The sequence below is a fragment of the Pinus tabuliformis genome, chromosome X (assembly GCF_031772625.1).
Source record: "Pinus tabuliformis cultivar Carrire ecotype Pingquan chromosome X, CPIR1, whole genome shotgun sequence".
Taxonomy (NCBI): domain Eukaryota; kingdom Viridiplantae; phylum Streptophyta; class Pinopsida; order Pinales; family Pinaceae; genus Pinus; species Pinus tabuliformis.
Genome location: NC_142308.1, coordinates 1481164269 through 1481236357, shown reverse-complemented (window position 1 = coordinate 1481236357; position 72089 = coordinate 1481164269). Strand labels below are relative to the sequence as shown.

At 37.8% G+C, this 72089-nt stretch overlaps 1 long non-coding RNA gene across 1 annotated transcript; it reads left to right on the top strand.

Annotated features, from left to right (window-relative positions):
- The first annotated feature begins 53635 nt into the window (after positions 1-53635).
- On the top strand, positions 53636-62238 carry LOC149145609 (uncharacterized). The gene is made up of 3 exons (XR_016264818.1): positions 53636-54207; positions 54351-54437; positions 61993-62238. It is a non-coding gene; the product is annotated as an uncharacterized LOC149145609 (long non-coding RNA).
- Positions 62239-72089: the final 9851 nt, after the last annotated feature.

Sequence of the window (72089 nt, the reverse complement as noted above, 5' to 3'; positions counted from 1 at the left end):
TCTTTGGAAATTTTGTTGTTTTTCCCTTTGAATTGTCCAACCATGTGATCAAGTTTGAAATCTTTTCATCTATTTCCTCAAAGTTGATTTTAGCATCTGTGAATTCATTGACTAATGCATCAACTTCTTGGCACAATGGGCTAATCTCTACTAATTGCTTACAAAAGATTAATTGTTTGTTTGATAGCAATGAATTGAGTTCTAAAGCTTCTTTGATGAATTCATCAATTTTTGGGTAATCCTTCATTTAATCTGCAGTAAATTGCAGCTGCTCGATTTCAACGTCTTTGACATTTAATTCTGCTTACCTTTGAAGTCTTAGGCTCTTGAAACTTTGTTGCATTTGTTCAAGCTATCATTTAACCTGTTCCTGTGTATTCACCTTTTCTCTTGTGAGTTGATCTTCCAACTGCTTTATTCTTTCCTCCATTTCTTTGATCAATTTTCTCACTTCTTCTACCTTGTTAATTGTTGGAGAAGCATAAGCTCCTACAAACTGGGATATTTTGGTCAAATTTTCAGATGGATCTATAGGTGTATCTTTCCAGAAAACGTCCATTGGCTTGTTTTCTGGCAAGATAATAGCAACATGGTAAATCTTTCTCTTTTTCCTTTGTCTCTTCATGACTGCTCGATGTTTGGGACTATAGAAAATATATAAAGGAGGAATTTCCTCCTCTTTCAAAACAATCTCTGAAGAAGGAAACGCAGGAATGACTTCGATATCTTCTGAAGTAGTGAGAGATTTTTCTGAATATTCCTCAGGAGGTTTTGATGTTTCAAGCAAAGTTTGTGTTCGACTCGTACCCCCTTGTGGTTCATTGATTATCTATTCAAACTGCCCCCATTCTTTCTGCATTTTCTCCTAATCAAGTCCCTTCTCGGTATTCCTTTTGTTGGAAGGTTCTTCTATGTCTTTCTCTATAGCAGACTCCTTTGGTGATTCAACATCTTTGGATGCTTTCTTTGCATCCTTCCCTGAGACATTAGTAGAAACTCTTTCTTCCTGAGATTCTTGCAGGATTATTTGAAGTAGATTTAAAGGCACATGCATTAACCTTTGGTTTTTGTACTCCTTAAATTATGCTAATTCAGTTGGATTTAGTCTTAGGGCAGCTAAACTCTGTACTTGTGAAAATTGTTCATCTGCTTCAAAAAGATCGTTAAAACAATCGTTCTCATGAATAAATGCCTTAACTTTAACAACCAAGGTAAAATCATACACGACCTTAATAGGGTCATGTTGCCTTTTGCGAAAATAAAAAATATTTAAACTGTGAATGTGTTTGACTTCAACCTGTGCGTGTCTGAAGTCGTTTAAACAATAAACACCACACCGAAGTGGAAAAGTGGGCTAGAGAGATTTTTTAGACTCTTTGAGAGACTTGGTTACACCCTTTGTAACTGTCTAGTATTCAATTTCTCTGGGTAATAATTTATTAGGTACATACCACAGAAGTACATGTGCTGGAGCGGTGCTTCCAAAAACTCTAATACATTTAAATAATTCCTCTCTAAACCATCTCGCCACAGGTTGAATATCGACCTTGGCTTCTTTAGATAACCTTGGGGATTTCTTGTCAAAGACAACGTGATGAATAGGGAGCATAACCCCTTTGACAAATATGATAGAAAAGTTCATTGAAACAATATTTCCAAATAGGTTTATGATATACATGAATTATTGTGGGATCCTGAGGAGTCCACTTCCATCCCATAATTGGAATGGGAAAAATGAAACACACAGCATCCATGATGTAGGCACACATATAAAATGGAGGAATGGTTCTTGTAGTGACAAAACGGTTCTTCCTATATTCTATGATATGGTGGGCTAAGTTATTTGACAGAATTGTGGCCCAATCCATTATTATAGAATTAGAAGCAGCATCAATTAGAGGCACCCATTCAACTCAAAATCTGGTAGTGTTTGCATATCCAAATAATCTACATAGCATTGTGTCAATGTATAAATAAGGAGTGGCAAGAGAGGCTATCAAATACATACCAGTTCTATCCATCTTGTGTTTTCTAGGATTTGACATCCATTTCTTTATAACTTCAGATGGTTCTTCATTTTCAGCAACAAATTTCTCAACAAATGTTTTATCTTAAACCTTGTGCAGTTGAGGTAAATGATACATTATTATGATATCCTCGGTTAAAAGAGTTGATGACCACTTGTGTTGAGGTTACAAATTCTCTGCCTTCAATGTTCACATTTTCAATAACCCATTTCACCATAACAATGTAGGGTAATAATTTTGGCCCAGTTGCTACCTTATGCAAAACAGAGCATGCGACCTCAGGATAAGAAGTGTTTGAGGATTGAATATCATCTATCATCGCTTCCTTATGTATTTCATTCTCGAATATATCATAAACACTCTCCCAGGAGCCAGTGCCACACTCTGGTAGACAAGTTGTATCATAAAATAAAGGTGTTGATTCGAGTACATCTTCAGCCATGGACTGTGCAACCTTTCCCTTATTCATCTTGACCATCAAGCCGAGTAATCGAATCTCTGTTATAGTCTTGTCACCACAAATAAGACAAGAATGATAGTGTGGAGGATGAAAAATAGAAATATAACAACATGCAAATATGAAAACCTTATTCAAATTAATGAAACTAAAAAACTTAAATGCACCCGTAATGGTGAGAAGACATCAAATTTTTCGAGTTGCGGAGTCATAAATATCCATATCTACGTAAGATTCAGATTAACTCACATTAATGTAGTCTATTGCAAACGATATTTTCAGAGCAGATCATTAAAACTTGTTAACATACCATCCTTAATACGTGAAAAGTAATTTAATGATGTGTCAGTGGGTCCAAATTCTCTCGCAACTCAGCTTTTCGCAATGTCACATAATAGTTTGATTGTGAGTTTTGTGATTTGTGAGATTTGGATCTGACGGATGCGAATGTGTTTTAATATTATAGTTAATTCGTTTGTGGGGTCCATTGTCATATCGCAATACGTGAAAGAAGGTTTAACATGTTTTGTTTCTTTTCTGCGACGTGAAAGGTCTGACATGATTTGACCCGAAAGGAATATCCCTATATTCTCTACATATCACAAATCGATGATGCTTCAAATGGTAACGTTAAGTGTTGCACACAAACTTTGCGAAATGAAAAATGAAATTTAATTTTGGAGCGGGGTTCTTGGATTTTTTATTTGGATTTTTAATGATTTTAAATCCAATTATTTTCTAAAGGATCCCCATTTATTATCTAAAGGATTTTACCAAATGGTGGGGGGGGGGTTGTTTTACAACACAGCATGACCACAAACTGACACCCTACAGAGACTACATATCACCTAGGAGTTGAAGAAACACTCCCGGTGGTCAATCCTAGAGTTGAAACTTTGTTTCAATGACCTAGACTCCCAACCGCATCCTTGACACTGCCTGCATGCGGTTGAAGGCCTCCAACCACACTCACAAGCATTGATCCATGTGGTTATGACCTAAATTTCTTAGTTCAGTGCCTGCGGTCCTGAGATTTGAGCCACAATTCCATGCCAGCCTCCAGACCCATACCCATAACTGCCTGAGACTTCTCATAATGATAAATGATATGATGACAATGTTATTCATACAAATCTTGAACAAGAACTTAACCTAACTAGGCCCAACCATGATAGTCATTTTGTCAAACATATAGTGAACATGTAAAATATAGGTCACGATTGCATATCTGATCATAGGAGTCTGAAACTTATCTAAGAATCACCAAGAAGGTTTAATGTCTTCTCATAATAGCTTCAATAACACTTGTTATCCCATGCATTCATTAACCTTCATATACTTATCAAATCATGAACAAAGCCATAGCTAAAGTACATTACATATCCATGCTTATAACCAACATATAACTAGATTATTAACCATTGCATAAAATCCATCAAATCATCATAATGTCAAGTATAAGTGCTAATAGAATACAATAGGAAAATAAATCTTATTAACTAATGCAAAAGCCAGCCAAATCAGGGACTTCCAAGTACCATCTGACCATAAATTGAGTTGAACCCAATCTTTCTTTCAGCCAATCACCCACATGCCATATTCCAAGCATGAATGTGGGATCTAAAGACATAAACAACTAGGGTTCTCAGAGATTAAACCACCTCCATCCTCGGGCTATCGTGATCTTGCCAAAACCGGTCAAGAGATCACGAAACCCAAACAAATTTGGATGCCTCAGAGTTTCCTCACCATTACCTTGAGGAATTTTCCTGTCTCCACCTACCTATCGAGGGCTTCCTCTAGATTAAAGCACCTCCACCTCCAACCCTTAGGAACTTTCATGAGACCACCTCACTTGGTTCCAAAACCTTCCAACAATCCAAAGCTCAACTAGAAAAGAATCCCATCACACCATGGTTGTCAATCCTAGAGTTGGAACTTTTTTTCAGTGACCTAGACTCCCAATCGCATCCTTGACACTTCCTGCATGCGGTTGAAGGCCTCCAACCACACTCACAAGCCTTGATCCATGTGGTTATGACCTCAATTTCTCAGTTCAGTTGTGACCCAAAGTGGTCAATCCTAAATTTGGAACTTTGTTTCAATAGACTCCCAACCTATTTACCTGCAAGAGGTTGAAGGCCGCCAACCACACTCACAAGCCTTGTTCCATGTGGTTGTGACCTAAGTTGCTCAGTTCAATGCCTGTGGTCCTCAGATTTGAGCCACAATTCCAAGCCAGCCTCCAACCCATACCCATAACTGCCTTAGACTTCTCATAATGATAAATTACATGATGACAATGTAATTCATACAAATATTGAAAAAGAATCTAACCTAAGTATGCCCAACCATGACAATCATTTCATCAAACATATAATGAACATGTAAAATATAGGTCATGATTGCATATCTGATCATAGGAGTCTGAAACTTATCTGAGAATCACCAAAGAGGTTTAATGCCTTCTCATAATAGCTGCAATAACACTTGTTATCCCATGCATTCATTAAAATTCATATACTTATCAAATCATGAACAAATCCATAGCTAAAGTACACTACATATCCATGCTTATAACCAACATATAACTAGATTATTAACCATGACATGAAATCCATCAAATCATCATAATATCAAGTATAAGTGCTCATAGAATACAATAGGAAAATAACTCTTATTAACTAATGCAAAATCCAACCAAATCAGGGACTTCCATGTGTTATCACCAAAATAAGACCCTGATAGGCTGCTGATCAGACTATCTTAGTGTAACTATTTCAAACCAATCTTTTAGCTAAGGCTTAGCCTCCTCAGCCTGAAAGGGCTCTCTAAAAGGGTTAAGGATATTGGTTAAAGATATGGATAGATGGCTAACTCTATGGTTTGTGATTTTATATGTTTATAGGTTGAAAGATGAAGGTTGGCTACCATTGGGCTATGGAGTCAAAGTATGTTTTAGTACCACAGCAAGATCAACTTAACATGAAAGTCAGGGCATAGAGAGTCTTTATACATCAACAAAACAAAGATGCAATGCAAGGAAACACAGTTCATAAATACATGAAGGAAGTTAGAGCATCATTGATGATTTCTAAGTAACATGTATTCATACCACTACAAGTAAGTGAAAGAGGAAATCCATGAGAAAATAGGACATTAAAAACTCTCTTTCAATCCCGAGTAGTGAAGCCAAAACATTCTACCTAGCATGGAAGTCAAGGCATTATAGAGTTCAAGTGCATAAATGAAAATATAAAACAGTGAAACACAGTTAGTTTATCTATGAAGGAAATCAAAGCATCATTGATGAGTTATGAGTATCATAAGTAAACATCACTGCCATGTAAGTATTGGAAGATGCCATCAAAACAAGAACATACAAGAACTCTTCATGAATCTTGAGTTGTCTAAGTAGAAACTCTGCATTAGGTTAAAAATATACACAGTCTCCAACCCTTTGCTAATTCGACCTCTTGCTCTATATATAGCATTTACAACATGTATTCCTTCATCCCTCATCAAGAGAATTCGAATTTGCTATGAGTGACACCTATTCTAACCATAAAACAAACCATTAATTAGAACTAGTTGTTAACTAGCAGTGCTAGTGACCTAATACAACTAGGAGTGTAACTCCTTATTATGATTACAACAACCTTATCTAAACATTGAAAGCATTCTTTGACAGATGCAACCTCATGAGGTCAAATTTTATGAAGCCTCCCACGTTGTCACCTTACTGCTGATGATAAACCCTAGAAATTAGGGAACATGTTTCCTTGTTTTTAGGTTTAGGATCCTTGAAAATTGGCACGTGGGATAGAGCATTTATCTTCTCATCCATGACATAATTTACAAAACTGAAGGAGGTTTTTGTAGTCCATGCTATATAGAACAAAAAAATTCTTGGTTTTTTAAAACACTTCTCCAGCTGTCCAGAATCTATCCTTGAAAAACACGTGTAAAACAAGAAAAATTTGTTCTCTGAAATTAGGGTTTCAAAGAAAGCTTAGTATCTCCCAACTGAAAACACTTATGAAGAAAGTGAGATAGGATATTTTAGTTGGATTTGATGAAGAAAAACCTCCTTTAAAATTCCAAAATACCTTTTCCTGTGCCCAGAAACTGATCTTGAAAAGACTGCTCAAACTAGAAGACAAAGCTTGACTTTCAACAGTTTCATAGCGCAATTTTAACCATAAATTCCTCCCACCTCAGAACGAATTTGAAGCAACTGAAAGAGGTTTTTGTACTTGAGTATGTTAGAAAGAAAAACCTCTTTCAGTTTTGAAAATTGAGTTCTCAGATGCTCAGGAACCCTTCTGGAAGTTGACTATTAAAAGCAAAAAATAGAGTCTTTTATGCTGAAACAGGTTGCTTCAGGGGTTTCGTAGTGTGCTACGAAAACTCCTAGTTCAGAATCCCCGATTTTGTAGTGCAGCCAGTGCAAATTATGGGTTTTGCGCTATGAAATCACCTAGAGTGAGTTTTGCACTACGAAAACCTTGACACAAGTTTGACACATGGAACTTATGTGTGATGTGGGACCAGTGATAGGCAAGAACAGAGTATTGAACCTATTTGACCATACCAACAAGACTCTCTTTTAGATCTTAGACTCTAAAACAACCATGGAAAGACTAGACCAAGACTAACATCAGTCCTTTGGAATCAAACTGATGTCAAAACACATGGTGAGGCTTCTAGAACATGGAATGAGGCTGTGAAACTTTTTTTTGGAAAAGAGAATGACACTTATTGAGATGAGATGACTCAAAACCTATAAGACTATGACTAGAAACAAAGAAAACTTTCCAAAGCTTAGAAAATAAAAATTTAGGGTGATAAGAGTGGCTCCACTAGGAATAGTGTGCCCTTGTGGTATACTAAGAACTTGTAGCTTCAGTGCCGCTATCCATCCTCTAGAATAAAACTCTGAACCTCTGCCCAATTTTCTCCTCAAGCCTTTAATGATTTGTTGCAAGAATAATTCAAACTGCACCTACTGAAATAGATGCTCAGTCAACCTACCCTGAGCTTATTTGCACATTCCTACCTACCCTATCAGCTGCAATCTCCACTTGTAGGTCAAGGAACATGAAATTTCCAATGAAGCCAGTCATCGATCTGATTTGACCCTTGAATCTCTTGACTGCATTCAACCTCAAAATAACCATGATAGTGAGATGAACAAATCAAGTTGTAATGTATACGATCTTCATAATGCAAATGAAAATGAAATACTGATGTGCAAAACTTTGACATGTATTCATTTATAGGTTCAAAGAGGACGTGGTTATTTTGATGATCATCATAACATTCTATATCTTCAGACAACTAATTCTCAGCCACACAAAATTCCTTTGATATGCTATCCAACTACCTTTCTGCATGATTCCCATAGACAATGTAATTTTCCTCACTATTATGATCATTCTTTGAAGTAATTTGCTGCAAGGAATTACATAAATGAACAACCTTTTCCTCTACCTGAGGGTTATAAAAAATTTCTTCCAGTATTTCTTCTTGGTGTTTGCAATTATTTTCATCTTCATTATGATCTGAAGACTAACAAGTCTGTTGCATCTCTACATTAATCTCGGAGGATGTAACATGATTTTCATAAGTAAACCCCAGCTAATTTTCATGCTGCATTTCACGGGGTGTTATCCTTTCTTCTTGGTGTTGAAATGTATTGTTATGAAGAGCTTCTAAAATTTCTTCGTCCATGAATTCATCATCATCATAACAATCCTCCAAATATTGAATAAAACTCATAGAATGTTTACAACAATCTTTGACCAGCAATAAGGAGGGATGACACTCTTTATACATGTCATAGAATACATCATGGAAATCAGCAAGAGAATATAATGAACCATTTTCCAAGATTTTATACCAAGACCATGCTTTTCCTTCTAAAGTGGTCATAAACATCTTCATGAGACAATCTTTAGGAACTGAACCTTAAGACTGCGTACATGCATATGGAACCTAACCAAATGAAGAGCAGCATTGTCCTTCTTTTCATCTTTGAATATTGGAATATCATCTAACCAATCAACCTTTGGCATAGGATTTGGAAAACCAGGGATATGAGACCGATTCATAGGGGCATGCCTGGCATTCATTCTTGCAATGGAACTCATCTTGAAACCTCATCAAGCTACTGATATTCTAGCAGTGGAGTCACCTTCCAATTTGTTATTCAATGTGTGGAGTCGCCAAGGTAGTTTTGCAACCTCGAAAAGATGTCTGAGCTCCTGCTACCTTCAGAAGTTCAGCTTCTTAATTTCGGGAATGAATAGACTTCAAGCTCTCAGTAGACGCACCAAAATGTTATCACCAAAATAAGACCCTGATAGGCTGCTGATCAGACTATCTCAATGTAACTATTTCAAACCAATCTTTTAGCTAAGGCTTAGCCTCCTCAGCTTGAGAGGGCTCTCTCGAAGGGTTAATGATATTGATTAAAGATATGGATAGATGTCTAACTCTATGGTTTGTGATTTTATATGTTTACAGGTTGAAAGATGAAGGTTGGCTACCATTGGGCTATGGAGTCAAAGTATCTTTTAGTACCACAGCAAGATCAACTTAACATGAAAGTCAGGGCATAGAGAGTCTTTATACATCAACAAAACAAAGATGCAATGCAAGGCAACACAGTTTATAAATACATGAAAGAAGTTAGAGCATCGTTGATGAGTTCTAAGTAACATGTATTCATTCCACTGCAAGTATGTGAAAGAGGAAAGCCATGAGACAATAGGACATTAAAAACTCTCTTTGAATCCTGAGTAGTGAAGCCAAAACATTCTACCTAGCATGGAAGTCAAGGCATTATAGAGTTCAAGTGCAGAAATGCAAATATAAAACAGTGAAACACAGTTAGTTTATCTATGAAGGAAGTCAGAGAAACATTGATGAGTTTTGAGTATCATAAGTAAACATCACTGCCATGTAAGTATTGGAAGATGCCATCAAAACAAGAACATACAAGAACTCTTCATGAATCTTGAGTTGTCTAAGTAGAAACTCTGCATTAGGTTAAAAATATACACAGTCTGCACATAGCGCAGCAGCTGACCCAAAAAGTCTCCAACCCTTTGCTAATTCGACCTCTTACTCTATATATGGCATTTACAACATGTATTCCTTCATCCCTCATCAAGAGAATTCAAATTTTCCATGAGTGACACCTATTCTAACCATAAAACAAACCATTAATTAGAACTAGTTGTTAACTAGCAGTGCTAGTGACCTAATACAACTAGGAGTGTAACTCCTTATTATGATTACAACAACCTTATCTAAACATTGAAAGCATTCTTTGACAGCTGCAACCTCTTGAGGTCGAATTTGATGAAGCCTCCCACGTTTTCACCTTACTGCTGATGATAAACCCTAGAAATTAGGGAACATGTTTCCCTGTTTTTAGGTTTAGGATCCTTGAAAATTTGCACGTGGGACAGAGCTTTTATCTTCTCATCCATGACATATTTTATGAAGAAGGAGGTTTTTTTATTCCATTTGGTCTAGAACAAAAAACTTTCTTGGTTTTTTTAAAAACTTCTCCAGCTGTCCAGAATCTATCCTTGAAAAACACATGTAAAACAGGAAAAATATGTTCTTTGAAATTAGGGTTTCAAAGAAAGCTTAGTATCTCCCAACTGAAAACACTTATGAAGAAAGTAAGATAGGTTATTGTAGTTGGGGAGTTTATGAAGAGAAACCTCCTTCAAAATTCCAAAATACATTTTCCTGTGACCCAAAACTGATCTTGAAAAAGATTGCTCAAACCAGAAGACAAAGCTTGACTTTCAGCAGTTTCGTAGCGCAAGTTTAACCATATATTCCTCCCACCTCAGAACGAATTTGAAGAAACTGAAATAGGTTTTTGTAGTTGAGTATGTTAGGAAGAAAAACCTCTTTCGGTTTTGAAAATTGAGTTCTCAGATGCTCAGGAACCCTTCTGGAAGTTGACTAGTAAAAGAAAAAAACAGAGTCTTTTATGTTGAAACATGCTACTTCAGGGGTTTCGTAGCGCGCTACGGAAACTCCTAGTTCAGAATCCCTGATTTCGTAGCGCAGCCAGTGAAAATTCTGGGTTTTGCACTACGAAAACACCTAGGGTGATTTTTGCACTACGAAAACCTTGATACAAGTTTGACACATGGAACTTATGTGTGATGTGGGACCAGTGATAGGCAAGAAAAGAGTATTGAACCTATTTTACTATACCAACAAGACTCTCTTTTAGATCTTAGACTCTAAAACAACCACGGAAAGACTAGACCAAGACTAACATCAATCCTTTGGAATCAAGCTGATGTCAAAACACATGGTGAGGCTTCTAGGACATGGAATGAGGTTGTGAAACTTCTTTTTGGAAAAGAGAATGACACTTATTGAGATGAGATGACTCAAAATCTATAAGACTATGACTATAAACAAGGCAAACTTTCCAAAGCTTAGAAACAAAAATTTTAAGGTGATAACACCACGTACCACTCAACCATAAATTGAGTTGAACCTAATCTTTCTTTCAACCAATCACCCACGTGCCATATTCCAAGCATGAATGTGGGATCTCAAGACCTAAACAATTAGGGTTCCCAGAGATTAAACCACCTCCACCCTCAGGCTACCGTGATCTTACCAAAACCGGTCAAGAGATCATGAAACCCAAACAAGTTTGGATGCCTCAAAGTTTTTTCATCATTACCTTCAAGAATTTTCCTGTCTCCACCCAGCTATCAAGGGCTTCCTGGAGATTAACTCACCTCCACCCCCAAACCTTGGGAATTTTCCTAAGACCACCTCAATTGGTTCCAAAACCTTCCAACAATCCAAATCTCAACTAGAAAAGAATCCCATCACAGAATGGTTGTCCAATAAATCGCAAGGCAAGGCCAAAACCAAGAAAAAACCATGTCAATGACAATAAATAAACCAATGCATGTACCATGCATTCACACATCATCTAGGAAATCACACATGCAACTTGTTACTTGAAATATCTTCCTGTTGAAGTTATTGATCCACCCTTCTCGTTGCTTTCCTTACCTATCCTTGTTTGTCCTTTCCCTTACGTTGCTTTCCTTCTCTTTCCCTTGCTTGATAGCTTTCTCCTCTTGGTGTTATTCTCTCTCTCTCTCTCTGAAACTAATTCCAAAACAAAACTGTCAGACTAGGCAGTAACTCCTCAAGGAAAAAATTGATTCATGTATATTCCTTTAGGTAGGTCTTCATTAAATACATGAGGGAGAGACTGTTCAGTTCATCTCCCCATGACTGTTCATATTATTTATTTATCTATTTACATTATATTCACCCAATCATGAGGATTAGGTGACAACATTCCCCCCCTTAATCTGAAGGGATGTTGGTGAGTCCAAGCATCATTATGAATCGTTCAAGCTTTTCTCTTCCAAGTGCTTTGGTGAAGATGTCTGCAATTTGCTCCTTTGTGGAAAAATGACGGAGATGGATTGTTTTGGCCTTAACATGATGTCGAATCAGATGATATTTAGTATCAATGTGCTTCGTTCGATCATGGAACTTTGGGTTCTTCGTCAATTTTATTGCAGAGGTATTGTCAATCATGAGTGGAGTTGATTGTACTTGTTTTACTTGCAAATCTTCAAGAATTTTCCTAAGCCAGACAATTTCTTTTGTTGCTTTAGCTGCTGCCACGTATTCTGCTTCTGTTGTGGAATCTGCTAGAACTGATTGTTTGCGTGATCTCCAGGAGACAGCTCCTGATCTAAGACTCATAGCATATCCTGAAGTAGATAACCCAATTTCTTTGTCTCCATCGAAGTCTGAATCAGAGTATCCAATCAAGCTGAAGTCGTCCATATACTTGATTCCAAAGTCTTGAGTTCCCTTCAAGTACCTTAAAACTCTTTTTGCAGCAGACCAATGTCCCTCACAATGATTTTGCATAAACCTGGTGAGAATTCCAACAGAAAACGAAATGTCTGGTCTAATAGTAGTTACGTAGTTGAGACTTCCTACAAGCTGTCTATACTTTGTTGCATCCTCAAATTCTTTTCCTTCAATAGATGTTAGCTTTAAGGTTTGTTCCATTGGAGTAGTAAGAGGATTGCATTCTATCATGCCAAACCTGTTCAAAATATCTCCAATGTATTTCTTTTGAGAAAGAAATATGGACTTCAGATGTTGGGTTACTTCAATGCCAAGATAGTAATGAACATATCCCAAATCAGTCATTTCAAAAAAATTTCCCAAATCCTTCTATAAGGATGCAATGTAGCTTTCATTGTTCCGTGTCATCAAAAGATCATCTACATATACCACAAGATATACAACTGTTTTTCCAAATTTCTTGACAAATAAAGTTGCATCATCAAGATCATAATGTTTAAAATTGAGTTTCAGAAGATGCTCAGTTAGTTTTTTCATACCAAGCTCGTGGTGCTTGTTTGAGGCCATACAAGGACTTCACAAGTTTGCATACTTTATGTTCATGTCCTTTCACAGCAAATCCTTCAGGCTGAGACATAAAAACATTCTCGTTTAGATCTCCATTTAAGAAAGCAGTTTTTACATCCATTTGATGGACTTTCCAACCGTTCTGAGCTGCTAGTGCAAATAGTGTCTGAATGGTAGCCCATTTTGTTGTGGGGGCAAAAGTCTCCTCATAATCGACCCCTTCCTTCTATGCAAAACCTTTTGCCACAAGCCTATCTTTGTGCTTTTCAAGTGAGCCATCAGCTTTATACTTGTTCTTGTAGACCCACTTGCAGCCAATTGGTTTGATTCCTAATGGAGGATCAACCAGTTTCCAAGTGTCGTTCTTTATGAGGGCATCATACTTTTTTTGCATCACTTCTTTCCATTCATCATGAGAAGAAGCTTATTTGAAGGAAGTTGGTTCAAAATCTGTAGACAAGTATAATTCACAATCATAAGAAACATCCATATCAACAGGTGAATTAGAGTCATCTACATCACCTCCATTTTGTCGGTTTGAATTTCTAGTTCCTGTCTTTCCAACTTCATCAGGATGAACACTTTCAAGTTTCTTTGTCAGCCACTTTGGGGGACCTTTCTCAGATGGTCCAGGCTGCTCCATTGATTGAGTTGGGACTGAATCAAGATTGAGTCTCCCAATTCTATCAATCACATCACTTAAAGCATCATCTGTTGTTGGAGTTTCGTGCGGGGGAGAGTGTTCCTCAGAAGAAGATTCCACATGTTGATCTAGTATAGGAATTCCCCCTTCAAGATGTGGAATCTGATTATCAAATTCTTGAAATGATTTTTGCTTTTGCGAATCTATCCAAGCGATCAAGTTGCCGCTCAACAACATTGTTAGTTTTGAATGATTCAAGAAAAATTACATCTCTAGATACAACAAACTTCTTATTTACTTCATCATAGAGACAATATGCTTTGGAGGTGTTTGAATCCCCCAGAAAGATACACTTACAACTTCTAGCACCAAGTTTGTTTCTATGTACCTTTGGTATCAAGGCATAACAGGTGGAACCAAAGACCTTGAGATGCTTTACCGAAGGAAGATGTCCATACCACATTTCATATGGAGTCTTGTTTCTTATAGCATTATATGGACATCTAATCTTTATATATGCAGCACATAAAACAGCATCAGCCCAAAACATTATCTTTACATTTTTGAAGAAGAGCATGGATTGTACCATATTTAAGATTGTCCTATTCATTCTTTCAGCTACACCATTCTGTTGGGGATTATAAGGCACAGTTGTTTGATGTTTGATCCCATGTTGGCGAAGATAGTTTTCAAATTCATTTGATGTGTATTCTTTTCCATTATTAGTGCGAATAGACCCAATATGAGATTGTGCATCATTTTCAATCCATTTATGAAAATTCTTGAATGTTTGAAAAGCATCAGATTTGTTCTTCAATAAATAAACCCAACACATTCTAGTCTAGTCATCAATAAATGTCATGATATATTTATTTCCATTTGCAGAAGGAACAACCATTGGACCACATAAATCTGAATGAATGAGTTCAAGTTATCTATATGCTCTTGAATGTGAATCATGAAAACACTATTTGCTATGCTTTCCTAGAATGCAAGCATCACATGATTTAAGTTTCCTAGGAATTGTAGGCAAACCAGCAACACCATTTTTCTTCAACAAGCGGAGGCTGTCATAGTTCAAATGTCCAAATCTAGCATGCCATAAGAAACTTGATGGAAGTGTACCTTCTTCATGGTGAGAATTGTATGAGAAATGTTGTGCATGAGCAGAGGTTCCTTGCAGCTTGAGAAGCCTTTCTTCTTCTATTCCCCTCATGATAAGTGAGTGGTCAGATGCTTTTCTTACCTCAAGCTTGCCATCAAACATATGAATGGAGTGACCTTGCTAGTGGATGTTGTTGAGATTGCAACAAGATGATGGAGCTTAGTGAAAAGAGTTGCCTTCACTAAGTGGGCCCGCAGGCAAATTATGGCGCAAGTTCTATTTTTGATCACAGTGTGGGTGATCACAGTGTGGATGACCATAGTGTGAGTGATCACAGTGTGGGTGATCAAAGTCTATTTTTAGACTGGCTGTCAAAAATAGAAAAGTCAAATATTATTGTCTCATAATAATATTTGGACTATAAACTTGATCTTATTCTCTTGGAGCACTTTAGTTTGAGCTACATATGTGGCCCATGCAGCTGTCAAAAGGAAGTACGCTTTTCTTATGAGTCAGTTGAGTTGTTGCATGCATGACTTCAGTTAGAACTCAATCAGTTGAGTTTGGTGGAGTTGATTGTGGAGTTGATGGAGTTGTGTTCAGTTTGACTTGGTTAAACTAGTTGTAGTTAGTCTAACTGCAAATAGACTAATGATGAGCTGTTAAAATAATTATTAACTCATAATACAACTATAGAGTACATCAGTTAACTCAGTTGCATGTCAGTGCATGTTCAGTTCAGCAGGGACAGGTGTTAGAGAATCAGATTGATATCAGTTGTGACTATAATTGTGCATCAGATCTTGCACAATCAAGGGATTGAGTGTGCCAATGAGTTTGCTCATGTATTTTCCCAGTTTGTAGCTTTTTTTCACGTCTTACACATTGTGAGTGATTCTTTGGAGGTGAAATACGAGTTTGGTAGACCATTCTCATTCATTCTTGAGCAGGTATTGAGCAGTGGAGGCAGGAAAGCAGTGGAATAGATTTGGAGATCAGATATTAGCTGTATTGTGTGTAACAGGTGGAGCTAGTACTGGATTGCTTGTGATAAGCATTGTACTTTGTAATGTTACATGGTCTCAATCATTAATATACAGATAGTGTGGGGTTTTTAGCGAGATGTTTTCCCCGGGTTACATACTGTGTTAATGTGTGAATGCTCTTGATGTTTTATTGTTATTGATGTTGCTATATTGATGATCAACGTAGAGGAGCTTATGTATTGTGTATGTATTCCGCAATAGTACATGATCAGGATAATATCTGTTGAATATGTGTTAAATTATTCAAAATTTCTACATGTTATCAGAGCTGCTTGATTTGTAGAATAGATTTTTACAGGATATCAAGCGAGGATTGATCATCAGATCTACTATTCAGGAAGTGTTTACATTCTATTTCTTCAGGCAGAGTCTGTAATCGGGCCAGGTAGCCTCTGGATTCATCCTTCCTTTGGAAGGTGAGATATCCGGTGAATGCCCATACAGTCAATCTATGTATGAGAAATATTTTGTTCTCACGAATTTTAGATCGGAAGCAGATGAGTTTGAGCTGGTGGAAATCGAATTTGCAGCAGTATTATTGAAATGTATTTCAACAGATTGCAAATGTTATTCCAAAACAAGAGCGACCTGGCGCTCAAGGATAAACTCAGAAACAATAAAGGTGAGAATGGATCTTCATCAAAGGTATCTGATGAAGAGAATTGCGCTTTGGCTACCAAAGCAAAGAAGGGGAAGAACAAGAAAGCTTCTCATTCCGGTGCGAAAGGCAAGAAGCAGGACATGTCCAAGGTGAAGTGTTTTCACTGTCACCAGCACGGACACTATGCAACTAATTGTCCGCAGAAGAAGAAGAACAAGCAGGCTGCTGGATCTTCAGCAGGAAAGGCTCTAGCCTCACAGTTTGAGCTTGATTTTTCATTGATCGCATGCTTGGTTTCAAGTGTGATGGGATCAGTGTGGTTCTTGGACAGTGGTGCGTCGTTTCACATGACGGGAGATAGATATTTGTTCTCTGATCTAGAGGACAAAGATCTTGGAGTGCACATCGAGATGGGCGATGATGGTAGATACAGTGCGACCGGTATCGGTACCATTTCCTTTGAGAGGGAGTCTGGTAAACCCTTCATATTGAAGGAAGTCATGCATGTTCCAGGATTGACGAAGAATCTCATCTCAGTGGCGATGTTAGAAGACAAGGGGTATGATGTTGTTTTCAGCGAGGGAAAGGCTTTCCTGCGCAGCAAGACAACTGGTGAGACCCGGAAGATAGGGGTTCGAGTGAGGAACCTTTATCAGTTGCATGTAGATGGATGCGCAGCAATGGCGGGCAAAGCAGAAGGATTGGTGAGCCGAGATGATGGAGAGTTGTGGCACAAGAGATTGGGTCACCTTCACCATGGAGCCTTGAAGATACTGCAGCAGATCACTATAGGGCTTCCTAAAGGCACACTTGCGCAGTCAGATCAGTGCAAGGGGTGTACTTTGGGGAAGTTTGTGAAAGCCACCTTTCACGAGAAGGATAGTCGCGCCACGATGATCCTTGAGAGAATTCACACAGACGTGTGTGGACCTTTCTCAATTGCTTCGATAGCAAAACACAGGTATTATGTGATTTTTGTTGATAATTTCTCTCGTAAGTGTTGGATCTTCTTCATGTAGAAGAAGAGCGAGACATATTCAAAGTTCTGTGAATTCAAAGCACTGGTCGAGAAGGAGTCGGGGAAGAAGGTGAAGGCTCTTACGAGCGATAATGGTGGTGAATACATCTCGGACGAGTTCAAGGATTTCTGCAAAGCAGAAGGGATGCGTAGAGAGCTCATAGCTCCCCATAACCCACAGCAGAACGAGGTAGCTGAGCGGAAGAACAGAACGATTGTGGGTGCTGCACGGGCAATGTTGCATGATCAGGGCCTACCCCTTCACTTGTGGGTGGAAGCATGCAATACAACAGTTTATGTGCAGAACCGTTGTCCTCATAGGATACTTGGCATGAGTACACCTGAGGAGACTTATTCTGGTAAGAAGCCTGATCTTTCTCATTTGAGGATTTTTTATGCTAACGTTTACATACATGTGACGAAGGATGCCAGGAAGAAGTTGGAGCCGACCGCAGAGGTTGGGATATTTGTGGGGTACACTGATACGCCCCACAACTATCGTGTGTATTTTCCAGACAGTGGTAAAACTATTGTGCGACGGGATATAAAATTTCAGGAGGAGAAAGCCATGAAGTGTTCGCTTGAGAGGGAGCTACACTTGCATGCAGATGAGGAGCTATTAGTTCCTAAGGATGAGCTTCAAGACGTGGATCAGCCACAGGACGAGGTTCATGGAGTGGAAGAGACCACTCATGCAGCGCCAACCATCAGAGGGCGAAAGCGCTTGATAGAAGCTGAGCGACTGGCTCAAGATGCAGAGAAAGTTGTAGGACCACCTACAGCCCAATGCAGGCAGAGACAATCACCTGATCGGTACACTGGATACATGGCTCTGATGAGCAAGTGTGTTGTGACTGAGCCATCCTCTTTCGAGGAAGCTGTGGAGGATCCCGCATGGGTAGACGCCATGGTGGAAGAGTATGATTCTATTGTCAGAAACAGTGCATGGGAGATTGTTCCTAGACCAGAAGGGAAATCAGTGGTGGGTTCGAGATGGATCTACAAGGTCAAGTAGGCAGCTGACGGGAGTGTGGAGAAGTACAAGGCAAGATTTGTTGCCCGAGGCTTTTCACAGATAGAGGGGATCGATTATGAAGAGACCTTTGCACCTGTCGCAAGGTATTCTTCCATACGGACGATTCTTGCTCTCTCAGCGCAGATGGGATGGCACATTCATCATATGGATGTGAAGACTACGTTCCTCAATGGAGTCATTGAGGAGGAGGTGTACATTGAGCAGCCCGAAGGCTTTGAGGTCTTCAGCAGCGAGTCGCATGTGTGCAGGCTCAAGAGAGCGCTGTATGGGTTGAAGCAAGCACCACGTGCTTGGTACACACGGATAGACAGCTATTTCACAGGACTTGGATTCTCCAAGAGCGAGGCGGATCCTAACCTATACCAGATTGTGGTGGAGGGTAAGTTGCTTATCATTGTACTGTATGTTGATGATTTGATTCTAACGGGTGATGAGCTGTTGATAGTGTCATGCAAGAAGGATCTTGCTACAGAGTTTGAGATGAAGGACTTGGGCCTCCTTCACTATTTCCTAGGATTGGAAATATGGCAGCGCAGTGGTGGACTGTTTGTTTCTCAGGGCAAGTATGCTCAGGAGATACTGGAGAAGTTCAACATGCATGGCTGCAAGCTTGTTGATACTCCTCTTCCTGGAGGTTGGAGGAAGGAGGATGCCACTTCGGGAGAAGAAGTGGATGCCACTGTTTATCGACAGTTGGTGGGGTCGCTGATGTATTTGGTCAATACACAACCTGATATATGCTATGCAGTTAACCAGCTTTCACAAGCTATGGTTAAGCCTACCAAGCTCTTCTGGAAGGCGGGCAAGCATGTATTGCGCTACTTGAGAGGCACATCGGGATATGGTTTGTGGTACAGACAGGAGGATGAGGTGAAGCTATTGGCTTCACGGATGCAAATTGGGCAGGGAGCCCAACGGACAGAAAGAGCACATCAGGAGGGGTCTTCAGTATTGGATCGACAACAGTTTCTTGGTACAACAGGAAGCAGAGATCCGTGGCACTCAGTTCAGCAGAGGCCGAGTATATGGCAACAAGTTTGGCTGCATGCGAGGCTATATGGATGAGGAAGATCCTGGTTGGTTTGTTCGGTTCTCATTTGGATCCTACTATGATTTACTGTGATAACCAGAGTTGCATTAAACTCTCGGTTAATCCTGTATTTCATGATAGATCTAAGCATATTGACATCAGGTACCATCATATCAGAGATTGTGTGCAGCGGAGGATCATGTTGCTTTCATACATTCCAACGGAGGATCAGGATGCTGATATTCTGACGAAGGCTCTCACCAGGAGAAAATTCGAGTACCACTGAGGCAGGATAGGGGTTGCTGATAATCCATATCTTGTCGAGAGGGAGTGTTGAGATTGCAACAAGATGATGGAGCTTAGTGAAAAGAGTCGCCTTCACTAAGTGGGCCCGCAGGCAAATTATGGCGCAAGTTCTATTTTTTATCACAGTGTGGATGATCACAGTGTGGGTGACCACAGTGTGGGTGACCACAGTGTGAGTGATCACAGTGTGGGTGATCAAAGTCTATTTTTAGACTGGCTGTCAAAAATAGAAAAGTCAAATATTATTGTCTCATAATAATATTTGGACTATAAACTTGATCTTATTCTCTTGGAGCACTTCAGTTTGAGCTACAGATATGGCCCATGCAGCTGTCAGAAGGAAGTACGCTTTTCTTATGAGTCAGTTGAGTTGTTGCATGCATGACTTCAGTTAGAACTCAATCAGTTGAGTTTGGTGGAGTTGATTGTGGAGTTGATGGAGTTGTGTTCAGTTTGACTTGGTTAAACTAGTTGTAGTTAGTCTAACTGCAAATAGACTAATGATGAGTTGTTAAACTAATTATTAACTCATAATACAACTATAGAATACATCAATTAACTCAGTTGCATGTCAGTGCATGTTCAGTTCAGCAGGGACAGGTGTTAGAGAATCAGATTGCTATCAGTTGTGACTATAGTTGTGCATCAGATCTTGCACAATCAAGGGATTGAGTGTGCCAATGAGTTTGCTCATGTATTTGCCCAGTTTGTAGCTTCTGCTCACGTCTTACACATTGTGAGTGATTCTTTGGAGGTGAAATACGAGTTTGGTAGACATTCTCATTCATTCTTGAGCAGGTATTGAGCAGTGGAGGCAGGCAAGCAGTGGAATAGATTTGGAGATCAGATCTTAGCTGTATCGTGTGTAACAGGTGGAGGTGGTACTGGATTGCTTGTGATAAGCATTGTACTTTGTAATGTTACATGGTCTCAATCATTAATATACAGATAGTGTGGGGTTTTTAGCAAGATGCTTTCCCCGGGTTACATACTGTGTTAATGTGTGAATGCTCTTGATGTTTTATTGTTATTGATGATGCTATATTGATGATCAACGTAGAGGAGCTTATGTATTGTGTATGTATTCCGCAATAGTACATGATCAGGATAATCTCTGTTGAATATGTGTTAAATTATTCAAAATTTCTACAGATGTGGACCAAGGACAACAAGTTTCTCTTGAGATGTGGGAGATATAGAACATGATGCAGAAGAAAGTCTGGAAGACCAGGCAGTTTAAACCTGATTGTGTCAAGCTCTGATGGCTTGATTTTTGATTGGTCTGCAAAGTATACTGCTCCATCAACATTGTCAGTGAAATCTTCAAAAAAATATTTTCTATGTATCATGTCACAGGTTGCTCCTGAATTAAGCAACCAATCATTTTTCCAAGAAGAAAGTGAAGCATTAAATAAATATTCATTTACTCCAATATTACATTGTGCCACAACATAGTGAGCGGATTCAGGTGCTTTACCTTTTCCTGTATCATCAATTTTACCTTTTTGTTGGTTTCTTTTCTGCTCAATTTTGTCCCATGGTAGCTTGCATGTAGAGGCATCATGTGATCCATTTCTTTTGCAGCGAATGCAATGCAAATCTGCCTTTTCTCCTTGAGAATGTCTGCCCCCCCCCCCCCCCCGCCTCTGAAATATCTTCCTCTTCCTCTTTGACCACTTCTTCCTCTTGAAGAATCTTGAGTAGGATGCTTTTCTTTATGAGCAAGGCACACGGCCTCTTCAAAAGATTCAGGGGCTGTCTTCTTTTCAAAAGCTTTCTCTCTTTCAGCAAACTTTTTCACAAGAGAGTCAAAGGTGATATCTTTGAGATTTCCATTTGCTTGCAATGACTCAAGATAATTGGAGTAAGTAGGATAAATTGCCTTGAGAAAAGCGATAAGAGGAATATCCAATTCAACCTTAGTGGATTTGATATCATGCATTATAGACTTTACTTCAAATGCAAGAGCAAGAGGATCATTATTTTGCAGTTCAAGAGTGAAGAGTTTAATCATGAGTTGAACAACTTCAAGTGCAGAATGTGAGTCATAGAGTTCTTTCAGCTTTTGTAAGGCTTCAAAGGCAGTTGAATATGACAAAATATGGCGACTCACCTCTTCATTTACAAATGCTGCGATTAATGCATAAGCTTTGCTATTCTTGTTTTCCCAAATGACGAGCTCTTTGTCTGAGGTAGGCTATACTGGTTCATTGTCTTCGTCTCCGACACATGATGAGCCCCAAATTTGGTAACATTTTGGGCTCATTTGGCCTAATTACCCTTGTTCAATCCTTCATTTTTCATAACTTATGCATTATTTTTTAGTATGTTTATGTCATTTGTACGAATAAGGGTAGTCACTATTCCTAGGTGGCTAACACGTGCTCATTTCAGGATTTTTTGACACATGTTGGAGCAAAACCGAGCAGACATGGGCTAGGAGACAGCCAAGCTTGGGTTGAGGATTCGTAGGGGGGTTGTCTATGGCATTAAATATCCTCCCTCGGGATCTTCACCCCCAACTCCGAGCTCCAAAGGCCACCAAAACCGGATCTAGAAGGCAGCCAAACAGATTTTTTGGAAGGAGTTGTTCACTCACAGTTTGGGCAGCCAAGTCCCATAGATTTAGGAGGCCAGCTAGGGCCTCGTGGTGTATAAATGTTAAGGCCTCAGCCTTCGAAAAGGACTTTTGAAAAACTCTTGCATATTCTGTACTACAGTGCTGCTAGCTCTGTTTTGTTCTTTTGTAGCCATTGTTGGCATAACTCTTGACTTATGATTATTTTTTGATAATGGGAAGCAGTCAAATTTGATATCAGCTCTGAGTTTTCTATAGGAGCCATAGCTCTCGGCGTTGGGCCCAATCTGAGAGCCTAGGGCCTCCTTCTTTGTATTGTTATCTTTCCTTTAAGCACTGTGATTTTCCTTTTATGCATTTGAAACGTGGTTTTGTTGAGGAAGATTTAGTTGTGTTGGTTAAATAGGTCATTGTTGAGGAATAGAATTGCTTCAAATGTGTATAATAGATTGATAGGATAATAATTGATAAAGCTCTAGAAAAAGGGTTGCCTGCACTCTCAGTTTCACCTCTCCCTTATTGGATCAAGGGCTAGAATTTCAGAAACAGTGCTGCCCAACAAAAACACTAGTTTGCTTGACCATGCAATCTTTGGTGTAATGTCTTCATTTGTAGAAGTTAGTCATGCGTTCAGACCTTTGTGGATGTTTCTTTGATTAAATGTTGTACATGGTTCTCTTTGGAAATAAAGTTGCTGTTCATTTGTTTCGTTGATAGTTAGGATAGATTAGCTAAGATTTTGATTGTGTGCAGGATTTGGTTGATTCGGTTAAGTGCACACTGTGCAGGGCATATCCATCTCTCTCTCGTCCACCTAAGCTTCGTCCAGGCCAGCTTCTCCATCTCCTAGTTAGCTTCCTCGTCTCACAACTACTCTTCTGCTCACGTAACCCTACCTTCTTGCTCTTCCATTGCCTTAGCCTTCCTTAAGTCAAGTTAGCTTTCCACATCCTCTCATCACTTCATCCATCAGTCACTGGGTCATTTCAGACCCCTACCCTACCTCTCTATCCATTCATGCATCCTCTTTCACTCACCCATCCTCCAAAATCCAATTTTAGAACATCTTGTAGAAATTCCTGAACATCCTGTAGAAATCCCTGAAACATCTTGTAGAACCCCTGCAGACTTCCTGTAGAAGCTCACAAGTGAGGTTGCTGGATAGCCAAACTTTTTGAAACTCTCTGGAAGGGTGTTAGGGACTCCTTAGACCTTCTCTGAGCCTTACCAACCTTTTCCAAGCAGTCCCCTTCCTTGATCCACCCCTGCACAGTAAAAAGCCAGTTAAAACACATGCATGATAATTATGATAACTTATTTGAAAACACAAAAAGACGTTTCCTTTAGATAGAGATAGCCTAGGCATGTGCATTTTACCTTCATAGAAGTAATGGCATCTCTTCTAATAGTTTGCATTCTCTCATCTGCATTAGTAGGACTAGCTGGTAGAATTAGGGTTTGCTAGGGTTTATGATACTTTTTGGCTTTCAGTTTCTTTCTGCAAGTAGATTAGCCTCATTTGAGTTAGCTTTCATCCATCAATTAAAAAGCTTCTTCTAAGAGCTCATATAAGTTGGCTTAAGCTCCTAGCGGACTTGTGCCAGTTGACCAAGTGACAGCTGTGGCAAGAGCTAGTACTTGTGCATACAGCACCATCGCTTCCAAGTTTTTTACGAACTACCGGGTTGATAAAATTAAAGAAGGGAGTTCCAGGAGTTGCAGCATTATTGCTGCAATACTGGGGCCCACCATCTTTTTGGCGCCGTTGCCGGGGAAGCGTCAGAGTATTGGTGATTGTTGCTTTTCTTCTATTTTCCTACACTCGCCTTCTGCTAGATAGTTTGTTTCATTTCCATCCTGCAATTTCATTTCCGCAAAAGTAAAATAGATATTTCCTGCTTTCATAGATTAGCATTTCAATTCTGCAAGCGTAGATTAGCAATTTCAATTCTGCAAGCGTAGACTAGCATTTCATTCCTGCAATTTCATTTGAGCAAAATAGATTAGCCATTTCCTGTTTTCATTTCAATTCCGCATTTTCATTTCAGCAAGATAGCTAGTTGCAATTCAATCTATTTCAGTTTTACAGGTACAAGCAGAAAAAACAAAAAGCAATCAAAAGCCTTTCCATTTCATGCCTTGTAGGAACAGAGATAAAACCGACAAATTCTTACCCAACACCCCCACCACTTCATTGAATCACCCTTCTCTCTTCTTTGGTGACAGTGATCCAGAAGAACCTATAGGCGAGCCTCCTGAGATATACGAAGATCCTATACCAGAAGAAGAGTTAGAAACCACTCCACCTGAAGCCATGGTTGAGAATGGAAGAGAAGATGAGAGAATAGAAGGTGCCTTTCCCATCCGAGAGACCAATGGAGACATGAAAATGAAAAACATAAGCCCCTCCGCTTTATCTCACTTCCATGGATTGACTACTGAAGACCCTGATACCTTCCTGTTTGAATTTGCTATCCTTTGTCGAACCTATGACTATACAGAAGATGAGAAAAAACTGAAACTCTTTCCCTCTGCCCTCAAGGATGCAGCATTACGCTGGTTCATGGGCTTACTTGGAAACAGTATCACCACTTGGGCTCAGATGCAGCAAGCTTTCAATACCAAATACCGGGACTACTGTAGGTCCAAGGAAGCTAAGGGAGAGATCTTTCGAATGACCATGGGAAATGATGAGTCTTTAGAAGATTATGAGGAAAGGTTCCAACTTAGCTATAAACGGGCCAGGTGCACACTTGACCCTGAATCTCTCGAGTCGTTCCTGCTCCGAGGAGTCCCTGAAGACCTTTTAGATACCCTTCACATGTTAGCTGGAGGAGATATTTACCAACTACCTTATGAGGATATAAAGATAGTGTTTAGAAACCACTCTAGGGCAGCCTGGAAAAGAGGTAGGGGAAACCCCCTTTCAGCTAGTGCTACTTTCTCCAAGCATGAGTTTGTTAATCAACTCGAGGACCTCAAAAGTGAGGTGAGACAGACCATTGCCATGCAACTTGATACATTTCGAATCCAGCAAAAGAAAGAGGAAGCTGAGAGGGCTTTGGCCATCTTCTGTCCTAAGTGTACAAGGAAGCACCCTAAGAACGAGTGTCCATTACACTCGGTAGAGGTATGTTTCGTTTGTGAGGAGGATCACCCCACAAACCAATGCCCAACCTTACCTGGGTTCAAGGCCATGTACCAAGGAACAGAGGCACCCACTGAACCTCTCTACTTCCTCAACCAAAGGAGGCCGCATGGACCTAGACCTTACCAGCAGGGGATGCAAGGGACATCCCAAGCTTATTATAGCCCCAACCAATCTGCTCCTATGCCTTCTTGGGGTCCCCCTGCTCATCCTTCCTGGTCTGTGCCTCCTCCATGGTCTTACCCACCTCAATACCATACTCAGCCCACTACTCATTCGTTTCACTCCCATGTCTAGCCACAGCGTCAGTGGAATGCACCTCAACCGGGTTGGAGGCCCCAGTACAACACTCCTCCCGCCATTTTGCCTCCACCACCAGTTCAACCACAACCATTACCTCCTGCTCCTCCAAGACAACCCCAAATGCCTGCTCAACCGAACCCGAACCCTAACAACCGACAGACCTAGCAGGTATATATCGGGGAAACAACATGCCCTACCTATGCTGTGGAGATCTAGGAGATCAACCTGCGATCCAGGAAGACTCTTCCGGATCGCCAACCTTCTCCCAAGAGGACGAGGAAGATAAACAGGAAAGTGAACCCAAGGCCACTCCACCCTTTCCTGAAAGACTAACAGTCATCACACAACCCGACCCAGAGGAGAATGCGCTTCTGGGAAAACTCAAACAGTTGTGCGTGAGAATACCACTTCTCCAAGCCATCAAAGATGTACCGATATACAACAAATTGGTTAAGGAAAAGTGTTTCAGGCACCCAGGCAGGCGAAAAAGAGATGCCTCAACCATCAATGTCATAGGACAACTTTCTAATCTTATGTTGGGGCAAGTAATCTGTCCAAAGTATTTGGATCCTGGGAGTCCTGTAGTTGATGTCCACATCAATGGCACCATCATACCCCAGACTTTGATTGATTTAGGGGCTGCCATTAATGTGATGACCAGGGATACCATGCTCAAACTCAACCTTCAAGGTTCCTTAAGGAAGACCTCGACAGTCCTGCAGTTGGCAGATCGCTCCACCGTGACTCCCGAAGGGATTGTGGAGGATGTCTTGGTCTCTGTTGACTCTTGGGAGTATCCTGCGGACTTCTTGGTTCTTCAACCAAAGGCAAAGCTTATTGGATACCCCCTTATTTTGGGAAGACCTTGGTTAGCCACTGCGGATGCTTACATAAGCTGCCGAGCAGGAAACATGACCATCAAAAATGGTCCTACGTCCAAGCAGCTAATCCTATACCCTCCTGCCTAACCTCTATTAGAGCATGACTTACCACTTTGGTTGGAAGAAGGAGAAGAGGATGAGGTGTACTCTGCACCCTTGTGCACCTTAGAAGCCACCAGGGGAGGTCCTCAAACCGAGGATGATTTGATTGAGACCTTGATTCAGAATTCGCCTCCCAGTGCATTGTCCTTAGAGAAATTGGTGGAAGATACTCAAGCCAGCACCTTAGTGGACCTTTGTGTGATCGATCCACTCTCTCCCAGAGTCAAAAATGTGGAGTTTGGCCCCGAGAGAATGTTAAAGATCAGCTCCTCCCTATCTCCTTCCCAGGAAAAGGAGCTGTATAGTCTATTGGCCAATCATCTAAATGCTTTCGCTTGGAACTATAAGGAGATGAAAGGAGTCCATCCTTCGGTCTGTACCCATCACATCTACATCAAAGAAGATTGTAAACCGGTCAGGCAACCTCAGATGAGAATGAATCCAGCCCTTAAGGACATTGTCAAAGAAGAGTTTCAAAAACTGTTGGATGCAAGATTCATCTACCCCATCTCGGATAGCGAGTGGGTGTCACCTCTGGTGTTGGTACCCAAGAAAAATGGAAAGTGGAGAATCTGTGTGGACTACCAAGAACTGAACAAAGCCACCAAGAAAGACCACTTTCCTCTGCCTTTCATAGATCAAGTGTTGAATGGACTGGAGTGGAAGAATTTTTTCTCTTTCCTAGATGGGTTCAGTGGGTATAACCAGATCCAAATCAGCCCGGAAGACCAAGATAATACCACCTTCACTTGTCCTTGGGGTACCTTTGCTTACCGAGTCCTTCCCTTTGGGCTATGCAACGCTCCTGCCACTTTCCAAAGAGCAATATTGAGCATCTTTCCTGAGCTGGTCCATGATTCGGTGGAAATATATATGGATGACTTCACCCCTTATGGGTCCAACTTCCAGGAAGCATTGTCCAATCTGGTAAAAGTTCTAACCAAGTGCATTGAGATGAACCTGTCCCTTAGTCCTGAAAAATGTGAATTCTTAATGACTGAAGGGACCATGCTAGGACATACCATTTCTCGCCAAGGATTGCAGGTGGATCCTAATAAAATTGCTCTCATCAAAAAGGTTCCACCTCCTTAGAAGGTAAGAGATGTTCGGAGTTTCTTAGGCTTCGCAGGATATTATAGAAGATTTATTAAAAACTTCAGTAAGCTAGCCTCGCCACTGTTTTGCCTCTTAGCAAAGGATGTTGAGTTCAAATGGACGAACGACTGTCAAAGGGCTCTGAATGAATTAAAGGATAAGTTGGTGTCCGCCCCGATATTGAGAGGTCCAAACTGGGCCCTACCTTTCCACATCCACATTGATGCCTCGAATAAAGCCAGAGGGGCAGCCTTAGGATAGGTTGAACAAAAACTCCCATATGCCATATACTTTGTCAGCAAAAACTTATCCAAGGCAGAACTGAATTATACTGTAACTGAGAAGAGTTCTTGGCCGTGGTCCATGCCCTGAACAAGTTCCGCCACTACATCACTGGCTATCAAACATTTGTACATACTGATCATGCTGCAATTAGATATTTAATGAATAAACCAGATGTGAATGCTTGTATTATTAGATGGTTACTTCTGTTGCAGCAATTTGATTTGACTATCGTTGACAAACCAGGTAAAGAAAATGTTGTTGTTGACTTCTTGTCTAGACTGGATTTACCTGCAGGTGAAGATGGAACAGTGGACGACCAGATGCCAGATGAACATCTGTTTGCTATCTCAGTACTCTCTCCATGGTTTGCTGATATAGAAAACTACCTGGTCTCAGCACAGTTCCCTCCGCATCTATCTTCAAAAGAGAAAAACAGAATTGTAAGGAAGAGTGCGTCATTCACTTGGATCGGGGGCAACCTGTTCAAACTTGGCCCCGATCAGATCTTAAGGCGTTGCGCCAAGGAGGAGGAAGTCTTTGACTTCCTCCTAACCTATCATGATGGGCCTTGTGGAGGACATTTTGCAGCCAAGAGGACTGCCTTCAAAGTTCTACAGGCAGGCTACTATTGGCCCACGCTTCATCAAGATGTCAAAAGATATATCAGCCAATGTGACCAATGCCAAAGGATGGGGAAGCCGACCCCAAGGGACGAAATGCCTCTCTAACCTCAAGTGACTCTTGAACCATTTGAGAAGTGGGGTATGGATTTTGTGGGTCCTATCAATCCTCCTTCAAGACAAAGGTCTTACATCATTGTGTGCACAGACTATCTGACAAAGTGGGCGGAAACCAAGGCAATCAAAGCAGCGACAGAAGAGAAGGTGGCTGAGTTTTCAAGAGAAAACATCTTCTACAAATTTGGCTACCCAAAAGAGCTAGTCACCGATCAAGGAAGCCAGTTCACCTCCAACTTAATTGAAGACTTGCTTGCTCATCACAAGATCAAGCATAGGACTTCCACCCCCTATCATCCTCAAGCAAACGAGCAGGTGGAAGTCACCAATAGAGCATTAGAAGGGATTTTGACTAAGGTGGTGAGCAGCAGCAGAAAAGATTGGGCAGATCGCCTGGTTGAGGCCACTCGGGCTTACAACACCACTTGGAAGACTACAATCGGCTTCACACCTTATGAACTAGTTTATGGGAAGAGAGCTTTGCCGTCAATTGAGTTCGAGTACAACACATTGAGGATGGCAGCTCAGCTGGACCTAGATCTCAGCCATGCCCAACAAGAAAGGTTATTGCAGCTGAATGGGCTAGATGAACACCGAATGCAGGCCCTTCTCCACTCAGAAGTGGTTCAGCTCCAGAGGAAGATATGGCATGACCGGCACCTCAATGACAAGAAATTCCAACCGGGAGATTGAGCTCAGCTGTATGATTCCAGACATAAGGATTTCAAGGGGAAGCTGAGGACAAGATGGCTAGGACCATATGCAGTGGAGAAGTGTAATGATAATGGGTCTGTTCTTATTCGGACCATTGATGAGGAAGCCATTCCCATGCTCGTCAATGAGCATCGACTAAATATCTACAGGAAACCTCTTTCGAGGCAAGAGTTCATCAAAACTGTGGAAAAATCAGTGTTGGTCATAGAGAAGGGTTCTGCCTCTGTTTTGGGCATACCCTGAGCATCATTAAAAAAAAAAAAGATCCTTGGGTGAAAACCTTTATGAGGCTCCCAAGGCAGATGGTAGGGGTGAAAACCTCATTGAGGCACCCCTACTGTCTCTCTGAAAAAAATTGGAATAAAAAAACCCTTGGGTGAAAACCTCTCTGAGGCGCCTAAGGCAGATAGTAGGGGTGAAAACCTCCTTGAGGTGCCCCTGCTGTCTCCTTAAAAAAAAAAAAGGAAAAAGAAGGAGGCAGAAAGAGAAAAACAGGCTCAATCTTTGGAAATTAATGCAGGTTGCAGGTATTCCATGCAAAAAGGAGGCCTCTCAACTCAAGAACAAGGGTCCCCACCATGCTACCAGGCGACCTCACCAACATTCCCTCCATAAACAGTTATCTCATCCAAGGTTTAGGCACAATCTGGTCATAGTTTAGCCTTCTACAGGAAGCTACAGGACTTTCTACAGGAAGTTTTGTATTTCTACAGGAAACTTCCTGTAGAATCTTTGGACGGGCCAGGACCGACTATGTAGAAGAATTTGAAGCTCGAAGCCCAATAAGGAGGCATGCAACCAATGTTTGTCTCCATCACCCACTGCTGTCGCCTCCTTCCACCACCATGGCTGCCATACGATTGAAATATCTGCACAGTCATACCAGAACGTTGGACTCTCAGAAGAAATAATTTTCAAATGGAAAATAAAGCATGTAGAGGCCCAATGTGCTACCTGTCAAGGCGATCCGAGGACCCTGCACCTGTGAACGTGACTCCACCATTTCGGCATGCACCCTAGGAGGAGAAACGACTACAGGATGTCCTAAAGGAATCCTGTAGCAGTTGATCCGGCTAGAGCACACACCATGAAGATACCTGCAACTCATGAAGCCGGCGCATGCACCATCCATAGCCAGGAAACCGGTCTCGTAACCAGCAGCAATCAACGAAAAGGAGCTCCCGTGCTTGTGCACGAAGCGGCAGCAAGCGGATCCGTCACCCCTCGTCCTGAAGCATGAGAAAAATCACGTCCACGGCCGCACAGGTAAGTGCCTCACCCTGTTTCGTCAAATTACATGAACGATGCTCTAAAATGTGTGTAAATATGAAAATGAATGGATTGAACAAGTCGGGTAGCCATTCAACTGGCCACCACAACCAGCCCGACGGCCTCGTCCGATCCGAAAAGCTTTGGTTGTGTCGACGAGACAGGAAATGGACACGTGGGAAGCGTCTAGTCGGAGAGAAGTGACGATCTAATAGGAGTGGCGGCGCTAGATATACAGGGAATGATTCTGCGGTCAGGCAGACATGCAGCGGAATGATAGCAGGTGACGTCGACCAATGGGCCGACGTGGACAGCTCACCCCCGCGTCATGAATTCCGTAGAAATTCAAATCCACCGGCTAGATCACGTATGGCGTACTGCACTCATTTATTCTCAACCGCTTTGCAGCTGAGTACACATCCTAAATTTTCTAAAGGCTGTTACTTCGAGTTCTCGGCCTGTTCCAACGTCCTGTTGCTGCACAGAAGGCCCAGAACCACTAAAGCGCTCCCCAGCACCCGTGCACGACTTCTGCAGGAAGTTGCGCTACAGGAAGCTCAACGTTACAGAGGAAATTGAACTGTTCACGTCGAAGGTGGCAATTCTGGAACGAGGTAAGCCTGAACATAGTCCTCCCATGCAATTGGTTCGAAAGGTGGTGAATTCGACGTGTTAAAGGGGTAGGAAACCGTGAATTACAGTCTGTGCATGAATTTGCAAGCGTCTTCTTATTGCTGCATGAGAATTGTCGTCGTAGTATGTATGCGGGATTTTCTCCAGGGTTTCATTCATAATTGAGCCACTGTCAAGGATCACCCGTAGACAGTCGTGAATTTTATAAACTGTGTGCATAACAGAGGCATAGCTCTGCGCTCTGTCTAAGAAAATCCCAAAGACCCACTTTTGTATACGAACAGGCAGGCTCAGGCCAACACAGCAAGTGTTTACCATGCTGGGAGGGTTCATTAGAAAAGAGCCTACAGATTCAAAGAAGTTACGGGAAACCCCTGAGGTGGTGGACCTGTTTTCTCGTGCATGATGGATGTCATTCTGTGACAAGCTTTAAGGTCACGATGACGAGGTTGCAGAAGAATTCCTACGATCCTTGCAGCCAAAGTCAAAGATGTTGGTCGTTGTCAACTTCAGAGGATTAACCCTCAGACTCACCCCATAGTTCATTAGCAGAGTCGCTGATCTACCGATGGGGTTACCTTGGGATAAGGAGGAGAGAAAACTGGGTCAGAAAGCTAAGAAGGAGTTATTTTTGTTAGATGAACAATTCTCAGAAGACAAGAATGGAGTTCGAAGAACTAGCCTACAGCCATTCTGGAGTGAGGTCAGCCTCCAAATTATGAAGTATATCACGTGCGAGGGGCGATTCAGCATCGTGTATGGATATCATTTCCGGCTGCTCACAGAACTTAGGCACCAAATGGACCTACCCTCAGAGAAAAAGTTGAGCATTCCTTACTTCCTCCTGCAGTCCATGACTGAGTGTGCCACCAAATTGAGGGAGGGAACGCCAGACCAGATAGCCCATCATGGGCTCATTAAGCTCCTCATGGAAGATGCACTCCACACATACACCATCCCTCTCTCCTGGGAAACTTTTCGAAATTTAACTAAGGCTGATGACATCTGAGTGTTGGCTGAGGAGCTCACCTCCTCCAGCAGCGAGGAGAAGGAACCCATTCAAGCAGAGAAGAAAGGTAAAGGCCAAGAAACCATGGCCAAAACACCAAAGAGAGAACACAAGGGAAAACAAGAGAAAAACCAAGTTGCCAAAATAGAGGGTGACAAAACCACACTAACACCCAGGGACAAACAACTACAGAGCAGGGTGGAACGGACTGAAAAAGTCCATGCCAGTGAGGGCACCTCTAAGGCAGCCTCAACAAAATTGAAAGAAAAAGCACCCTCAGCCAAGCAGGCTAAAACGGTGTCGTTTGTTTCTACAGGAAAGTTAAAAACGGCTTCTACAGGAAGCCAGAAATCATCCACTACAGGGCTTTCTACTTTAGGACTATGATGGAATCTTGTTCGCTGAGCCCCGCAAAGGGCTTTATCTAAAAAATAATTATGCCTAGTGTTTCATTAGGCATATGCTTTGTAATTTTATGTATATAAGTTTTATTTCTTTTGGCATGCTTGTTGCTTTGGCTTACTTTTGGTTATTTTTTCGATGCATGTTTTGTCATCGAACTCCTTATGAAGTTTATATCTCTTGACATTTCAAATTTATTGGTCAGATTAACTCCCAACTCGTCGTTATGCATTGAGCAATCATTATCATATTCGTAATCCGATCTTGTTGAATCATTTTTAAAGAGCAAGGCTTTTGGAACGTAATTTCAATCTTTCACATTTAGTTTAGTTTCATGCATATGTGTACATTTTCATTGCAAAATTTATATTAAAAACATCAAATACACAAAATAACGCCAAAAGATATATATATATATATATATATATATATATATATATATATATATATATATATATATATATATGTGTGTGTGTGTGTGTGTGTGTGTGTGATTGATGATGATGATGATGATAGTGGTTAAAGTCCACTGAGACCAAATTGGTCTATTAGACCTATAATTTTCTTTGTTTTTAATTATCTAGCTCCTCGTCTTTCTTGGCGAGATTGGTGCTGTAGCTTTCTTTTTTTTCCTCTACGGTCTTCAAACTTCCTTTATCTTGCATCTCCTTCATCTCTTTTGGTTCTTGAGACATTGGTGTCTTAACTTCACGATCGATTGTGTTTGTCCTTTTGAAGATAGTCGGAGAAGAAGTTTGGTCTAGGAGATCTGCTTTGCTGTTAAATGAAGATTTATTTTATGCAGTATTCAAATCCTCATAACTGTTGTTGCTTCAGGGGTTGTTGAGTTCACTTTTTGTTGTTGGGTGGGGATTTCTCCCTGCTTGTCTTAAGTGTTGTTTCTTTCTTGCCCGATTTCTTGTGATTCAGGGTTTTCTCTAGAGTATTCTTCTTTGATGACAGTGTAGTTTTCTTTTTGTGCTCCTTCCCACCATGTAGATCTGTGGTGGTTTTTTCTAACATAATTTTTCTGGAGGCTTTTGGGCAATTTTTGGCTAGATGGCCTGTCTCAAAGTAGGATCGACACCTGAAGAGGATACTTTCATAATCGAGTTTCTGGTTCCACACATAGTCTTTACTTTTTAGGTTTATTTATGTTGGGAATCCGGCGCTGAAGTCCATTTCCACACAGATGCATGCATAGGTGGTTCTGGCAGATTCCTCTGTTTCTGGACACCTGTAGTAAAATTTCCCAATTGCATTTCCAATGGCTTTTAGCGAGAAGAGATCCAGAGATGAGAGGATAGGCTTGGCAATCTCACCCAAACTAGTGCTGAGGTTATGACTATTGTTGAGGGATTGAATGATGGGTTCCATGGCTTCACGAATAGGCCTGAGTTTTCCCAAAACCAAGGGCCAGAATCTAGAATACATTGTCTGCTTTCAGGATTTTCAAAATCTACTATAAAGAAACCCCTAGCACAAGGGTAGATATTAATTTCATCAGAAATGACAGACTTCCATACCTCCGAGATCCAATTGTGGAAAGCTGTCAGCCGCGTCCAAAAACCATTGGACCGGCAGATTAGGGCACTTTCGAAAATCTTCAAACCCTCATCGAGTGAGGCCTGGACCACCTAGACAGTGGGAGTTGGGGCTTCACTAATGATATGGGCAGGATCTTGCCCTCCAGAAGCGGACGGAATTGAGCTAGAAACTATTTTCACAAAGCTCGGAGCCATATTTTACTTGCCCGTAGAACCCAACCGCAGAGAAATAAGGTAGAAGATTAGATCTAGATCTAGCCGCAAAAGATTGAACGGGTGGTTCGTCTATGAAATTGGTTGTTTCATTTGATAACCCCACAGCGTGAGTCAGCGGAGAGTGTTGAAGCACAAATTAGGAGCCGAGACCCAACCGTAGAGAAATAAGGCAGAAGATTAGATCTAGATCTAGATCTAGCCACAAAAGATTAGATCTAGAACCCAGCCGCAGAGTCTCAGTAAGCCTTTTAATCTGCAAGAAACCCAAGATCATCAGAACCTCCGGCCACTATTATTAGAAAGTGAAGCCAGTGGAGGACCACTATTATTAGGAGGTGAAGCTAGCAAAGGAGACTATGCCCTCGCGAGTGGCCTCCTCTTCATCCAAAAATAAATCATCATAGGTGCGCAACGCTCCATGGAAACGATCGCAAAACCCATTGCAACAGCGTTCAAGATCGTTCCCATAACCCTTGTCAACAAGAGTGCCACGGCTGTGACCACAGTCAACCCCACCAACATAGCCCCGTCACGGAAGCTCCAATTAAAAACCACAAGCGGCTCGCTCCTAAGTCTTGTACATCCAAAAATTCCCAAAACTTGGTTTTTTTATATAAAATGGCTTCATTGAGCTTGTCACTAACACCCTACAACTATCACCTATCCTCTTCTCCTATTGAGCCTACTGCTCATGGTATCATATCACAACCCAAAGTATCCTCATAAGATGTACCAAAAACCTTTTTGGGACACCCACTGTGTGCCGCTGTAAGTGTATTGATATCTCCCTCATGGAAAGAGGTGGCACACCCACAGTAAGACCCTAGAGGTTCCTAGCAACCTTGCAAATATTCTCAGTGTCATCTCCCCCTTTGGCATTTGTCAAAACCCTTACTGCTACTCCAACCCCACGTAGCTTCTCATTATGCCTCTCCTGTCGAAGCACACCTGTAGGACGAACAGGTGCGACATCTGTGTCGTGACATCACTCATGTCAAAATGTTTCACCCTAACAAAAAAAATGCATAAAATTCAAAATTCAAAAAAACAATACTTTTGTCGCTAATTTTCCTTCTTACCTACTGGTCCCCATTGAGTATTGGGTGGCAAAATCAACTTCGGATCCCCTGAGTAGTTCATCCTGGAATATAAGAAGTCCTCGATCATCGGAATCTCGTATTGCAACAGCTCAAAGAATTCTGTATCAAAATAGTGTTTGATAGGTCCTTCGCTTATCCAATGTATCAAGGCTACCCATCTCTTTAGCCTGGGCTCCTTTGGACCTTCTATCGCCAACTCACTCATGGTTTGAGAATGGGAACCCTCTCTAGCATGAAGGAAACCATTAGTATACCATACCCAAACTCTCTTTGGGCTAGAGTATTTCACGCTGACAATTCTGCTTTCACCCGGATGAGAAAACTCTCACACGAACCAAATACCTGTTGCTGCAGGCAATCCAACGCGACAAGCATCTGGGATTTTTTTGCTACATGTTGACTCTTCGCCCCTACCAATCAAACTATCATACAAAGGATCAACCTCAATGGCCTTTCTCTCACTCATTTAATTGGAATTTTGTTACTAACTTTGAATACACCTGGTGTGCAATGGGCATTCATCAAATTAGTATTGGTTTTAATGCTCACATTTTCACGTGTTTATGCTTCTATGATCTAGATTGATGCTTTGGTATTGATGCATTTAATGTTTATATGTTGTTATATGGTAGTATATTAAATTGTTAAGGTTTATATATGCTATGTAGATCACTTGTTGTGTGTTCTGTGTGTAGGTCTCATTCTTGGAGTTGGCTAAGCGATCTTTCTCTACTACACTAATTTCTCCAACAAAATTGTGTGAAGGATAAATAGGTCTACACTCATTGTTGCTTTGTCAATTCTTATCTACCATTAGTATGTTTGAGTGTTTCTTGCTTTGACAACCTTAGATCCCTTGATCCATCTTCCTTAGGTTCCGAGAAAACTGTGAGGGTTTCTTACTTATCTACCTATGCATTAACCCCTACAACAATAATGGTTGGCTAAGATTGAGAACGTGAAGATTGATGGCTTCCAAGGAATTTGAGATGAAATAAGCCCGAACCTTGAAAGTTGTAGGAGATCTCTCAAGAGAAACACTCGGGCTGATGAGGACTAGGATGGTGTGGCAAGGATTATAATGCAAGGAACATTAGGATGACATGGAGGTTATGCATAGACCAGCAGAGGAACCACTTCCCATGTAAGTGGGCTTATCGTAGCATTAGGAGGTTTAAAAATGGGCTCACATGGATGGGAATTTCAATGGCTATCGATAGGAACTTTCGTGTCCCAGAATCTATTTCCTAGAGGAGATTTGCATAATTTTTAAGGGGGAACTGGGATGACTAAGCACCGACCTACTACGAAAAAAATGAGGACCAATCAGAAGCACTGTCAGCACAATAGTGTGGACCCTCCAGGGAACATAAGCCTGAAGGTTCTTCCCTAGGAGTGCAAGTGAGATGCAAGTGGAGGGGAGCAGGATGATGTGAGACTGAGCTACGGTGGCATACATGCATTCCTAGAAACCCATTCATTGGAGCATGGAGTATGTGTGGACCGACATACATTATGCCCATAGGGTGACTCTGGCACTAATGTTAAGCATGAGATCGTAATAAGCTGAGTAACAAATCCCGAGTGACGGGAAGATTAGTAGCAGATAACAACTCGTTGTAAGTGGATATATATATATATATATATACAAATGCATATGATTTGCATTTTAATGGATAATGTGGGGTTGCGGAACTTAAACCCATGAACGGGTTAGCATCCAATAAACAATTGCCCAATGGTGTCAAGAGACTAGCCAGATGGGTATAGCCACATGGTTGCCACTTGGCCAAGTTGATGACATGACATTTTCTGATGTGTTAGAAATCTGAATGGTCACACGACTTTTAATCCGGAGGTCAGATTGAAGTATAAATTTTATATCACCATAATCATCCTGACAAGGTGAACACAATGGTGATGTTGAACTAAGGTTTTAAGTATTTTGAAGAGACTGAAATTTTTAGAACCCATTTCCATAACGACACATTTTTAGATCCCATTTCCATAACGACACCTTGGATCTTGGGTGAGTATAGTAACCACCCCCTCTTAATTAGTGTTATAGTGAGGATTAAGAGGGGGATAATATATACATTACATTGTTTACATGGCACCCATAAAGACTACGTGACGCACCCAAAGGTAGCATTTGGACACATGAAGATGCTATAAGGCTTGATTTAAGGACCCTTCCTCAAATTGATGGTTGATCAGGATATTTGGAAACTCATTTAGCCCTTCTAGTGCACCTTCAGAACATTTTGAGCCCTAAAATATCATGGCATCATGCTTATTAAGGGCTTACCACTCACACATGTGGGCATTTATTGGAATATTTTAGTTGTTGAACTGTTGGGTTGGCTTGTAACCCATTTACTTTGTGTCTACTCAAAATTAAACTTGTTTTAGAGACTTTTAGTGGATTGTTATAGGTGATTAAACTCCTATAAAAGAAGAATCACCTCTTTTCGTTTATGATCATCACACTTGTGAATTTGAGACTCTCTAAAAGAGCTTGACTTAGCCTATTATACTTCACTTCTTGAGGAGATGTGATATTCTATGGATTTTTGTTAAATGGAGACTAGTTTTTGTGTTGGAGACATATTTTGGGATTGAAATAGCATATTCAGATAATTTGTGAGTGTTTATTACATATCTTTTATGGTTTTATACAATGAAATATTGCTAGGATTTTTATTGATTCCTTGTCTAACAAATTTTAATGGAAAATCTTGGTAAATTGTTGTATGCTTAATCTATATTCCTTGAACTCCCTAGAAAAACTCTTGGCGAGAATTTTTCTAGTTAATTTCCCCCCTCATAAAAATATAACTAAGGTTAGAAAGTGAAAACGAGGGTTTCCCCCCTTGCTCCTTGCAAAAAGTTGATATCTCCATGGTGTGAATCCTAAACACTCCATCACCCAAGTTGGGAAAAGGCATTAGGATCCCTTTGAAGATTAAAAAATAAATAAAAATTGAAAAACTTTTATCTTCCCTTTCTCTCTCTTTCTTTTTAATTCCTTCAAGGCAAGTTGCTAGGGCTAAGGTAGGGGCCAAATTTAACTAGGAGTTGAGCCACTAGAGAATTGGAGCTAATTTGGCATCTTTTCATTTTGTTCAACCTCACAAACTTAAAATTTAGTAGTTTTCTTAGTGAAATTTTCCTTATTAGGTCTGACATCATCAACCTTGGGTAAGTTAGTGCCTTAGTAAACCCTACTTCTACATAAGGCTTCTACCTAGGGCTTATTAAAGGTTTACCATTCCCTTTTGTTGATTAAATCTTTGAACTAAACATTTTCATTGTGCTTGTATGACTAAAGGCACCCTTATTGAGTCATATCGTGAAACCCTATAACTTAGGTGCACTTTTATAGGCTTATTTTATGGTACGATGCTCCTTGACATAAAAAATTCTACCCTAATCCAATTAAGAATTCCCTTTATTAAGCCTTTCATTTGCATCACCTTAAACCTATTTACCTAGAATACCTCTTAGGTAACATATAATGGGAAGCCTCCCACGTGGTGAAATTCCATTAAAGAGCGGGAAATGGAGTGCTAAGGTGACAGTGACAACCACCTTATTATTATGTCTTAGTTTGGTTCTTCCCCTTGTAAGGCTTGCTATATTTTAAGGCAACAATACCCTAATGTCTTTCTCACTAGAAGACTTCTCTTTAAGACAATGATAAATATATAATGGAGATGGAATGGTGATGACATCATAAGAGCTCTCTTCTCCCTTATATATACAATATGAGAGGGAGTTTAATATAAAATAAGGATGCGTGTCCATGCGAGTAACCAACAAGGCAACCGAAAATGAAGCACCCTACAATAAAATAATATACAAATGTCATGCAATGGTTTATCCAACTCCTACAATAAAATCCCCTCATACATAATTCTCATTGGGCTAAATGCCCCTCCTCCAAGCTAATGTTCTCTCCAACAAGTTGTTAGCCCAACACTCCCTCTTCCACGGTTTTTCGTTATCCAAGTGTCCACATGTAAGGCACTTCTCTAACAATGTGCCAAATTCCCCCCCATGCATAATGCTCCTCAACATGTGTTCCAATGTGGCCACTAAGATCCAATGCTCACCCCTAACATATGTGCTTAAGTCCATCACCAACCTCCATTAGTATGTTCCTTAACCCAACCATCTTCGAGGACACATGGACCTAAGCTCCAAGGGCCAAGTGCCCTCCTCCAAGTATCCAATAGTCCTCCTCCTAGATAGGTACCTCTCTTAATCAAGCAATCTACTCCTCCATTGTGTGAATTCAATGAGCTAGTGATGATGTCAATTAGAGTAACAACCTCCTAGATAAGGGTGTCATTTCAACACACTAACCAAGTTCCATAATCCACCCAAACTAAGACATTCATGACTCCATGAAGCATCGCCAAGGGGCTAAGAGTTCTTATATTCAATTATGGTGTGATCTTCTCTTGTGATGTTGTTATAAACCTATTGTGTTTTCTATTTTGGGTCACAGTTTATTGAAGTCTTCACCACAAATATTTTATCTCCTAGTGATCTAAAAAAAGAACCATAGCAACAACTTGTTATGTCACTCCTTCCACATATGAGCGATTAAATGATAATGATGCAAATTTCTTAAGCAATCCATCTCCTCGAACTACTCTTACATTGTTCAAGGACTATGCTCAAGTGGGCCATTTTCACACATTTATATGTTACCAATTTTCTTACAAGCCCCTTAGGTATCTCCTCCACCATAGGCCCTCATTTCCATGGTCCATGACATGCCCACCAACTTTCGTATTCATTCACCTTTGTCCCTGTGGAGCACATTATCTACTACTAATGATCATGTTGGGTTACTAAGGTTGAGATATGGTGTTCAACAAGGGATGATATGCAATGCCATATTTATTGCAACCCTTGATCAACATTATGGAGGGGTATACTCTTAAGATGTATCGTCTTCTCTTCATGGACCCTAATTCAAATTAAGGTGAGACATTGAAACTAAGGTTGTATGTCACTCTTATAATGTAATCTCTTCTCTCCATGTTCCCCAATTAAAATTAAAAGAAGACGATGAAATTAAGGTAGTAATATTTGTTGAAATGGTAATAATCTTCAATTGTGATTACTTGTTGTTATGACTAATTGCCTTCATTATTGTATTACCAAGATAAGGTTAAATAACTGACCTAGTCAACTTTAATTTATATTACGCTAGTTGGCTAAGGCTGGCCTAAGCATTTATGTGGGCCTATAACCCCCTTGTGGGGGAAGGGAACCACCACATAAGTTATGCATAAATGAACACCTCATGAGTCATTTGCAACACCATATTCATTCATTTAGTGATTGATTATTTATCTTCTAGTCACTTACACCTTGTTCAAGGGTCATATTGTCTTCTCTTTTCAACCTCAAAATTTCGGTTGTGTTTGGAATATCTCACACTACAACCATAGTGCTCTAGTTTAAGGGTATAATCAATGTTGTTGCTTGATCTTTCTGTGTGTGTGTGTGTTACTGTAGGTTGGAGGGTTTTTTAGTGGTTCCATTTGTTATAAAAACAGAAAGGAAGAAAGATTCTCTTGTTTTAATAATTACTTGTGATATTCTTGTATTATTATTAACTTTCTTTATGTTCTTCTTTTATCTTCTTTGCGTCAAGAATAATCAAAATAAAAACATGAATATATCCGACACCAGATATAGGCACTAAACCAAGGCTAAAACCCCTATGAAGGGAAAAAACCTAGTCAAACCCTTCCACGAGTAGATACACATAAAACTTGAGACAATCCAAGACCTTAGACCAAACCAAAAGCCTCTCCTCACTCCACCAATTCAACCCTTCAAGATGATTAGAAAATATTCAATAGTTAACCTTAGTCAAACAACTTCTACCCAACTTCAACTTAGAATTTCGTCCCTCCAGCTTCTAGAATTTCAGCCCTATTGCAACTTTGAAATTTTGACCCTCTTGCAACAACCCAAAGAATTGCACATGTGGAAGAAAAGAGAGAAATTCAATTTCTTCTTACTTGGCAAGTGTCTCCTTCTCCTTTGCTAGGGTTTTCTCCTTCTCCTTAGGTATTTCGCTCTTCTTTTTATTCTCCAACAACTGCAGATCAAACTTGCTTTTCTTGTGGCCCAAATGAGGTTGAGTTGTTGCCTATATATAGTGGTTTATGGCTCCCAAATAAGGAGACTTGTCTTCTTTGAGGCCGACTTGGTGGAGGAGGCTTAATTGACTTATTTTACATCAAAATAATTTTCTCCCTTGATAGATAAAGCCCAAGAAGGGTCTATTACACGATGAAAAGAACTAGGACTCATGACATAAACCCTAGTGTTATCACAAAATCAGTACTAAGGACTGCTACCTAGCAAGATCTCATGTAACTATTTCAACCTGGCTTTAGACTAAGGCTTAGCCTCCTTAGTCAGAGAGGGCTCTCTCACAGATTTTTGATAAGAATCAACTACAAGAACAGATGGCTAACTCTTCATACAGTTCATGAAAATAAAGCTGGTTGGAACAACAAAATAACACCTCTTCCATTGGGCTCATGGAGTCAAACACTTCTGTAGTAAACTATTAATCACTCAATCATGGAAGCCAAGGCATATAATGTTTAACACTCAAAACATTTCTCAAACAAAAACACAACTCATAAATATACACAGGAAGTCTGAGCACTAGGTGAATTCAGAGTGATTGCACATTTAGTGAGCTGTAAAATATATAAAGGATAATGACAAAACCACACATATTCTGAGCATTGAACACATGATGAATCTTGGGAAGAAAAAGTAATCTTTATATTACTGTCAAAGTCTTTTACATGAGCTGATAAAAACTCTGTTTTTTCATAAATCTCCAACCCTACTTACATCAGAGTTTTCACCATATATAGGAAAACCCAAAACTAAAACTATCTTGAGTCTCCTCAACAAGCATGAGGGGAGAGCTCGATGATCTACCATTAATTACCCTTATCTATTTCTAAACAAACTTATTAAATGCATAAGGTATTGTGCTGTAAATACATAGAGTCTTAATACATTGAAAGTCCAACTCTATCTCCTCGTATGCATGATTCTTCTTGGATCCTTGACAGCTGTACAATTTCTGTTGTGGCTGAGATATGTTGAGGAACATTCACTGAACGAGCTGGCCTTCGGGTGCTAGCTGTGTAGAGGGCTTCATTAATTAGTAAACATGAACACCCTATTTTCACGGTCCCTGTCTTCCATTCTTCTTCACCATTTAAAGACCACGCTCCAAGCTCTTTAATCCTTCAATAACAACGCATAACACCATATGCCTCATGATCTGGATGCCTTGTGGACTGAACAAGTGTGCTAACCAAAAATCCCGGTAACCCTACCAGAACCCTAGTAATTCGGTCATAAAGTGCCTTTAAGAAAACTTTAGCCAAAAAACAAAATATTTCACTTTTTCTTCAAAACTCACACCTGTCACTATTTGAGCTGCTATGATATCCATGTATAACCTCCCTCCTGTCCTCGAGGCATTCCTTTCAAAATTCGCTGACCTCATCATCAAATTTCATTGTTTTCTTATAAAACAGCGTTCTACAGTAGTTTCGTAGCGCGCTACGAAACTACTGTTTTTGTCAAAACAAAACACATTTATCTTGCAGCGCTTTTCTGCTTAAACTCATGATTTCTTCAGATATTTTGTACAGGTGTTAGGGACCTTAAATAGTTTCAAAATGATAGAACTTGAACCAAAATTTATCAAAATTTGAAAAGCACTTTTCTTCTTAAATCAGTGAGCTAGTTTACCTAGCTTCTTCTTCAAACTGCTAACCTCTTCCTTCAAAGTCTTATTTTCTGATCTCAGACACATGTTCAGCTTTCTTACGTGTTTTGCTTGCTTAAGTGCTGGTATCATCCATGAAAACACATCAGACCCTGAGCCAGCTTGCCTCAGTAGACTTGTGCTGCCTTTTAATACAACCCTTCTATAACTAGCATATCTCATTGCACGTTCTCTAGAAAAACTCCTTATCTGAGCCATCTCTTCCTGGGTTTTTCCTGCCTGGTTCTTAATAGCTATGACATTCCCTCCTTGGCTGATAATAACCTTTTTACTCTTGTCTTTACTCTTGGCTGCATGCACTGTTTTAGTCAAAACTTCAATAAACTCTGTACTAGGCATTTTTACAGCTGCCTCCTCTTTATGCACTTTCTCGGCCTCTTTCATTTGTCTTCTTGTAATTGGCCTTCGTGGCTTGAACACATACTCTTCACTAGGCTCCTCAAACCGTAACCTTTTTGAAGCCTTTGATTTCTTCAGGCTCTCTGGTGAAGATTGGGTTAAGTCAATGTGCATTGGTTGCACTGGCTGATCTTGTTCAAGTTCCATTGGCTCAATCTGCACTGACTGATCTTGTTCAAGTTCAATTGCTTCAAGTAAATCAGTTAAACTAGCTTTTGACACAGGACTTTCTTCAACAACAATTGACTTACCCTTCTCCTTGCTTAACTGACCTCTGGTTTTTACTCTTGATACCTTTTCAACTTCACTTGGTGCAGGTGCATCCTTCTTCTGTTTGACCTTCTCTTTTGATGATGATTTAGGTGTCTCCTTGATCACCACAGGCTTCACTGGTTTCTTCAATTTGGTTTTGGACTTCTTTAGGTCTTTCACCTCCTTTCTGATCTCAGCAAGAGTAGGTTCTTCAATTGTTTTCTCCCTTTCCCTAACAGGTAATGGAGTAAGGCCCGTCTTGCTCTGAAAGCCAGCCATAAAAATAAAGGAGTCCCAATCTTCGCCAATCTTCTGCAAACCATCTAACACTAACAGGGGCCTTGGAAATGTTTTATGGAAGAAGATCATGCCTTAAGTCATAAAGAAAGATTTGGTGCATTCAAAGCACTCAAACAATCCTACAATGCCTTGTCCAATCACTTTAAACAACTTGCAAAATGTGTCACTGATCTGATAATCACCCTATGAGTGACATCAGTTGAAGATTTATTAAACAAAGGTATTACAGATTCATGTGCTAGTGTGTGTTCTATGTTATTTAAGCAACGGATTGATCAGATTACCAACACACAGACATTTAAATGGAAAGACAACAGAGAAATACAGTAAGCAAACACAAAGACACAAGAATTTTAATAAGGAGCTCACCCTATTCTCCAGGGCTACATCTTCAGTCCAGCTTTCTGTGGTGGCCTTGTTTTATTATGTCTTTAAACAAAGAATTACAATGCAGGGACTCAATGTGAGTTCTCCTCAAGCAGGTTTTCTTGGCAGGGTGGTTCTTGGATTTCCCAAGCCACTTGAGTACATAGAATTCTTCTTCCTACCAGCTTTGTGACCTTCTGGTATACAGTGGAGAGCCCAATGTGGTGCTCAGCCCGGACAGATCCTCTATGGGATGGCTTCGATCTCTCGAGCCTTTGCTGCTTGACGTTGCCTCTAGTGAGCTAAACCCTCTGACCTCTTTCTACTCTTGCTTCATTGTCTTCTTTATCTGTGTATTCCATCCTCCTCTTAGGATTCTAGTCTCTCTGTCTTCTTTCTTCGTCTCTCGGACTGTTCTCCGACTTGACTGTGTATTTTTTCGTTATTCATGGCTTTGAAGCCATTCGAACCCATGCCTGTTTGGTTCCCCTTCCGCCTCTGTCGATTCGCCTTCTGCAGTTGTGCTTGGAGTTCCCTGTTTGGCGTCATCATCAGTGCTCAGGGAGTGGCCACATGTCCTCCTCTAATTGGCGCCAGCCTGCTTCATCGGTTCGTTTCTTTAGTTACGTCGTGGATGAAGTCTTTCCTCCACCGTGGCAGTCAAACGGATTCCAAATCTTTACAAATCGCGGCGTATTCCTTCGTTGATTCCACTTCCTCCATCAGGCAGAATCTCTGCCCTCCGATCTGGGGCCTCCAGATCCGATGCCATACGCATGTTTCATGTGGTTGACTTGCTCGACCATTAGCACGCGATCAACGACGGTTTTCTCTCACCCCCACTTGCCACGCATCGATCGATGAATGGATTCGCTCCGGTCTCGTCCAAAACCACTTACCGTTTGAGGGCGCCCCAATCAATACCGCCGATTTTTCCAAAGCGCGGGTCCCGCCTTTGTACTTTTAATGCTTTTCGCTTTTTCGCTTGCGGTTCTCCGGCTCCCGACGCGACTGAGTGCTCGAGGCTCCTCCATTTTGGCCTTGTTCCCCCAACGAGTGCTAATCACACATCAAAATCCACCTCCTTTTCCCAATCCGGGGCTCCTAGGGGCTACTTTGACCTCCTGCGCAGTCTCCATGGACCTCAGTCAGCGTGCTTTGACTCAATGTGAGTTCTCCTGAAGCAGGTTTGCTTGGCAGGGTGGTTCTTGGATTTCCCAAGCCACTTGAGTACACAGACTTCTTCTTTCTACCAGCTCTGTGACCTTCTGGTCTACAGTGGAGAGCCCAATGTCGTGCTCATCCCGGACAGATCCACTATGGTATGGCTCCGATCTCTCAAGCCTCTGATTCTCGACGCTGCCTCTGGTCAGCTCGGCCCTCTATCCTCTTTCTGCTCTTGCTTCACTCTCTTCTTTCTCTATGTATTCCATCCTCCTCTCGGGATTCTGGTCTTTCTGTCTTCTTTATTCGTCTCTCGAACTGTTCTCCGACTTGACTGTGTATTTTTTCGCTGTTCATGGCTTTGAAGCCATTCGAACCCATGCTTGTTCGGTTCCCTTTCCGCCTTTATCAATTCGCCTTCTGCAGCTATGCTTGGTCTTCCCTATTCGGGTCATCATCAATGTTCAGGGAGTGGCCACATGTCCTCCTCTAAACGGTGCCAGCTTGCTTCGTTGGTTTGTTTCTTCAGTTACGTTGTGGATGAAGTCTTTCCTCCATCGTGGCGATCAAATGATTTCCAAATATTTACAAATCGCGGAGTATTCCCTCGTCGATTCCACTTCCTCCATCAGGCGCAATCTCGGCCGTCCGATCTAGGGCCTCCAGATCCGATGCCATATGCACGTTTCGCGCGGTTGACTTGCTCGACCGTTAGCACGCGATCAACAACAGTTTTCTCTCACCCCCTCTTGTAACGCGTCGATCAATGAATGGATTTTCTCTGCTCTCGTCCAAAACCAATTATCGTTTGAGGGCACCCCGATCAATACCGCTAGTTTTTCCAAAGCACGGGTCCCGCCTTTTTACTTTTAGTGCTTTTTCGCCCGCTGTTCTCTGGCTCCCGACATGACCGAGTGCTTGAGGCTCCTCCATTTTGGCTCTGTTTTCCCAGCTAAGCGCTAATCGCGCATCAAAATCCACCTCCTTTTCCCGATCCGAGGCTCTGAGGCGCTACTTTGACCTCCCGCGCAGTCTCCATGGGCCTCGGTCAGCGCGCTTTGACCGAGGTCCTCGTTGTTCCACGCTGGCTGCCATTGCCACTGGTTCAAGGGTGTTTTTGATCTCGGTTCTAAACTCTTTAGAGATTTGTCCCGACCTAATATAGTCGTGGTTCTTTGACAACCTTTTATGGATCCCATTCAGATCAGTCACGTGATTAGGTAATAATGGAACTGACCATGAGATATTTTCCAAATAAAATACAAATGAACACACATGAACTTACAAGCATGCAAATGCTTAAAAAAGAACATGTGTTTAGTGTTGAAGAAAAAGGTTAACTAGGTTCAGTATTTGTCAAATTGATCTTTGTGCTTGTGAAGAAAAAGAATTATTATTTTTATAAATTATATGAATGAGTTTCTTGCTCATTCTACAGGTCTAAGAAATTCAAAGAGTTAAAATTATATTGAAGAGCTCTTCTTGAGCATTTATGTAATGAACATAAGTCAACCTAGTGTTAAGTAACCCTCCAAGACAAGCATCGTCCTTCAAAGAAGAAGCCTGCAAACAAAAGACATCATGTCGGCCTCAAAATATATATTAAATAATATATAGAGATGACATGTTGGCTCAATAAATAGACATCATTGTTCACAATGACACGTCGGCTAATATGGAAGATGAACCACTATATAGACCCATTGGGGTATCTGCAAAACATAGTAAAGTTCACACATCTCTGCAACTTCGGATGAGTACAAAGGTACAAAATTTCGGATGGGTACATTAGGGTGCAGGAACTCAGATTCATTGTAATTTTCGATGGGCACAATGCATACAGGATCTCAGATACTTCTGAAGTCTCGGTGGTGATTACAATATGTAATTACAGTGTAACCTTCTCGGTGGTGACAGTCTCGACATAGCTGTAACAATAAGGATCTCAGTGCAGGGAAGAAAAACATAGTCATGTTCTTGGCTTAATTATTATGATGAGGATCTCAACTATACTCTCTTGGTAAACTTCTAGATGTTGTCATAAGTCTTGGTATATTTGTGATAAGGATATCTAATATCTCGATATACTTCTAAATATAATCATGATCTTGATGGAAGACCATCTAGATGCAACACTCTTATATGTACATGTCTCAGTATAAGATATTATTGTTATGATCTCTATGAAGATGCAACAGTGTTGCAACATTAGTGATCTCAGCGATGACCTTGATAGTGCAGCAGTAATGAAGAATTTAGTGAGGCAGCAGTGTTGATGATGACCGCAACAACAAGAAGAGGATTGGTGACTTGGTCTTGGAGTGGCCTAGTAGGTTAAGGGTTGTGGTCTTTGTGTTCATCAATTGAATCTCCATAAGAAGAATTTTGTGCAGGTTTTCCTCTCCAAGAGGGAGAGGTTTTGGCCCTGGCAAATGCCAACATCTTGTGTTCTTGTCTCTTTGTTTTTGGTAGTAGTTTGATGAAGTAAACACACACACTAATAATAAGAAGAAGATCAAGCTAAGATAAAGTGTAAAAGAACTTCACAAATTATTATCAAGTATAGAAGAATCTTACTAATCCTAACTGCTCTAGATTCTTCAACATGGTATGAGAGGTAAGGTGCTGAAGTCAAATGAAGGGCAACAAAAGAGACATACAATGATCTGTCTTCAGGGACATCAAAGCAGGTTGAAAGGATTAAAGGAGAAAGTATACAACAAGCAAGTCTACAACAATGATGGAGTATCAACTTCAGTAATTACAGTCATGCACTCAGCTCATGTTCAATTTGATGGAGTATATGAGTGATCCTCACTTCTTGATCACTGAACTTACTCCACGCGAGAAGTAATCTAAAGAATACCTCTCACAATCCATGATTACATCACTGTATCAGTATAGTTATTACATCAATGCAATTTTGGTGATGAGACAGTCTATCTATATAGTGCCACCCACAGTTTAGTTATGTTATTTATTGACAAGTTTGGGCTCTCAATACATTTCCTTTCTACACAATGCACATAGACATCACTGTCTCAGTATAGTACCATATCAATATACTTGTCACAGTCTCAAATTATGTCTATGAATATGATCTCAATAGCATGGTGCTCGGATCAGAACATAGTATCACTAACATGTCAACAATATGTTGAAGTCAAAAGTACCTTAAATGATTTGGGAAGGTCGCGAAGCAGTCTCGGTGATGTCAAGACCACTAATGTAATGGTGCTAGAAGGCCTCTAAGGAAGTCGTGATGAAAGGATACTAATGATGGGCAACTCAAGTATAAGAAGCATCAAGGTGAAGATCTCCTCTTGACACAGCAAGTAAGTATTTTTCAATTTTATAATCAGATTTGGTTAAATGATTTCATGATTGCAAGGGGATTTATAAATTTGTTAGATAATAGAAAGTCCTTGCATAGAATAAGGAGGATTGTCATAATCCTCGTAGAAAAGAGAAATCATTGATATCTATGAAAAGGTCTATGAAGGTTAAGCATTGTTTGAATCCATCAAGAGATTCATAGGATTCATATGATATCACACAAAAGTCCTCTCATACCTAAATAGCAGAAGAAGAGACATAAAGAGAGATATATGAAATGCTAGATATACGCTCGAAAATTAAATTAAAAAAAAAGTCACTTAGACCTACACAATAGTAAATGTATCAAAGAATGAAGGAAGAACTTCATGAAGATCTAGCAAAGATGATAATAAGGTAGTCACCATTGATGAGCAAGGTAAAAAATATCAATGAACAAAGAAGGTTACCTCACCCAACAATTTGTGGTCTCTATGCTAGATAGAGAAAGACAAGTTGTAGTCTATAGTATTAAAGGATAAAATAATTCAACCATGTGCAGAAAGGAAAGGCAAGGTTGGTCCTCAAGCAAAGACAAAAATAACTATAGTTAAGATTCAATGATATAGAAAGATTTTGGAAGCTCATATCATTGAAAGATGGAGGCAACTGAAGAAAAGGGCCAAAGAAAGAGGGAGTAACAAATCTCTCCTATGAGTAAGATAATATTCCTCGCAAAAGAGTCCTATCATAAGCTCCTAAATATTGTGTTATAAGATATGAGAATAATAAGATGCATCATGGCATTGTGGAAGCATGAGAAACAAGAGCTCGTAACATCTCCATAAGGATCCTGAAGGACAAAAATCCATGGCAGACAACATGTAGGATATACAGCTCTTGGGAACCTTAGTGGACATTGAAGGAAAGAAAGGAGTCATCTAAGGTTGATCATACATCAAGTCAAAAAGGAAACATCTGCCAGTTGGGGATATACAAGATTCTCAAAATTATCTAATGGAATCCTCATCGTAAGGTTCACTAATCTAGAGAGGAAGCAAGTCTTTCAACAAGAACTCCAACTTATGGAATCCATGAGATAATGATGTGATGACATGAAGTAGATCAAGGGATTGGAGATCTCTTCAATCAAGGAAGCTGCTAGAAGAAGCTTCGATGACCTGAAGGTAAAATAAGGTATGTATGCTTATGTTTAATATTATAATGACATGTCATATGGTTTCAGGTAAAATGGATCATTACTTCTATCTTGAGAAGCATGATCAAGAGACAAAGGATCTCCTCCTCTAAAAATATGCAGGAAGGCACAAGTCACACTAGATTAAATCAACATAATATGTCCTCATATGAAGTATGAGGTGGTTGACTACAATTAAGAAACTCTGATTGTAAGCACCTGGGAAGGAAACATGTAAGGAAGGAAGAGATAGTGAGATATGCTACCCCAATGAAGGCAATCAACATCCAAAGACCAAGAAGACTTGACTAAGAAATCTCCCAGAAAGATATGAAGACTCTGATTGAAAAGATGAAGACCCTTGATAATGGACATCTTTGGGAGATGTGTTAACATGAATGAAGGATGTTGATACCTACAGGAAGATGTCATGATGAAGAGCCACCTAGTAAGGTATGATTTAATTTAATGTTATGATTTGATTTCTTGAATAATATGTGGATGAGTGCATGCAGGGCTATCGGAACAAGAATTGTAAATACAAGTACAACTAGCATTCATGTGGTGGATGGAAATTCCTGAAAGAAGCATGAAGGGAAAGAAGTAGCTACATGATGAAGGTTACAAATATGTATCAAGAAGGCTACTTTCCACGAAGAAATGAATGACATGACAAAATAAGAAGGAAAGTGATCAATGGTTGTTGCCCTACACGAAAGAAGTTCAACTAAATTTCAAGACATCGAGGAGAGAAGTTGATCACGCTGCTGACGAACCCACAAAGAAGAAGTTGCTGATGTATAAAAGAGTCCCTAGATAAGAGGGAGCTTTGACAGGTCCCTGATCAAGAGGGAGTTTGAATTAGATCACCCCTGATTACAAAGGAGTGACAATTGTGTTTTTCCATTTCATGTGTCATGCACTAGACCAGGACTAACAACCTTAAGTCTAGATGAAGGCCATGAATGGAAATGTAGACACATTATAGACACAATATTCTTGTCTTCACTTGGGAAGAAAGAATGGGCGGATTGGGTAATCATCTAGCATCCGATACTCTTTGAGGATGTGTAGGGCATCCAAGATAATAGTAGGCAAGAGGATCGATATTCTTTGAAGGTTGGGAACCTAAGATAAGAATAGTCCTAGAATGTCATACTTAGTGAACACCACGGTGGGTATGTAACTTGAGAGACAATGATGAAGGTGTCTATAAATCATTGGTCTCGCGAGCATTGTAGCTCATGATCTCATGGAGAGATGGAGCTGTTAGTCAAACCCTTGCACTATGAGAATGTTGATTGATATGATGCTATACATATGGGATTACCAATTTGATTCTTCTTATGAGACATTCTTTAGATTGAGAATAACCAAGTACCATTGTAAATACCTCCCTAGTTAGGAGGGATTGTTGAAGAAAAAGGGTAACTAGGTTCGATATTTTTCGATCTTTGTACTTGTCAAGAAAAAAAATTATTATTTTTATAAATTATATGGATGAGTTTCTTGCTCATTCTATAGGTATAGGAAAGTCAAAGAGTCAAAATTATATTGAAGAGCTCTTCTTGAGCATTTATGTAATGAACATAAGTCAACCTAGTGTCAAGCAACCCTCAAAGACAAGCACCATCCTTCAAAGAAGAAGCCTACAAACAAAATACATCATGTTGGCTTGCAAATATATATTAAATAATATATAGAGATGACATGTCGGCTCAGTAAATAGACACCACGGTTCACAATGACACGTCGGCTAATATGGAAGACAAACCATTATATATACCGAGCTGGGGTATCTGCAAAACACAGGAAAATTCATACATCTTTACAACTTCACATGAGTACAGAGGTACAAAATTTTGGATGGGTACAAAGGTACAAAAATTCGGATGGGTACAACAGGGTGCACGAACTCAGTTTCACTGTAATTTTCGATGGGTAGAGTGAGTAAAGGATCTCAAATACTCCTGAAATCTCGGTGGTGATTACAATACGTAATTACAGTGTAACCTTCTTGGTGGCGACAATCTCTGCATAGCTGTAACAATAAGGATCTCAGTGTAGGGAAGAAAAACACAGTCACGTTCTTGACTTAATTATTATGATGAGGATCTAAGTGATACTCTCTCGGCATACTTCTAAATGTTGTGATAAGTCTTAGTATATTTGTGACAAGGATATCTACTATCTCGACATACTACTAAATATAATCATGATCTTGATGGAAGACCATCTAGATGCAACACTCTTATATGTACATGTCTCAGTATAAGATCTCATTGTTATGATCTCTATGAAGATGCAGTAGTGTTGCAACATTAGTGACCTCAACGATGACCTTGATAGTGCAGCAGTAATGAAGAATTCATTGAAGTAGCAGTGTTGATGATGACCTCAACAACAACAAGAGGATTGGTGACTTGGTCTTGGAGTGACCTAGTAGGTCAAAGGTTATGATCTTAGTGTTCATCAATTGAATCTCCATAAGAAGAATTCCATGCGGGTTTTCCTTTCCAAGAAGGAGAGGTTCTTGGCCCTTGCAAAATGCCAACATCTTGTGTTCTTGTCTCTTTGTTTTTGGTAGAAGTTTGATGAAGTAAACACACACACACTAATAATAAGAAGAAGATCAAGTTAAGATAAATTGTAAAAGCACTTCACAAATTATTATCAAGTCTAGAAGAATCTTACTAATGTTCACTACCCTCCATTAAGAACATGCATCTGCATAGAAAGGTGTGCATATTTTAATTATTGATTTATTGTTAGATTTAATGATAATAAGATTATGTTATAAACATTTTTTATTACAACGGGTCACTTTTTATCATTAATTTTTTTTTTTTAAAATGGCGAACTTGAAACATATAAATAGCAAACCTTAAGTCAAAATAAAACAATGTCTTTTTAAATCCACTTCACTTTCAAAATAATCTCTATGGCTACATTGGGCTCTGTGCGTGGCGGATTTGAAAGAGGGAAAATTCGAATGCATTTGAAATCCCTAAGCTCCGATATATCATTATCACATTTACACAGCAAACACAGCAAACGAAAAATGAACAGGGCAACCGCACTTGCAAGCTTGGCCGACAAACAGAGGAAGAGCAGAGAGTATCGGCCTTTCATGGCTGGGAGATGGTGGGCAAGCGGAAGAGTAGAAAGTATCGGCCTTCCATGGCTGGGAGATGGTGGGCAAGGGGAAGAGTGGAGAGTATCGGCCTTCCATGGAGTAGAGGAGAACAGATTTCGGGTTTGTTGGAGAAGAGCAGAAGAAATTAGAAATTGGAGTAGAACTTTGTGCTTTAGAACTCTGTGTATTTTAATACTGTGTTTTCTTTTTGGAGCATGGCCATGCTTACTTGTTTATACCTTGAATTCCGCCTGTGCATTTTTTTTGGTTTTTTTATTTAATTTGTTTCTGTTTTGAAATGGTGTGTTGGTTTAGATTTGGTTTGTCTGGTGTTTGTTTGGTTCTGGCTTGACGAGGTCGGGGTCAAGAGGGTTAAGAGGGAGAGTGACGAGGTCGGGGTCAAGAGGGTTAAGAGGGAGAGTGATGCTGCAATTAATTTAATGGTGAAGATGGGATCGCTGATTGAGAAGGTATATATTATTTTATTTGTTATTTAACATTTTGATGGTAATTTGATGGTAATTTTACTGTCTTATGGATATATTATTATTTTGTAGAATATTTTATCTTGATTTTTTTGGGTTAACTTGTCTTGATTATTCTTCAATTGCAGATCAAGTGCAGAGGAAGGAGGAAGGAAGAATGATACAATCAGAAGGAAGAATTACACCACATATGCTCTGCATTTTTTTGGTTGCAGGTGAGTATTAACTTTTGGTTTCTCTTTTATCTAATTAATTTTTATTAGCATTAACTTGTGGTTTCTCTTATATCTAATTATTTTTTATTGGGTATAAGGTAGGTGTGTTTAATAAGATCAGGGTTTAAATATACCTGTACCATACAGAAAGGTGGGGAAAAATTTCATAATCTTTGGTGTTTTTCTTGGTTATTCAATGTCTTTGGGTTTTATTTTTTGGTACTGGTTATTTTCAAAAGGGTTATTGATGCTGATTAGTGCTAGCATAAAACCTTCTAAACTTCTAATGCTTATATCTTATGAAGGAATTTGGTCTATCTATAAAAAAGAATTAGAAAGAACTAGAAACTGTTTGTGAGTAAAATTTTATTTGAATTTTATTATAATTCTTTTTGTCCCTGCTTTTTGCAAACATATTTCAGTCATTGGCCTTTCTTTATTTAGGGTTTAGATACACTTGTACTATGCAGGCCAAATGTTGGGAAAATTTCATAATCTTTGATGTTTTTCGTGGTTATTCAATGTCTTTGGGTTTTATTTTTATGTACTGGTTATCTTCAATAGGGTTATTGATGCTGATCACTAGCAACATAAAACCATTTAATGCTTAAATCCGAAGAATTTGGGGTTTCTAGAAATTTTCTTTTAGAAACTGTTTTGTAGATGTTCAATATGTGAGTAAATTTTTATTTCAATTTTATTATAATTTTTTTTCTCCAGATTTTGGTCATTGGCAGTATTTTATTTAGGCTAGTGACCCAGTCCAAGCCATGTTGAGCTTATAAACTAATGGGCTGAGCTTATAAACTAATACTTATTTCCGGGTCAGATTATTAAACATTCAATGACCTGTAGCAGTTAATTGGTGTGAATATAAAACCATCCTAAGCCCAAAGAAAATTTTGGGTTTCCAGAATTTTCTTTTTAGACTGTTTGAGTTTCCAGAATTTTTTTAGACACTATTTGTAGGAGTTCAATAAGTAAGTTAAATTTTATTCCAATTCTATTATAATTCTCTTAGCTTTTGCATTTTGCAAACTGAATTTGGTCATTGTCCCTATTTAGCTGAGTGAACCACAATTGAGGCCATGCTGAGCTTATAAAGTATAGCACACATTTGGGGTGAGATTATTAACCAATCATATTCATCAATCTCCATTTATTGGTTTTCTCAACCAGCTTGAGCAAAGTACTTTTAGGGAGCATGATAGACTTACTAGTCCTAGAGAAACAGTGTTGGTATGCCATCTAAGATGGATGGAATGCGACCTCCCTGCATTAGATGGAAACACATCAAGTAGGCAAAAGCACACTTAAAGCAAGACTTGTATGAAGACATTTAGATTCTGCAACATCTCATTATGCAAGCGGACACTTTGAATTAAGTCCTATTTAGAAAATTATGGTTTCATGGATTTGTTCTTACCTATCTAAGTGTAAGCAAGTTGCCTGGGATCAACTCACAATAGGTGTGCTAGGGGTGACTTAGCATAGTTAAGGAAAGGGGGTTCAAATACTTATCTTTGACCTATCTTTTTCCAAAATCAATACCTACATTAATGGTTTGGAAAAGGTTGAAAAGGATTGTAGTTCCTACATTTTCCTTCCTATTCAGTCTACTGCAAACATTTTTGTAGCCCAGGCCCATAAAAATGCCTTTTATATTTTTCAATTTAAGAGATTACTACACTTGTCTATAAGCATTGCATTCCCTTGCATATTCATCTTAGATGGACAAAGCCCAACTCCTTGCTTATGTTTTAGTGTGTTTATTTATGTACCTAGTACCTATCTAAGTGTAAGCAAGTTTCTTGGGATGAACCAACAATAGGTGTGCTAGGGGTGACCTAGGTACTTGGCAGTGGTTAGCACCTTTGTTTAGTCTAAGGCCAGGAAAATCTTAGGTATGTGATTTTTTCTAATGAGTAGCTTCCTTTTTATTCTACATAATATTAACTTTAAACAGATTCACCTGTCTTAGTCAAAAATCAATACCTACATTAATGGTTTGGAAAAGGTTAAAAAGGAGTTAGTTCGGACATCTTCCTTCCTATTACATTTCTGTAGCCCCATAAAAATGCCTTTTATATTTTTCATTTTAAAAGAGTACTACACTAGTCTTTAAGCATTGCATTCCCTTGCATATTGATCTTAAATGGAGAGAACCCAACACCCTCCTTGTGTTTCTAGTGTGTTTATTTATGCCAATGACGGCTAGTATTGGAGAGTAAGAATGGAATATCCCTCTAGAATTCACCCATTAGAAGCAATGATTGTAATTGTTGATTCATAAAGATGTCAATGAAAAGAATATGCCAGCTATGAGCAAGAGGGGTATTCTGGATGGGGTGCAAGAACATCAGGCCAGTAAACATTCAGATGAACCTGGGCATTCTTGTTAGTTGGATGCCAATGGTGAAAGGCTTTTTATTGAGATGATCACCTACTGTGCACCCAATAATTGGGAATGGTGGGCTGATACATCACTCTTAACCAAGAACAGACCAATTCACAGCTTACAATAATTGACCAACAATAGGTGGAGAATGGCATTCTTCTATCTATGTTTTCTTAAAATATAGAATTCGGTATTATATATGTGCAATTCTTAATAAAAATCAGATTGCTTGAAAATGTATACCCTAGTCTCTTAGGTCCTTTTTGAGTTTTTGTAGCATATCAACAGACCTCTCATCTTTTGCATATTCAGTTGATAATGTTTTTTCCATCCCATTTCTACCATAGATATATGTGCAATTCTTATTAAAAAATCAGATTGACTTTTTGAGTTTTGGTAGCATGTCAACAGACCTCTCATCTTTTGCATATTCAGTTGATAATGTTTTCTCCATCCCATTTCTACCATAGATATATGTGCAATTCTTATTAAAAAATTAGATTGCCTGAAAATGTATACCCATTGCCGTAGTCTTTGGATCCTTTTTGAGTTTTTTAGCATATCAACGGACCTCTCATCTTTTGCATGTTCAGTTGATAATGATTTTTCCATCCCATTTCTACCATAGATAAATGTGCAATTCTTATTAAAAAATCAGATTGCCTTTTTTAGTTTTTTAGCATATCAACAGACCTCTCATCTTTTACATATTCAGTTGATAATGTTTTTTCCATCCCATTTCTACCATAGATATATGTGCAATTCTTATTAAAAAATCAGATTGCCTGAAAATGTATACCCATTGCCCTAGTCTTTGGATCCTTTCTGAGTTTTGTAGCATATCAAAAAAAACCCCTCTTTTGCATATTCAGTTGACAATGTGTTTTCCATCCTATTTCTATTTCTACCAAAGATATGGTACGCAGCTCAGATAACATAGATAAGAAATCGACTGAAACATTATTTATGCCCTTCTTGTATTGAATTTCAAAGTAAAAAACTTGTAGTTTACTTTCCTACTTCACTAAAATTCCACTGGGAAAATAAATACTTCAAAGCTTCATGCTTCATTTGGATTTGGAGGTGCTGTCCTAATAAATATGGCTTGAATTTTTCTGTAACATAAACGTCAACATTTCCTAATCATAGATGCATAATAACTTCTCCTTGTCAATCACAATAGGCTACTGAATTGCATGACCACTGTGTTTATGCCAGTTTTTAATACATCATATTTCACTTCAAAAGTCTATGAGAAATATGGCTGGGCCTTTTTCATTTGTCAAAGGTAGCCCCCCTGCAACCTCCATCCATTGGCCACTGTGTTCATGCCAGTTCCTAAAGCATCATATTTCACTTCAAAAGTCTATGAGAAATATGGCTGGGTCTTTTTCATTTGTCAGAAGGTAGCCCCCCTACCTTCTATTAATCCTTATTGGTAAGATATGTGAGCTGCACCATGTTGCTTCCAAAAACATAACTTCCTATATAAATTATCCACACTCCTGGGAGTTGGTCCGTCAAGAAATAAGGAGTGAAATTCAAGAAAAAAAACTGAAACATAGCCCACCTTGGATGATTGAGAAAATTATTAGGCTTTAGGCTCCTTGATCACGATTTGATGGGAAGCAAAACTAGCCGTTTTTCATTCTAAATATATTGTCCTTTATACTGAAAAATAGTGAGGGAATCAATTGTAGAAAAACTTTAGTTACTAATAAAGTCATTCAGGTTCATCTTCTGTTATAAGTATTTGACAGATGCTTGAGTGTTAGAGTTTTCATAGATAAGAAGGTAGCCCCTCTGTAGCCTCCAACGAGTTAACTCGATCCTTATTAGTAAGACAATTGAGATGTGCCCTCGCTTCCAAAACCCTAGAAAAAATTCCTATGTAAATTGCATATTCTATTAAGTTCTCTCAATTGAGTCACATGTTTGGGAGTTGGCCAATCAAGGAAGTAGGTGTGAAATTCAAATAATAAAGAATGAAGTGGAGCAAGCCCTAGATTGAGAAAATTGTCAGGCTTCAGGTTCCTTGATCATCGCAATTTGATAGGAAGCAAAACTAAACCGTTTTTCATTCTAAATATGGTGTGTTATTTGCCACAATAATGTTGGGATAAATGGAACTAATGAAGTTATTTAGTTTCACTTTATGTACAAGTATATGACAGATGCTTGCTTGAGTGTTACAGTTTGCATAGGTAATAAGGGAGCCCTTTTGCAGCCTCCATCCATTTGAATCAATCCTCATCCGTTTGAATCGATCCTTATTGGTAAGATTGGTGATGTGTGCTATGATGCTTCCAAAACCCTTGACAGGCTATGTAAATTGGCTATGCGAGTCACATTCCTGGGAGTTGGCTAAGGATTAAGAAGTGAAATTCAAGAAATAAAGCGTGAAACAAAGCTAGCTCTCTAGATGATTGAGAAAATTGTTAAGCCTTAGATTTACTGATCACAAGCTGATAGGAAGCAAAACTAATGGTTTTTCATTTTAAGTATTTTGTCTCCTTTGCCACAATAATGCCCGTGGGTTAAATGGAAATATATTGAGAAAATCAATTGTAGACAAACTTAAATTACTAATGAAGTCATTCGGTTTCATTTGCTGTTGCAAGTTTTTGACAGATTTCTGCTTGAGTGTTATAGTTTGCATAGACAAGAAGGTAGCCCCTTTGCAGCCTGCATCCATTTAAATCCATCCTTATTGATAAGATCAGTGAGGTGTGCCATGATGCTTCCAAAACCCCCCTTGATAAACTTCCTATATAAATTGCATATTCCATTAATTTCTCTCAACTAAGTCACATTGTTGGGAGGTGGGCAGTCGAGGAATAAGGAGTAAAAATTCAAAAAGAAAGAGTGAAACAGAACAAGCCCTGGATGATTGAGAAAAATCGTCAGGCTTCAAATTCCTTGATTACAATTTGATAGGAAGGAAGCATAACTAACTATTTTTCATTTTAAGTATCATGTGTGTTTCTGCCACAATAATGTTGGGATAAATTGAAATATACTGAGATAATCAGTTGTAGACTAACTTAAGTTACTAATGAAGTCACTCAGTTTCATTCTGATACAAGTATTTGAAAGATGCCTGCTTTGCAGTGTCCACTGATTTAAATTGATCCTAGTTGGTAAAATCAGTGAGGTTTGCTATGATGCTTCCAAAACTCTTGACAAACTTTCTATATAAAATGCATATTCTATTAAGTTCTCTCAACTCAGTCACATTCTTGGGAGTTGGCCAGTAAAGGAACAAGGAGTAAAAATTAAAGAAATAGAGAGTGAAAAAGAGCAAGCTCTGAATGATTGAGAAAATTGCTAGGCTTCAGATTCCTTGATCACAATTTGATAGGAAGCATAACTTTGGGATAAATGAAAATGTGTCTCAACTAAGTCACATTCTTGGGAGTTGGCCAGTCACATTCAAAAAGAAAGAGTGAAATAGAGCAAGCCCTGGATGATTGAGAAAATCGTCAGGCTTCCCATTCCTTGATCACAATTTGATATAGGGAGCGGAAAGTATTTTTCATTTTAAGTATCACGTGTCTTCTGCCACAATGATGTTGGGATAAATGAAAAGGTACCGAGAGAATCAATTTTAGACAAACTTAAGTTACTAATGAAGTCATTAAGTTTAACTTTCTGTTACAAGTTTTTGACAGATGCCTGCTTGCCTGCTTGAGTGTTACTGTTTGCATACATAAGAAGGTAGTCCCTTTGCAGCCTCCATCCATTAACTGATCCTTATTGGTAAGATCAGTGATGCGTGCCATGATTGATCCTTATTGGTAAGATCAGTGAGGTGTGACATGATGCGTCCGAAACCCTTGACAAACTTGCTATATAAATTGCACATTAAAGTTCTCTCGACTGAGTCATATTCTTGGGAGTTGGCCAGTCCAGTAAGGAGTAAAATTCAGGAAATAAAGAGTGAAACACAGAGGCAGATGACAGAAAATTGGCAGGCTTCAAGTTCCTTGATCACAATTTGATTAGAAGCAATTTGTCAGGCTTCAAGTTCCTTGATCACAATTTGATTAGAAGCAATTTGTCAGGCTTCAGGTTTCTTGTGTTCTTGGCCAGAATGATGTTGGGATAAATAGAAATACACATAGAGAATGACTTGTAGAGAAGTTTAAGTTAGTAATGAAATCATTTAGTTTCACCTTCTGTTAAAAGTATTTGACAGATCTTGAGCGTTACAGTTTGCCATGTAGAATGAGCTTTTCTTTTGTAATATTAATTCCTTGTATTTCCTTTATCTATTCAGTTGGACAAACTTTTTGAATAATGAATTACAAAAATGCAATGTGGTGAGTGTGAATTGAACATGCAACCTTCACATCTTCAGTCTAATGCTCTCCAAACTGAGTTGTCACACTACTGGATAGACAAAGGGGCTTTTACTCGGCACTATATGTTACAGGTTGAAAATTTTTGTCATCCTGTAAGGGGAATATTCTGTCATGGCCAGTATCAGTTAGTTTAGAAACAGTGTTTGACCCTGATAAAATAAAAACAGGTGAATTGTTGTACCATATGTAAAACATACTGAATGGTACAATGGGTTTTGTAATTTATAATGGGTGTACATCGCTATTAATTCAAAAAGGACTGAATTCAGTATGTCTTGCGATTTGGGCTTCGATCACTGTCCCATCAAGTTACTAAATTACTAAATTAAATCAAGAGGTAACACACCCATGCATGTGAAAATCAAGAGATAGTTCCGTAGCGCTCAGCCTGTCTCGGCTCTTTCCCCACCCAGGCTGATCACCCAATCTAGGCAGGCTTAAAGCATATTTCTTATGGTATGTCTTTATCTCTCCAATAAGGTTTCCAGTCCAATAGGGAAACCAGAAGGAAATCCTTCAGTCGTTCTCTGCAAGTAGCGTCCTATTTTCTTTTCGATATAGATGCCTAGTTGCTGTTCGCGTGGATTCAGTTGCTTACCTTGAATCAGTTCAGTTAATCTTTAACAGTTGCTTACCTTGATTCAGTTGCGCTTACCTTGAATCAGTTGCTTACCTTGATTCAGTTGCTGATATTGTTTTTGTAATGGTGAAAGTTAATTATTGTGTTTTGTTTTTAATATTTAATAGTAAATTTGTGATTGAAAATTTATTTATTTTCTATCTTACGAAACAGGTGTAAATTGACGGAAAGGGGAGAGGGGGCTCTTGAAACAAGTAGATTAGAAGAAATTGGAAGTGTTTAGACTCAAAGCAGAGCTTTGATGCAGAGTGCTGTGACAGAAAGTCATATGTGAAAAATTATGTGGGAGTGAAAAATTATTTTGTATTGCATAATATTTTGAATGTCATCTTAAACAAATAATAATTGTTTTTGTTATTTATTTATTATTTTAAAATAAAAATATTATTAAAACTCTAATTTCCTTGTGGTATGAAATAGAGGCTCAAACTCTTTGTAGAAGAATCACATATCAAGTGTTATTGAAAATGGTATTACATTTTGTAATTGTAAATTGTAGTGTATTTTTGATGTACTCACTCACAAACTATACTTTAATACATAATCAGATTTTTTTTTTTGAGAAGGGGTTGACCCTTCTCACAACCTTCAAAGATAGCATGGCCAAAGCTATCTTGGAGGAGTGTCATTTTTGTTTGTTTGTTTTTATTTTTATTTTTATGTTTTGGTGTATTTTCATTTTTTCCAAAGGTAGTGTTTATTTGTAAAATTTTAATTATATTTATTCAGATGACTTTTAATGATAACTTCACATTTCAAAATTTGATTGATCATCATATTCACATTTTTTTCCAGGCAAACAATTGTTTTCACTTGATATTCTTATATAACACCTACAAATGGCCACCCATGATTTAGTGAAAATAAGCTCATAAACTTACATTATTCACAATTTTTTCACATTTACAAATTTTACAACTACAAATGATCATAAATGATTCAGTAAAAATAAAATTATAATATTACATTATTCACAATTTTTTTACATTCACTTTTTCTTTTCACATGATACTATATAACAAACACAAATAATTTAGCAAAACTAACTCATAAAATTATATTATTCACATTTACAATTCTTTCATATGATACCCTTGTATAAAAACCACTAATGATTTTGAAAAAATGAACTCATAAATTATATCTAAAAATTTTGATTCAATATTAACTTTCACATTTAAAATAATTTTTAAAATTTTGTTATTTAATAAAAATTAATATTTAAAATTTTGTTATTTAATAAAAATTAATATTTAAAATTTTGTTATTTAATAAAAATTAATATTTAAAATTTATTCAAATAAAGACACCAAATTTTTAAGATATCACACTAATTTCTTTTATAGTTATTAACGTTGAGTTGTAATGTGGTGTGTTGATGTGTTGTGTAATGTGTTGTTGTATTGTAATGTGTTAAGTGTTGTTTGTGTATATATTATACACATGACATTGTGTTCTATTTTAAATTAATTTAAAGTTGTGAAAAATTTAATGGTTAAAAGTAAAAATATTGGTTTTAAAAACATTTATACATTATGACATGGTTAACATGCATTGGTTATGAATAGGTATTTTGGCTAAATTTTTATTTCTATTATAATAAAAATAGACATGCATGTGGTTTTTAATTTTACATTTTAAAATTATACATTTACATCTCTTCATATAATATCATATTTATTGCAACAATAACAACAATTAAATCATTAAAAATAAATATATCAATTTTCAAAGGTCATAATATATCACCACATACACATATTTTAAAAATGTTACTCTTAACAACTTTCAAAAGTATGATGTTAGTATGGGAAATGTTTTTTATTTTGAAATATAATTTTCTATTTTGTAATAGTTTTACCATATTTTAAAAATGTTGCTCCTCACAACCTTTAGCATTATAAAGGCTTTTTATTTTCAAGTAATTTTGTTTTTGTTTTTTTTTTACATTATAATATTACAAATATTTATATTTTAATTTGATTAATTTGTAGATGTTAAAATAATGAATTTTATGTTTTTTAAAAATATGTTTATTTGTATTATTTTTTAACTTAATTAATTTGTAATGTGATATTGTGATGTGTGGGAGTAGTCAATTTTTATGTTATTTTTTAATTTATTTAATTTATATATGTTAAAATGATGAATTTTATGTCTTTAAAAAATATAAATGAATAATTTTTTATTTTTTATTTCTTCTGACCAATGTAATTTGTTTTAGGTAAATTGAACATTGTAATATTAAAAATTTGTATATGTTTAAATGAAGAATTTTATGTCTTAAAAAATATAAATTAATAATATATTTGATAAATATGATTATTTTTATTATTTTTTAATTTTATTAGAGATGATATGTTTGATGAATATGTTTATTTTATTATTTTTTAATTTAATTAATTTCTAATGTGATATTGTGATGTATGTGAGTAATGTGATCAGATTATTAAAAATTGATGTTTAATAAAATATATATATATATATATATATATATATATATATTTTGTTTAATTTAATTAATTTGTTGGTATTAAATTGATGAATTTTATGTCTTTTAAGAATATAAATGAATACCCCGGATGCGGGTGTACACCGTGCATGAATGGCAGGTGGCCATTAAAGTTCTCCCGCGCCTCTATACTTGTCTCAAAGCCAAGGCAGAGAGTAGGTACGAGACTGCGATGGCGATTAAAACACATTCAATGCTCCAGGCACATGAAACTGAGGGAGGACAGGGCCCGTTAGAGGTCGCATTGATGTCAAGCAAGAGAGCTCCGGTCTCGAGGAATTCTGATGCAATGGAGTTAAATCTGTGGGCGAAGATTTGGTTAAATACCAACAGAGCACAGAATGTAGGCAGAGGAATGTTGTTTGCAGTAGGCAAAGGGCAAACTCATGCTTTGCAACATTATCCCCAGCAAATTGAGCGGCATCTCAAGGCGTCAAGGTTGGAATCTGTGATGCGTCGTCGGGGTGTGCCTTGCCGTGGTGGGCGTTTAGGGGTTGGGATGAATTTCTGTTAATGAGGGATTCATATCAGTCTTTTCGTCTCCGCATACCCAGAGGGATCCTGCATTCAGATGTCATGGTGAATTTTACGGTGTATCTTTCAGAGGCGCCGCCTATCGACCCCTCTTGGTCCTCCCTTGCGCTCGACAGTCTTCAAAGCAATGAAATCCTTTTGGGGGATATGCATGGAAGAGTGCACAAGTTGCCTCGTCAGCAGGTTCCCATGGTTCATGTTGAACAGCAGCAGCAGGCCTCGCACCACGCGAACTCAATTTGTGATGATTCAATGCAAGAGATTCAGCCATCAACTAACTGTTTCCAAATTGGGAATGCGGAACCGGTTTTTGATCTTCAAGACTGGGAGGGGCATCTTCAGGTGGACGAGGAGTCCGTTATTTGTCTCGACACGCCCAGCCCGACGCAAAGCCATCTGCCCACTACGCCCAGTCATCCTTCCTGAATTGTTCGAAGAAATTTCTCCAGGTTTCCGTTTTTTGTTTTTGCTCTTGTCCAAGTTGCTCTTGTCTTTGCTCAGTTCCAGTTCTCGGCCCTATAGTGGCAGCTTAGTAAAAGTTCGAGTTCGCAAGGTGATAGAGTCGGTTTTAGTGAACTATAATACTGTCCAAGAGGCAAATCTGGACAATTTTGTAAAGCAGTCTCAAAGGTCGGTCAGTCTGTCCCAGCTGTTTCAATTTTTGTAATGTTGTTTCAAAAAGTCTGGTAGACTATCCCAGCTGTTTCGGTTTGAGGGTGGCCTTGTCCCCCTCTATTGATGTAAATTATGTAAATACTTTTCCTGCTTTAATATAGTAGTTACTTTTACAGAGAAAAAAAAGAATATAAATGAATAATATATTTGATAAATATGTTTATTTTATTTTATTTTATTTGTATGAATTACTTGAAATAATAATGTATATAAATGTATATTGTTTCTAACTACTCATTTTAATACTTTTCATACCTAAAGTAAGTGAGTTGATACTTGAGTGGTTATTTCTTACAACATGTAAACACATTGCTAAAACTATCATGGTAAAGTCTATTTTTTAATTAAATTAATAATTTTATTACTAATTATTAAGTTTTAATTAAATTGACAATTTCAATATTAATATTAATTTTCGGTTTTTGCAAATAATAAATCTATGGTAAAAGGGATAATGATTTTGTGGCAAGTATTATTTTTTTATTATTATTTAAATTAATAATTGTAATACTAATTTTAATTTTGTAGTTTGGCAAATAATAAATTTAGTGATATATAGTTGAGTGATTCATTAAAATGAACTTATTGTGATATGGGAGTGATGTGATTAGGTTATTAAAAATTGATCTTTAATAAAATACTATTTTTTACAAATTTGTACAAATTTGTATTTGTATTTTTATTAATTTTTAATTTAATTAAATTGTATATGTTTAAATGAAGAATTTCATGTCTTCTAAAAATATAAATTAATAATATATTTGATAAATATGTTTATTTTTATTATTTTTGAATTTGATTAATTGGTATATGTTAAATTGATGAATTTTACCTCTTTTAAAAATATAAATGAATAATATATTTGATCAATATGTTTATTTTATTTTATTTGTGTGAATTACTTGAAATAATAATGTATATATTCTCTAACTTTTCATTTTAAAATTTGACTTTTAACAAGTTGACATTATCTTTAATTATATCAATCACTCTTTATGTTATAAAGTATGATTATTAACCTATGCTATTTCTTTCATATGATTCCTTTCTTACCTAAAGTAAGTGAGTTGATACTTGAGTGATTATTTCTTATGACATGTAAACATGGCTAAAACTATCTTGGTAAAGTCTATTTTTTAATTAAATTAATAATTTTATTATTAGTTATTAAGTTTTAATTAAATTGATGATTTCAATTTTAGTATTAATTTTCTGGTTTTGCAAATAATAATTTTATAGTAAAAATGATATTTAAAAATGATTTTCCAAGTATTATTATTTTTTATTTAAATAATAATTTTAAATTTAATTCTAATTTTGGTGTTTTGCAAATAATAAATTTACAATAAAAACTATTTTTGATTAAGTGATATATAGTTGAGTGATTCATTAAAATTGAACTTATAAAGTTATATTTAAAAATTATAATTTTGGCATTTAAAATTATATTATTTAAAAAAATCATTGTACATGTGTAACATTGTGCATAATATGATGTGTTTCAAGCAAATTGAAGGTTATTAAAATTTAATGTTTAATAAAATATTATTTTTTAAAAATGTGTGGAACTCCATTTTATAAATTTGTATTTTTGTTATTTTAATTTAATTAATTTGTGTAAATTAAATTGATGAGTTTTATTTATTAAAAATATATAAATCAATAATATATATAACAAAATATGTTTATTTTAATTTTATTTATTTGTATAAGTTAGTAAAGTATATGAATATATATGATTTTTAACTTATCATTATAAAATTTTATTTTTAACACATTCACATTATTTTATCTCTATATCAATCACTCTTTATGCTATATAGTATGATTCTTAGTCTATTGTATTTTCATATGATACCTTTAATACCAAACATAAGTGATTTGATATAAATGCAATTGTGTTGTTTCTTCCCATGATATATAAAAGATTAAAACTATCTTGTTAGTTAGAGTTTACTATTTTTTAGTTAAATTAAAATTTTTATTAGAAATTTTTATTTTTAATTAAATTAATAATTTTATTTTTAATTTTTAACTTTAGAGTTTTCCAAATAATAAATTTATAGTAAAAATGATTTTTGATTTAAGTGATATATAGATGAGTAATTTATTAAAAATGAGCTTGTAAAGATATTTTTAAAAATTATAACTTTGACATTTAAAATTGTATTATTTAATAAAAAATTGAAGTGTTATTAAAAATGAATTGATAAAGATTGTATTTAATGATTGTATTTATGTTTGTTTATTATTTTTAATTTGAGTAATGTGTTTTATTTTAAGTAAATTGGAGGTTATTAAAAAATGATGTTTAATAATTTTTTTTTTTTTTAAGAATTTGTATATTGTAATATTACAAATTTGTATTTTTATTATTTAAATTAATTTGTATATGTTAAAATGATGAATTTTATGTTTTTTAAAATTATAAATGAATAATATATTTGATAAATATGTTTATTTTTATTATTTTTCATTTAATTAATTTGTATATGTTAAAATAATGAATTTTATGTTTTTTAAAAACATAAATGAATAATATATTTGATAAATATGTTATTTTTATTATTTTACAAATTTCTTTATTTTATTAATTTAATTAATTTGTATATGTTGAAAAGATGAATTTTATGTTTTTTAAAATTATAAATGAATAATATGCTTATTTTTATTATTATTTTTTAATTTGTATTTAAAATAATGAATTTTGTGTTTTTAAAAATATAAATGAATAATATATTTGATAAATATATTTATTTTTATTATTTTACTATTTTTTAATTTAATTACTCTCTATATGTTAAAAATGATGGTTTTTTTTAATATAATTAAATAATATGTTTTATTTATATATAAATGGATATAGTTTTAAATTTCTCATTTTAAAATTTGATTTTTAACAAGTTCATATTATCTTGCTTTATATATATTAGTATTTATGTTATAAAGTATGATTATATAACATATAACATGTTTTTATGCCCACGTTGTTTTGGATTGATGGTGATGGTGAATGGGTGCACTCTTAAGGCACTCTTTGTTATAGGTCACCTGATAAAATCCCCATGGGTGTACCTACCAAAATATATATAGATATATGTATTTTTATTATTTTTTAATTTAAATAATTTGTATATGTTAAAATGATGATTGTTTTAAAAAAATAAAAATAAATGAATAATATATATGATAATTGTGTTTATTCTATTTTTATCTATTTGTATGAATTAGTAAAGCATATAAATATATATGGTTTTTGGGTCCATATATTAGGTGCCTTTTTGGGGTGTGAAGGGTTATGGGAAGTCTTTCAATTAACACGTGACCCTTTTTCTCTTGATTGTAGTGTTGGTGAGAGATCCATGTTTCCTCATGGGTAGTTGTACGCTATGCAAATAATTTTTTGATTTAATGATTATGAAAGTTCAACTCTTGCTCAAGCAAAAAAAAAGTATTAGGGCAGTTAAACTCAGTGCCTGTGAAAATTGTCTAGCTGCCTCAAAAAGATCGTCAAACCTATCGTTCTCATGAATAAACACCTTAACTTTAACAGTCGAGGTAAAATCATACATGGCCTTAATAGGGTCATAATGCCTTTCCCGAAACTCAACAAGATTTAAATTGTGAATGTGTTTGAATTCAACTTGTGCATGTCTGGAGTCGTTTAAACAATAAACACCACACCCTTGCTAACTGTCGGGTACCTAATTTCTCTGGCTAATAATTTATTAGGGACATACAACGGAAGTACATGTGGTGGAGCAGTACTTCGAAAAGATATAATATATGTAAATAATTCCTCTCCAAACCATCTCGCCACAGGTTGAATATCAACCTTGGCTTCTTGAGATAACCTTGGGGCTTTCGTGTCAAAGATAGCCTGATGAATAGGGAGCATAACCCCCTCACAAATCTGATAGAAATTTTCATTGAAACAAGATTTCTAAAGAGCTTTATGATATACATGAATTGGTGTGGGATCCTAAGGAGTCCACTTCCATCCCATAATTGGAAAAGGAAAAATGAAACACATAGAATCAATGATGTAGGTACACATAAAATTGTAGTGACAAAATGGTTCTTCCTATATTCTGTGATACAGTGGGCTAAGTTATTTGACAAAATTGTGGCCCAATCCATTATTAGAGAATATAAGTAACATCAATTAGAGGTAACCATTCAACTGAAAATTTGGTAGCGTCTACATATCCAAATAATCTACATAGCAATGTGGCAATGTATCAATACATACCAGTTCTATCCATCTTGTGTTTGCTAGGATTTGACCTCCGTTTCTTTATAACTTCGGATGGTTCTTCATTTTCAGCAGCAACTTTCTCAACAAATGCTTTATCATAAACCCTGTGCGGTTGAGGTAAATGATACATTCTTCTGATATCCTCTGGTTTAAAAGAGTCAATGACCACTTGACTTGAGGTTACAAATTCTCTCTCTTCAATGTTCACATTTTCAATAACCCATTTCACCATATAAGTGCAGGGTAATAATTTTGGCCTAGATGCTACCTTATGCAAAACAAAGCATGTGACCTTAGAATAAGAAGCGTCTGAGGATTGAATTTCATCTATCATCACATATGTATTTCCTTCTCGAATATATCATAAACATTCTCCGAGGAGCCGACACCACACTCTGGTAGACAAGTTGTATCAGAAAATAAATGTGATGATTCGAGTACATCTTTAGCCGTGGACTGTGTAACCTTTCCCTTATTCATCTTGACCATCAAGTCGAGTAATCAAATCTCTGTTATAGTCCTGTCACCACAAAGAAGACGAGAATGATAGTGCGGAGGATGAAAAATAGAAATATGACGACATGCAAATATGAAAACCTTATTCAAATTAATGAAACTGAAAAACTTAAATGCACCCGTAATGGTGAGAAGACATCGATTTTTTTGAACTACGGAGTCATAAACATCCACAATATTTAACGGTATCTGCGTAAGATTCATATTAACTCACATTAATGAAGTCTATTGCAAACAATCTTTTCGGAGCATATCATTAAAACTTGTTAACGTACCATCCTTAATACGTGAAATGTAATTTAATGATGTGTCAGTGGGTTTGAATTATCTCACAAATCGGCTCTTTACAATGCCACATAATAGTTTGATTGCTAGTTTTGTGATTTTGTGATTTGCGAGATTGTGATCTCATGGATGCGAATGTGTTTTAATATTATAGTTAATTCGTTTGTTGTGTCCATTGTCATATCGCAATACGTAAAAGAAGGTTTAACATGTTTTGTTGCTCTTTTGCAATGCGAAAAGTCTCACATGATTTGACCGGAAAGGAATATTTCTGTATTCTCTGCATATTGCAAATCGATGATGTTTCAAATGGTAACGTTAAGTGTCGCACACAAGACTTTGAGAAATGCAAAATGCAATTTAACTTGGGATCGGGGTTCTGACTTTTTATTTGGATTTTTAATGATTTTAAATCAAAATATTTTCTAAAGGGTCCCCATTTATTATCTAAATGAATTTACCAAATTCGGGGGGTGTTGTTGTGCAACACAACAATTGGCGATTCACTGGGAGAACGAGTTATCTCTCATAATTTTGAAGTTTCTAAAACTTCCAAAGTAAAGATAGATGAGGAAATAGGAATTGAATGAAATTTTAGATAAGTAACATTTCTTTGAATAAAAACAAACTCACCTAATTATAATTCATTTAATATCCTCTTAAAGATGAAAATTCCTTTGTCTATATTAGTCTTTACCCAATTTAAAAATAAAGTAGGGGGCTTTGGCAGATCAGATTTTTAATATACTCATTTGTCAAAGGTAGAGCCTCTGTTGCTAGCAAGCGTCCATAGCCACGACAGGGTTACATTTTAACCAACAATGATTCAATGTCCCATCGAGATAAGAATGCAGTTTTTAGAGATAAATCCAAAATCATATACTTATTCTCTTTTTTTCTTTTCTAAACAGTTTATTTTTTGCAAAAAAATTGTTTTTATTACTCAAAAGTCATCGTCTTTGTATGGTGGCCAAATAATGACAATGCCATTCAAGCCATTACCCTATTTTGATATGCATCATTGACAATGTCAATCTATTACTTCCCTATGAACATGGTAAGGAGGCTCTTGATGAGACCTCTTATCTTTTAAGTTTTAGTATATTTTAGAATTACACTCTAAAAAGAGAAAATTTTACTTGATGGGAGAACCATTGACTCCTTAAGAGTTTTGGATGACAATTATAGAGTTGAAGATGCTTATCTGCAAATAGTCTTTACTTTGTTAAAGATACTTTTCTTGACTGGTAGTAGAACAAAAGTTTTTTTTATAAAGTTGGGGGTTTCTCAAAGAATAAATAATTTTGGTGGAAAAGAAAATTTCACAGATTCATGGAACTTAGCTAATTTTCAAATATTATAATTGTTTCCTTAACAATCTCTACTTTTAAATGTGAAAAATCAAAAATAGTTCCAAAAGATTTATTGTGAAGCCAAAAGTAAATATTATTCAACATTTATTTTCCTAGA